We start from the raw sequence: 71,939 nt of genomic DNA on the forward strand, positions 1-71,939 counted from the left end.
AAGCTTGCGTGTTTAACGTTACAAGACTACATACAAAGCTATAAATTTCAATGTTACAAAGTTGCAATGCAAAGAACAGTAACAGGTTACACGAAGAATAGTGAATTATTTCGTTTCATTAAAAAAAAAACATGTATTGGATAAATTACAAGTGAAAAACAGTCACTTACACGCTACGCAGTGTATGTTTATGTTTATGCGTGATAAATTTCACGTACATGTTGAACATACGTGCACCTTCTAAAAACAAAAACACCAGCAAATTAAATGAAGTGAAAACGTTCTACTTGTTAAGCATCTGTTCCCTTTGCCTGACCCTTCAAGCTTTTCTGGTGTTTGCGTTGACGTCCTTGGTTCTTACTATATCACCATTCCTCTTTCCCAGTCTCATCCCCTCGTCCTTTTCCCGAAGCGCTGGGTTAACCATTCCCGTTTACACTTCATCTCCCTTTCGTTCTGTGTGTACCAATACCCGGTGAAAGTAGTGACGAATGCCTATTGCTTAACAGCGCTACGTCAGGCGCCATTAGAAGCAGTCTTTGTGGCCGCTATTCCATGCCGCTCGCTGTCTGATGGCAGCAGTGAGGAACGACCTCGGGGAACACGTTGCATTACTACCCGGGCGCCAGGCGGACGCGTCGCCATAGCAACCCCTCCCGCTACCTCACACCACGCTCCGTTCCACGCACGCACCACGAATTCCGTTCTGCACCTCATCTAAGCCTAAACCACGTGGACAAGCCGCATCCGTTGGACCTGGTTGCAGCGCCGGCAGTTACGCGCGGCTTATCAGTGTTCCGCCTGCCGCCTATCGGAGAACGCTGCAGGCTCGAGCCGCGGGCCGGACACAGTGGGCAGTAGTTTCCTCAGAATGCGTTCGTAGAAACTGCACCCAAAAGCAAAAACAAAGCAAAAAAAGTGCAGCTCGCTTTCCCAAGAGCAGCGCGCGCAGGTTTATCTCTGTTGCTTTGACAAATGAAATCGCAAGCATTGCGTGCAGCTGAAATCTGCGTGCAGCAACCATTACTTCATCGGGAAGAGTTTTGCCATGCAGGTTTCGGCTTGCGTAACTCGTGATTGAATATCCCGGCTGCTCGCTGGTTTGTAAGTTTGGGATGGATGCGACGGGCTACACGGGTGCTAGCGGATCCCATGCGCTTTTGAAATGCAAGCTCGTGGACTTTCGAGTCCTCCGTCATCAGATCTTATTCGAGTTCTGTATTGCGTTACAGCACAAATAATGAGTCGCTTTTGGTGCACTGTCAACGCTTAGCGATCAGCCACGGCTCTTGTTAGAGGGAAAGGGGAGCTGCGCGCATTTATCAACGTTGGAACACTTGGAAACGGCGCGAAGAATTTCACTAGACGAACTGAGAAGGAAGAACCAGCCAATCACTTGCATGGCACGAAAAAGCTTAATTTCTTGTCTTCTTGGAAGCGCAGCCGGACACTGAAGAGTGAATTTTGTGGGTCGTCAAATGAAGTGCCGTGCAAACCCCTTAAGACCGTCAATCAAATAAGTGTTTGTGCAATTTCCGCCTTACGAAAACTTTTGTGGCCACCTGTATAGTTTTACAGCAATAGCTGTTTTGCACCCGTCACTGGCTTTCTCGTCGCCGTCGGCGAAACCGGTGGGTGCGTTAATGTCAGGTGACGTCAATGGTCACGGGACCTTAATGTCACGGTCAACCTGGGGCGCATAAGGCTACGCGTGGCTCTGTAACAGCCGCCTGCCAGTGCCGGGGTGCATCGCTTGACCACAACACCAGTGCGCCAGGAATATATCCCCAAAACTAAACGCCTAAACGGCTATTGGTGAACATCGCGTTACACAGTCGTAGCTGTCCTGTGAGTTTTTCTTTATACATGTGGTGTCGGCTGGAGTGAAAGCGGCATTTCGAATATAATAATAATAATAATAATAATAATAATAATAATAATAATAATAATAATAATAATAATAATAATAATAATAATAATAATAATAATAATAATAATAATAATTGGTTTTTTGGGGAAAGGAAATGGCGCAGTATCTGTCTCATATATCGTTGGACACCTGAACCGCGCCGTAAGGGAAGGGATAAGGGAGAGAGTGAAAGAAGAAAGGAAGAAATAGGTGCCGTAGTGGAGGCCTCCGGAATAATTTCGACCACCTGGGGATCCTTAACGTGCACCGACATCGCACAGCACACGGGCGCCTTAGCGTTTTTCCTCCATAAAAACGCAGCCGCCGGGGTCGGGTTCGAACCCGGGAACTCCGGATCAGTAGTGGAGCGCTCTAACCACTTTCGAATAAACCGGGGGTTCAAATTAAGCGAGTTCGGATAAATTCGAACGAATTCGAGTTCGAACCATCCTGTGGGCTTTTTTGCGCTCTAAATCCGCCAGTGCTCTTATAAACAGTTAGTTTCAACGCTATGCCGTCCATGGCGTCGTTCACGGCAGTCTTCACACGTGGTTCGTCTTATTCCACTTCATTCTGCGACCATAGGCAGCGCACGGTAAGCGTTGCGGAACCGGCGGCCTCAGATGTGTTCCGCACGTGCGGCTCCAGACGGTCGTTTCGTGTTCTCTGCTAATCGCTTTCCGCCCACTCGAATCGTTCTCGGAGGCTCCTCGTGGAATGAAGCTTTTTTTTTTTATATCCTTCCAAGTACTCTTTGCGTTATTGCACAAGTCCACGTGCGTGAGAGGAAACGGGACGGAATTTTCCTGCCCTATTCTATTAACAAATCAAAAAGAAAGCCCCAAAGAGCCTCTCCAGAAATTTTTTAACGATGTTATTCGGGCTGTGGCACTCCTTATTTAAGACGTCGATTACTGTGTGCTCCCTTTAATCGCAGACGAATGTGAGAGAGGCAAGAGAATCGTGTTTGAAAAACTACGAGGTGGATCGACTGGCTTTGCACTGAAGTGGTCACCTTGCTAAGAAATTACGAATAAGACTTCAATAAACTGTACACACGAAAGAACGGGCTACTAATGTTCTTGAGCGCTGTCGCATGCTCTGCAGCGTATTCCGAGCATGAGTAAGACATGGGACGGAATAAAAAAAAAAATAAACAGCGCACGCCTTGATATCTTGCTTTCTGGTAATTTGCTGTGAGACCAGGGCTTCATTGGTTCACGCAGTCCGTGTTGAAGTGGATACAAAACCGTAACACTGAGAGAACTTTTTTTTCTTTCGACACAGATTTGGTTCAAGTTGCAGTCGGGAGGTATTCATGGAAAAAGGAAATGCGAGAGTGGTAGGAAATCATGTAACTCAGTTCTTCGGTATCAAAAGAGCGAAACCATTATTCAGTGTCAATGTTATCGCTCACTTATGTATTTTCATATAGAAAAAAAGATAACTGCGTTGTCGGCTCCTAAGTGGTTGAAAAAGATCTGGGGAAACCAGCGTGTATCCCGGCACCTATATACCTATATAGCCTATATATCCTATATACATATATACCTATATCCCGGCACTTATATACCACCCGGTACCTTGAGTGTTGAAGACATGGGAGTTATAGCTTTATTGTTTTCCTCGTTCCACTTCGTGTGAACTGAAGTTTATTTATCAGCACTACTAAACCTTACTTTCAATATACTGTGGGCCGGGTAACTAAATTCGATTTAAAAAAAGCATAGAAACCAACGCTATACAAATCGACGCCCAGAATGTTCTAACATTCCCGGGTTCGAACCCGACCGCGGCGGCTGCGTTTTTATGGAGGCAAAACGCTAAGGCGCCCGTGTGCTGTGCGTTGTCAGTGCACGGTAAAGATCTCCAGGTGGTCGAAATTATTTCGGAGCTGTCCACTACGGCACCTTTTTCTTCCTTTCTTCTTTCACTCCCTCCTTTCCACCTTCCCTTACGGCGCGGTTCAGGTGTCCAACGATATATGAGACAGATACCGCGCCATTTCCTTTCCCCAAAAACCCAACCATCACATACGCGTACCTTGCGTGAAAAGTCTGTGATTTGTAGTTTTGTGTACTGTGTTACGCCACAGCTGGATTCAAGTGCAACCATTCTGGACAGGTCATTAGCTCGTGTTTCTTCCTCTGTGAAAGCAACGCTTACGAAACGCGAGCAAAACTTGAGCAAAAAAAGAAACAGTTCTTCACGAGAACCTTCAATCAGAGTACAAAATGGCTGAAACCAAAGTAGTCCAACCATTCTTTTCCGCAATGCAAATGAATAGAACACCAATTAGAGACATAGAATGCCTAATTCACGCCGTGAATGCGCGCCCTGCTAAAAAGTAGCCAGATTTTTAAAAACGTGATTGAGCTTAATGAGGATGTCGGACCTGGCCGGCATTATGAACGCTGTCCAGTTCCACAAATTTTTAAACACGAAACGAGAAACCCGATCTAGTTAAGCGCCTAGACAACCTGCAGACATGTTTGACTGTTCCAGACAGGATGATTCATACTAGTGCAATACGGGATGGTCTGGATATTACGTATACACAAATGACAAAGCTATTACTTTGGGAAAAGTTTATGCCGCGCTAATGCGTTCTTTTTTCACCTGCTATAGCCAGCATTTGGACGGCGACAGAGGGAAATATAATCATAACGTCACAAGCTGCTCGTTCTAATTGAGAACGCACTGACCAAAAATTGTATTTGCGCTCAGCAAATATCAGTGTTCAGCGGACTGGTTTTATTTGTTTGAAAAGCCTTCGTGTATTGTCCCTGGCGCTAGCATTATTTAATAACGTGTTTTCTTTTTTGCTCTGAAATGATGTTTTAAAACGAGAAGCAGAAACACGGTTCTATCTAAATAATGGTGCTTATTTTGTGGTAGGTTAGTTGAGATCGCTATGAAGAGTTTTCTCCCTATTTTTACTGAGCTTTTACTGCGGCTAGTTTTTTTTCTCCGTACTGCACAAGACTCGAAATATGAGACAGATACTGCGCCATTTCCCGTCCCCCAAAACCAATTATTATTATTATTAATTCAAGTATGAAATTCACGTAGTGGAGTTCTGTAAATATTTGTAAAGCATTCACGATGGATGGGATATCAAAGATGACATCAAAGATAACGTTAAGGAAATACCAATACGGGTCACAAGTGTGCGTTTGGAGGGTAAAGCTGGGAGAGTGGATGACATAAAATTCAGTGCTAGCTGAGTAGATGTGGGAGGCATGGGCGTATGCTATAGTGTCCCTGGGGAAGGGTGGAGTGTAATGAATCACAAGTGCCTGCCGCGGTCTTTAGTCCATGCCAGAGGCCACGCGCCGGGAGATCGAGGCTATTCTGATGCCAGATGGGCGCCGTTATGCGGAGAGGGACGTTGATCAGTTGGATGCCGACCTCTTCTAGTATTCAGCGCCGCTGTAAGGTGCCCGGTAGTGGAGTAACTTGACGATCTCGGAGACAGTGTATAAGGGAGATTAGGGGAAGAATAAGTGCTATTATGCAGAGGCGTTGATAAGAAGCGAGTACAGGGAGTAGTATTGCTGCCTTGTGTGGGGAGTTTCGAGGGCCGATAATAGTCTGGTCTGTTGCTGTGAAATGAGAGAGGAACATGGGTGTAATGAAGAATTTTGTTAATATCTAGTGCGTGCCCCAATTGAGTGGCGCGTTTTTCGTGTACTCCAGTTTGGCGTTTAACGATCCTGCGCACGAAATGTGTGCCTGTGATATGTGACGAGTACCCTTCCATAACCCGGTAGGAGAATACTCGTTGTATGGACTGCTTGGTGATCGACATGAACGGAGATGACTGGATTGACCAAGCGTCGGCAGAGGGTGTGGAGGATAAGCGACCAAAGAGGCTGCTTTTCATATGGGGGCGAATCCAGAAAATTCCCGTGTGCAGTGCGATGCCAGTGCACGATAAAGAACCCCAAGTGGTCGAAATTAATCTGGAGCCCTCCACAACACGGGGTTCCTCATAGCCACTGCTCAGTTTTGGGACGTTACACATCACATACCATTCCGTTCGGCAGCAATCTATCATTGGGGAATGAAAAATTTATTGCACATAGTTGAATAATTCTCTGATATAATGCCTTAGTTTAATGAAAGAAGAACACAAGCAAAATGAATTAAGCCATACGGCTCATTCTACTGCTTTCTTGTGAAACAAAAAAAAAGAAATATTGACACAAGCATTACGCCTTCCTATAGCGCTTCTGTGAGTTTCTGCAGGGTAAAGAGAAATAACTCTGCGGAAGCGTTTACCGTGCCGTGTTTGCTTTTCACTCTTGAAATACACATGTAAATAAGAGGTTTCAAAACAGGCACTGGTGCCGGCGAGCAGGTTTAGGAAGAGAAATGCAGCTGCCGCGGCCAGGGCCCAATGCGAGACTTTGGACTTCAATCGACACTGGGGACCCCTGTAGCGGCCCCCTCCCTATATGAAGCCTTAGAGGAAGTTTCATTGCCAGTAACGCTACCAAGGAACCCTAGCAGCGGTAATATTCGTGAGGTCGTCCACCACGTTCTGCCTAAAGCTGTTCTCCGCAGCGAGCCCGTGCTTTAAAGGGGCTCTGAAACGTCTTCCAAGGAGAGCACATTAACTCACTTAATCACTGCACTGTGTTGCTATGAAAACCACAGCCAAATATTACCCTTCTACACGCAGCAGGCGACCCACAATCACGCGTCAAAGTTGACGAGCCCTTCCCGGCGATTTTTTCATGCTCGCACCCTCCTCCGTCCCCCGCCTGCGTAGACAAGGTGAGAGGTGGCCATTGGTTAGATTCTTTCAGACGTCAGGCAGCTACTGTGGCCGCGGCCAATAAGCCGCTTATCTCCTGCGGGTAGGGAAGCTCCGCTCCCAGAGGGGGGTCGGCGAAAGAGCGCCTACCTTCCAGCGTGCAAAAAGTGACGAGAGGAGAGGGAAAGGTGCGAAGGCGCTGAAATTCAAGTTTTTACTACAGATAACTCAGATTCTACAAAGCACATTTAAAATATTCTTGCTGGACACTATTCGTGAAGCGGCGTGCTTCAATATCCCAGGCATGTCGCCACTTTATTAGAGCCCCTTTCACAGCCCCTTTAAACATAATGAAAAGGAAACGTGACGCTTTACACGCTACATAGCCGCCGTAGCTACTAGAGTGGCTATGAATGCGACTCCTCGAGCGAGAAAGATGAGAAGGGCGGACGGCGAGAGGACTTTGTTGCTACTCATAGCCACGACTATCTTGAAAATTTCAATTTTCGTGCTTGTGCAATGACGTCGACTGTTGTCGATTGCGCTAGGACTGCATTGCTGAGGCCGTAGTCACTGAACATCATGGAATGGCAGCTCTGCCAGACAAACACACAGAGAGAACACACACACATACACAATTACGCTGAACTGTCAACTTTATTTTGAACATGTCTGATCTGTGCCTTATATTTAACAGGAGGGCATTAACACGCAAGCGCATCTACTACACAGATATGAGGGGACAACCTTTGGTAATGCATTAAGGGAGTGCTCGATTCCGACAAGACTAAAAACAAAAACGAAAATCTCAAATTGGTCAAGGCTGGGTCAAGAAATGCCACTCGCCAACGCAGCGAGCACAGCAACAAGGGAGAAGCGAGGCATAAATATAGGTAAGGAGACATAAAAACAAGCGCAAATAAATTGGTATAAAAACAAGTGAAAAAATGACATAGATGGGCCAACAATTAACACGGCAAAAATTCATGCGCACCCAACAAGTCTGAATTTGTGCACCTTAGGGCATCCCCTAAGGACACTACCCAAATACATCTCTCCTTAACAAGTGGCCCCATACACGAGGCCAAAGAGATTCGAATACTCGGGCTCTTCATTCATAACCAAAGAAGAGTAGACACAACATTGCACAAACTCCGCAAAGTTGGAGACCAAATAGGCCGTATGGTCCGTCGCGTCTCCAACAAGAGAGGGGGTTTGCGAAGCAGGGATGCCGTGCGGCTGGCCCATGCTTTCGTAATCAGCCGAATCCTCTATTCGGTCCCTTATCTACACTTGCGGAAACACGACGAAGACAAAGTTGAGGTAACAACTACACCTTGGCCAATCCCCCCGCGTGGGTATGTGCCATATACCTGGGGTGAAGAAAAAGTCCGCAAAATGATGAAGAGGGCACTTGACCTTCCTGTCTCCACCTCCGATGCGAGACTTCTTGCATTGGGAGTGGTGAACACTCTTCAGGAACTCAAGGAAGCCCATCTCACAAATCAATACACGAGGCTAGCCCAAACGAAGTCGGGTCGGCACTTGCTAGCCCGCCTTCACATCCAACATGATTTCCACATTCAGGAGCGGGTCCGAGTGCCCGAACTCTGGAGACGCGTCGTCAGAGTTCGACCCCTCCCCACTAAGATGGACAAGGGTGATCATAGTGGTCGTCGTCAGGCTAGGGTGGAAGCCTTAGCGCACCACTATGGCAACAAACATGGCGTCTTTTACGTAGATGTAGCTGGGCCGACACACGGGTGGTAGTACACGGCAGCGGTCATACATCAAGAAATACAGGTGGATGGACTCTCCTTTCGAGCCCCAGGCACAACACAAGCTGAAGAGGTTGCCATCGCCTTAGCTGCTTCTGATTCAAAATCTAAACACATAATAACAAACTCCCGTTCGCATTTCGCCATTATGATGCTGGCTGGATAACTCCACTAGCTGAACGATTACTAAGGAACTGCAGCCGGGATACCGATCCTACTCTCCGCTGCCTGGTTTGGACTCCGGGCCATCAGGGCCTAGCAGGAAACGAAGCTGCAGACGCGGCGGCCCGAGCATTCATTCACCGGGCGTTCCCATTGGCTCGTGAGCACCTGGAACCTGAAGGTAGCTGCTTACTCTCCTTCAAAGCTATCACATCCTATTATAAGGATAGGCATCGCCTATACCCGGCCCCTGCAAAGGGACTGGGGGAAGCAAACGAACGCGTTCTACTCCGATTATTCACGAGCACAATGCTGTGCCCGGCAGCACTAAAACACTTCGATCCCGCGTTCACTGGCAGGTGCAAACATTGTGGGGAGGTGGCTGACACCTACCACATTGTTTGGGCTTGCCAGCGCAACTCAGCTCTCTCCCCCCACCCCAACCCTACCAGAGAGGATTGGGAGGCGGCCCTGCTTGGCTGTTCAGACCTCCAGGCCCAAAAGGCTTTGGTCAAGAGGGCTAAGCTGGCGGCTTCGACCAATGGGGTCCCGGAATAAGGACTCCACCGATTGCGGGGCTCTTTAAGGAGCCTCACCTCTTTCAATCAATAAAGGCTTTTCACCGCCACCACCACCACCCGGTCTGCCCCAAATATCGTTTGCCGCAGGGCAAGGGGATATTATATACGACGTCCTTTTGGCACTTGACGGGTCTATTCCGGTGTTTCTTGGGGCAGGCACTGCTGTTTCCGCTGTCACCGTTAACGACCCGGCACAACCTGCCCTGTTTATTGGGCGCCGTCAACACCACCGAGACACCATTTTTTGTCGCCCCCTTTTTGAGCCTCTGTGACAACCCGTGCATGTACGGTACAGTTGGCCGCATTTTGTTGGGTTCAGACCTAGCAACGCCGTTAGAACGGTCACCCTTTATTACCTCACTTAAGAGGCCTTCGGCAACAGATGCAATCAGTTCATTGGGGTATCCGGACTTACCCAGCCTGGTCACCTGCTTTTCAAAGCTGTCGAGAACCTTGTGGGGGCAAGTCTTCGTCAGGGCACCACGCATGCCGTTTCGCACTATGCCTCTTTTCACTAATTTTGAGTGGGCCGAATGATAAGGTAAAATATATTTTTTGGTTCGGGGCCGATACACTCAGCACACATGAGGACTAGAGAGGAAAATGCACACATCCAGGAACTGCAAACATTCATCAAGGGGAAGTTCATACGTGAACTTCAGCCCTAGCGCCCTTTCACGGAAAACATTCAGTAGGCTCTCCACTGCTACCGTCACCGGCTTCTCTGGACTCGATTGAAACAGTATCAAATAGTCATCAACGTATCTAAACACCTTGAAAACCCTGATATCACGAACTCCTTCTAAGCCCTTCGTGATACGCCTGTCACAACATGCTAGATAAATCTCACCCAACAAGGGAGCGATGCACGAACCTATGCACACACCATTGTTCTGTGCATAGAAGTTATCATTAAAACGAACATAGGTGGACTGAAGATAAGACCCTAGCATAGCTATAAAATTGTCACAATCACTAGCATTCTGGAAGCCCAACGGATCTGACTCTTCAATCCGCTCTCGCGCAGCTTCCAGTAGCTCCTTCTGCGGGATAGAATAAAATAAATAAATCTTCTATATTTACAGAGAACGTAGAGCACGCGTCACCTTGGATATTAGTAGCTGACAGGAACTCAACCACTTCCCCTGAATTCTTCCCGCGGAAGCGGTCCTCAACACTGAGGGTTTTTAAATGCTTCTGTAAAAAAACGGGACTACACGCCTTAAATAGGACAAATTGTCGGGCTAGTTGGTAATGATCCATTCTTGTTGACAGCGCGTTTAGAGCACAGGGACAGAAGAAACACAGACGCCTGTGACGTCGTCCTCTGTGTTTCTTCTGTCCCTGTGCTCTAAACGCGCTGTCAACAAGAATGACTACACGCCTTGCCAGGAACCACTCTTACTCTTACTTTGGCCCCTGTCTGTGTTTGCGCTAGTCAATATGTTTCACACACTTGAACATTCGGCGGCGAGAGCGAGCGGAATCCGCTGCCGCGGAAGATTCCGCCGAAATACCCAGCGGAAAGCAGGATCGCTCCAGGACCGAATTCTGCCGCCGGAAAAAAATTATGCCGATTCTCATCGGCCAATAGGAATGCGAGTACGAAGTTGGACTCTCGCGGCCACAAACATGACGGCGCCCTTCGATGCTGGATGCCTCGCTTCGGACTGAATTCGTCGCTGTTACTGCCTTCTTCAGCGCGTTCACTGGCCATAAAAGAGCCAGCGGTCTCTCGCTTCGTCTCATCTCGCTCATCAGAAAACGTGTGAGTGATAAATGTGCTTTATTTTTTATTTTGGGTGACGATTCCTCCCCTTTTAGGCTTAAGGGCCATTCACACTTGAGTCACAGAGGTCGCACGACTGTTTTGGTCGAAAAGCGACAGTCGCAAACGGTTGCGTTGGTTTAAAATCGACAGTCTCGGGCTAGTCGCTCGCTGCTCGATTTTGAAGCCCCGCGACTGCGAGTCGCAAACCACTGAACCAATCAGCAAGCGAGACGAGCTTTCGGCAACGACGCCGCTCGCAGGTGCGCCGAACGACGAACTGCTTGGCTGCCGTAGTCGTCGCTAAGCCTAACCGGATTCATGTCGATGCCGCAGCTGAGGGCGTTTCGGAACTGACCAGCGCTGTAACCAAGATACTGCTTTCGTCACGGCTTTATTGTGAACCCCGTCTCATGGTAATATAAAAATATGCTCGATTTCCGAGACGCCTTCAGCAGCGGACAAAGCAGACGCCAGGCGATCGAGCCGCTATGGGCAACAGCAGCAAAGCGGCTATGAGAAGAAATTTGCTTGTATCCAGCAGCTCGGTATTGGCCATCGATCCTAAAAACTGATTCATTTTTAAATTTCGACTTCCCACGGGAACAAACAACATACTAGCGTATTTTTCTGACGCTAGCGGCCGGCATCCAGGCTGGCTGGCAGGCCGCTTGTACGACCGCGGTGCACATTGCCGCTACATCCTCCTCTTCGCTCAGGTCGTCGCAGTACTACATTGCTAATATCGAGGGATCAGAGCACTTTCGAGGGCCTAGCGCGAGCGCAGGAGACGCGGCCAAAGCAGACGAAACTCTCGAAAGCGCGCGAACGGCGTCATTCCCAAGAGTTCTCATTTCAAACGAGATTCGAACGAGAAGGCGACCCGCAGGTCGCCCTTGCAAGTGTGAACATCGGTGTTGTCGAACTGCGGTGCAGTCGCAGGCGACTGCTGGTTGCGCGACCTCTGCGACTCTCAAGTGTGAATGAGCCTTAAGAGGGTAGTCAATTTGTTGACAACAATGGTTCCCCTCCTGACCACCAGATGCCGACACTAGGCTAATCTTATCGTTTAAAAGTGAGGATGTTAGAAACGGCGTAACGTCTGGCAAAATAGCTGCATTTAGCGTACGTAAGCGTGCATACGGTTTTTGTACGTAGACAGCATCGATTAACCTCATGCCATATCTGTGAACGCCGTGAACAGACGACACACAGACGACAAGCGGCGACGCGGTGGCCGGGAAGTGTGAACGAGGCTGCTTTTCGGCGGCCGCGGATTTCACTTGCTCTCGCCGCCGAATGTCCAAAATGAACGCGCCATTAGTATCCAGAATCCGCCACCGCGCCCACGACGCCGCCTTCCGGCACAGCGCACACACGCGCCGATTTGCGAAGCTGCTTCAGGAGAAACTGAAACGCGTTATCGGTCACGTTTCGCATCCAAACGCTAGTGTCGCTGCAATCGGTTGCGATTGCCAGATTACGTTCGGCGACTACCATTGCTGGTTGTGCGGCAGCGAACAGCTGTCGTTGCTGCCGTGTTTGTTTGACAAGTGTAAGGTATGCAGCCAGACGCAAGCAATCGCGAGCAGCATGGGACCAGTGCCGTCAACGGCGCTGTGGGGGCTCGACGGGCGCTAGCCGTGGCAGCTTGGCCCAAGCCGAGACGAACAGTTAGACCCAAGCTGCCCAGTGCTGCAGCGGATACAATCGGCTTGTCATCGAACGCCTCAGCGCAACCGGAAGACGCGGAAGGACAATCTCGCCTGCACGAGGTAGGACCTACTTTCGCCCCGCACACATTCGATTCTTTTGAGAAACGGACGCGTTCAGTCAGATGGGTCATGCGCAGGGACTCGGGAACTTTTTTTACACAGCCGGGAGGGGGGGGGGTTAAGGCTTCGAGCTTATTTTATTTATTTAATGCTCATTTACATAATAAATTTTAGTTTTATTTTTTGATGTTCAGAGGTTGATGCAAACTGTCACGTTGTGGTGACGACACTGTAGCAGTCAGGAAGACAGCGAAAGGGCTTCCAAAAGAAACTAAGCGGCTGACTCGCGCCCACTAAGAACTGAATGACTCGGCGGCGGCGATTGCCACAAGCGTGCTCGGCGGTCATCGAAATGAATGTCTGCAGTTCTTGGCCGCGCTCAGTTTAAAGCTGGCAAGGAACCTTCTAGATAAAGAACCAAAAGCAACTGCTACAATCTGGAAAAATGTGGAAGCATTTGCACGTGGCCACGATCAATGGAGATAAGTATGGTCGCGTCTCGCATTACAGAACAAAATGATAAAGCCGTGTGCCGGCAGTTTCGAGTGCCGGCAGTTTCGAGTGCCAACGAATAAACGGTGCAAAGATTCACGGCAATATGAAACGAATTGAAATGGGAAGCTTTACGCACGAGGAGTGATCAATTGGATTACAAAAGTTTGTGCATAGATTTTTTTAAAAAAATCTGCTAATCATGATCATGTACACGGGTCAGGCAGTCGACTTCTGTTGGGACATGACTGGTTTAGGTTACTCATATACGGAATGCTTTCCACCTGGCTACGAAGCCAAGTAGCTCAGCCCCACTGTGATTTGCCTTAAGAGAGACGTTAGAACTGAAGTGTTTCAATTGTCAGAAATCTCATCAAAGTGCTAGCAGTTGGAGAATGGGGTGGTGAGGTAGGGGGGGGGGGGGGGCGCTGCCCCTTCTGGAAAAATGTTCGGGGGTCCCTCCCCTTCACGTTGCGGGGTCCCTGGTCATACGAGGGGCAGGGAACGGCTCCCCACAATGCGGCGTCTGGGCCCATATCGGAGCGTAACCCGTCGCGGTGGCTCAGTGGTTAGGGCGCTCGACTACTGATCCGGAGTTCCCGGGTTCGAACCCGACCGCGGCGGCTGCGTTTTTATGGAGGAAAAACGCCTAAGGCGCCCGTGTGCTGTGCGATGTCAGTGCGCATTAAAGATCCCCAGGTGGTCGAAATTATTCCGGAGCCCCCCACTACGGCACCTCTTTCTTTCTTCCTTTATTCTTTCACTCCCTCCCTTATCCCTTCCCTTACGGCGCGGTTCAGGTGTCCAACGATATATGAGACAGATACAGCGCCATTTCATTTCCCCAACAACCTATTATTATTATTATTATCGGAGCGCCACGAAAGACGCTGTTACCCGCCGCGGTGGCTCAGTGAGTGCGCTCGGCTACTGAGTCAGCGTACCTGGGTTTGGTGGCTTGGTTGGTTGGATGATTGGGATTATGGGTGCGATCTCGACCGCGGCTGTCGCGGGGAGGCTAAACGCGAAAGGCGCCCGTGTGCTGTACAATGTCACTGCACGTCAAATATTCCCAGGGGGTCGAAATGGAGCCCTCCACTACGGCACCTCATTCTCTCTTCCTTCTTTCACTCCCACATTTCTCCCCTTACGGCGCGGTTCAGGTGTCCACCGAGTTATGTGCGACAATTACAGCGCCTTTTACTTTCCTTTAAAAAAAATCCCTGTTACGCAAGCTTTTGAACATTGTAAATGCGCCCGGGAACTTTCCAATCCGCTGTCAGGATTCATCCAGCGGTAAAAAAGGCCTCCACCGTCTGGAAGACGTTGAAGTAACCCTGTCACACGGCATTCCTCGAAGGCATTTCCAGCGAAGGCACCTTTTTTCACCAAAGGAGCGAAAGCTTAAAGGAGCAGCGACGCAGCTACACGGTGCAGCCCAAATGTGGAACAGCCGTTGAGGCTTAGCACCCGCTGCTGTGGTCGAGGCGTTTGAAGTGAGTGTTTTGAAATTAAAGTGGGAAATTCTGTTCATTCGTTTAGCTCAGACAATTTTTTATTCTAATTGCTTCCTTAAAAGAACTACAACAGCTACTCTCATCAGCAGCAGAAAGTTTTGGGTATTGCCTTGGACACCAGGGGAATTCGGTGTCGCTGCAACACTTTCACTGTCTTGAAATCTGTGCATAAAATATAAACACCAGTACAAAAAGCAAAGCCAGACACACCTTTCGTACTTTACTTTAGAATATGTTTTCAAACATTGTTGGCTGCATCTATTTTTTTTTGCTTTTACTTTTTGACGTTGGGCGGCACTGCGATGGCACGTTCTCGAATGCCGCGCCTTTGGGCTTTAAAGGTCTCTGACGGGCGCCTTCGCCTCCAAGGCCCTTAGCGACAAAGGCGCAATATTTGTGCCGTGTAGCTGCACTCCTTACGCCTTTGGATAGAAGGACCTGATTCTCAAAGGCCTTGGCGCTGCCCGTGTGACAGGGGTATTATTAGCTGTTTGGTTTACTTGAATTGATATGAATGAGATTAAAGGGAGGTTTCGGCCGTTCGGCGTTCTTGGAAGTGTACGAGTAGGTCTGATATCTTGGATTTGATTTCCCAGATCTTCTTCTGCCCCGCCGCGGTGGCTCAGTGGTTAGAGCGCTCGGCTACTGATCCGGAGTTCCCGGTTCGAACCCGACCGCGGCGGCTGCGTTTTTATGGAGGAAAAACGCTAAGGCGCCCGTGTGCTGTGGGATGTCAGTGCACGTTATAAAGATCCCCAGGTGGTCGAAATTATTCCGGAGCCCTCCACTACGGCACCTATTCTTCCCTTCTTCTTTCACTCCCTCCTTTATCCCTTCCCTTACGGCGCGGTTCAGGTGTCCAACGATATTTGAGACAGATACTGCGCCATTTCCTTTCCCCCAAAACCAATTATTATTATTATTATTATTATTTTCTGCCACGGCGTAAGATGTCGATGGTTTGGGATCATCCATGTCCTTCAAGCACACTGTGGTAGTGAACGTATCGGCGAAGCGAGCGCATCTGAGGGGAGCTCGCGAGGGAGTCGGCTCATTACGGATGGTAGGATGGAACTTAAGAGCGTCCCCTTTGAAACGGGGTTGATTTCCACACAGAGCTTCTTAGTATTAACTAGAGGGAAAGCTGGCGCCCTGCCTATGGGAGTTTGCATGGAGCTTCCTGGAGACCGCTTCAGCCACCATGGGCGCTCTAAGCATCATGGGGCGGAGAGCTAGCGACTGCAGAACTACAACTTTTGGAAAAAAAATAAACGTTGTTTCACAATCAAGAGTACGCTAACATTCAATATCCTGTCTATAAATTGCAACAAACGAGTAGAAAAGCATGTTAATCTAAAGTTTGCCCAAAATAAGCTATGGCTGGCTCTCCTATTGGCCAAGTATTGCAGACAACAAAAGCCAACATTTCGTGCTTAACAGGAGCACTTTTAAAAATAAATATGTTTGCAGAAAAAATGTTGTTGCTTGAACACTTTAAGAGGTTTTTTAATGGCACTTCGGAAACCAGAAACCTTTCATTGGCACCGTGTGCTGTTGCGTTTTCGCTACTGTAGCTTTTGCGCGCTAAGTTTGCGCCAAAGTCGTCTGCGCTGTGGACGGAACGGGACATTTCAGTAGCGCCACTCTCTGTTCCCGAAAAAAAAAATCGACTGTCCCGCACCAAGTAGCTCATCACCCCATGATGCTTTGAGCGCCTATCGTGGCTGAGGTGCAACGCCGCCAGCTTTCCCTCTAGTTAATTAATAGTAAGAAACTATATGGAATGCCGTCATGCTCGGCTACGCGTGCATGCACGCCGCCTAGCGGAGCGATTGACGCCTAGCACCATCTAACAAAGAAATTGCGATGAACGTCTACCCTTTGTCGAGTTACATTCCCTCAAGATACGTCCCAAACGGAATTTGCTTCTTTCGGATGGTCACCCGCCGCGGTGGCTCAGTGGTTAGGGCGCTCGGCTACTGATCCGGAGTTCCCGGGTTCGAACCCGACCGCGGCGGCTGCGTTTTTATGGAGGAATAAAGCTAAGGCGCCCGTGTGCTGTGCGATGTCAGTGCACGTTAAAGATCCCCAGGTGGTCGAAATTATTCAGGAGCCCTCTACTACGGCACCTATTCCTTTCTTCTTTCACTCCCTCCTTTATCCCTTCTCTTACGACATGGTTCAGGTGTCCAACGATATATGAGACAGATACTGCGCCATTTCCTTTCCCCAAAAAAACCAATTATTATTATTATTACTTGGGAGGCCAAGGTGAGCCTAGAATTCTGCTTGCAGGGCGATGTGGTAACCCTTAAATTGGTAATTGCATGTATACAAAGTTTTCTTGTTATTGAATTGCGGTTTTATTTATATACCACAAGCCATAGGGTTTTAGTTGTCTACCAAAGAAATGGGAGGGTACAACCAATTTTAATGGAAAATGAAAATGAAAATTGTCTTTTTTTGGGGGGAAAGGAAATGGCGCAGTATCTGTCTCACATATCGGCGGACACCTGAACCGCGCCGTAAGGGGAGGGATAAAGGAGGGACTGAAAGAAGAGAGGAAGAAAGAGGTCGTGGTCGCACCATGGTCGCTCCGCACCACGTGACCAACCACGGCGTGGCGCCGCCGGCAGCTGTACCGCACCACGTGGTCGGTGGCGGGAGCCACTGAAGCCCCCGCACTCTTACTGAATAGAAGAAACCCTGTGTCGAGGCTGGGAACCGAACCATGGCCTTTGGCGTTTTAGTCGGAGACGCTACCACTCCGCCCCGAGGGCTCCAGGTTTAATCATGAATAAAGGCGCTTGTAGTGAATGCGCGGCTTTCATATAATAACTGTTCCAAACCAGATGCCACCGCCGCAGCTTTCGCTACGTATCATCATCATCACATCATCATCATCATCATCATCCTGACTACACCCACTGCAAGGCAAAGGCCTCCATGTCTCTTCGATTAACCCTGACATTTGCAGCCTGCGCCCACCCTATGCCTGCAAACTTCCTAATCTCATCCGCCCACCTAACCTTCTGCCGCCCCTGCTACGCTTGCCTTCTCTTGGAATCCACTCCGTTACCCTTAAGGACCAGCCGTTATCTTGCCTTCGCATTACATGCTCTGCCAAAGCCCATTTCTTCCTCTTGATTTCGACCACGATGTCATTAACACGCGTTTGTTCCCTCACCCACTCTGCCCGCTTCCGGTCTCTTAACGTTGCACCTATCATTTTTCTTTCCAAGGCTCGCTGCGTTGTCCTTAACTTAAGCTGAACCCTTTTCGTTAGCCTCCACGCTTCTGCCCTGTAGGTGAGTACCGGTAAGATACAGCTGTGTACACTTTTCTCTTGAGGGATAACGGTAACCTGCTATTCATGATCTGAGGGAACCTGCCATATGCGCTCCACCCTATTTTTATCCTTCTAGTTATTTTTCTCTAATGATCCGGATCAGCTGTCACTATATGCCCTAAGTAGCCAATTCCTTTACCACTTCCAGCACCTCACTGCCAATTGTGAACTGCTGTTCCCATGCTAGATTGTGGAACATTGCTTTGGTTTTCTGCATGTTAATTTTTAGACCCACCGTACTGCTTTGTATAACTTATTGATAATGATTTGCAGTTCTCCTGAGTGACTCAGCAAGGCAATGTCATCAGCGAATCGTGGATTATTTAGGTATTCTCCATTAATTCTTATCCCCAACTAATAATTGGTTTTTCTTCTTTGGGGGGGGGGGAAGGAAATGGCGCAGTATCTGTCTCGTATATCGTTGGACACCTGAACCGCGCCGTAAGGGAAGGGATAAAGGAGGGAGTGAAAGAAGAAACGGAGAGAAGTGCCGTAGTGGAGGGCTCCGGAATAATTTCGACCACCTGGGGATCTTTAGCGTGCACTGACATCGCACAGCACACGGGCGCCTTAGCGTTTTTCCTCCATAAAAACGCAGCCGCCGCGGTCGGGTTCGAACCCGGGAACTCCGGATCAGTAGTCGAGCGCCCTAACCACTGAGCCTCCGCGGCGGGTAATCCCCAACTGTTCCCAATTCAGGCTTCGGAATACCTCCTGTAAACAGGCGGTGAATAGCATTGGCGATATCGTGTCGCCTTGCCTGAAGACTTTCCTGATTGTTTACTTTATGGAGGACTATGGTAGGATTTGGCCACCCTGGTGCAATACTTGGCCACAACCTTCCACGAACAAACCAATACACCCTCGCTACCTGTATCCTGGCGTAACAGAGCAAGGCCATCATCAGATTTTCGTGTCGTTGTAAGCAAAAAACGCCAGGCTAAAGATTCAACGCAGCGACCACCTGGGGATCTTTAATGTGCGATGTCAGTGCACGTTAAAGAACCCCAGGTGGTCGAAATTATTCCGAACCCCTCCACTATGGCGCCTCTTCCTTTCTTCTTTCACTCCCTCCTTTATTCCTTCCCTTACAGCGCGGTTCAGGTGTACGTCGATATGTGAGAGGGATACTGCGCCATTTCCTTTCCTCAAAAAAAAACAAAACAATTTAAACAGCATATCCCCTTTCAAATCAGGCATACAGCATACAGCTCAAGTACATTTCACTGGTCTCTGGTTTCACTCTTTGCAGAGCCACGTTTCAGAATTTTCAAGTGAGGTCGCAATGGGTAATTAGGTTTCGTTTTACAGCTTCGCTGTGCAACCACCTTCATAGCGTGGATTGGAGCCACATTGTTTTTTGACGAAAGGAAAGGGCGCAGTTGCTCTCAATCTCGACATCTCGGTGGATACCTCAACCTCGCGACAGCATGTTTTTTGAAGAAAGGAAACGTTTTCGACGAAAGGAAAGGCCGCAATTGCTCTCAGATCGACATGAAAATTGGTTTTTTTGGTAGAGGAAATGGCGCAGTTTCTGTCATATATCGTTCGACACCTGAACCGCGCCGTAAGGGAAGGGATAAAGGAGAGAGTGAAAAAAGAAAGGAAGAAAATGGTGCCGTAGTGGAGGGCTCTGGAATAATTTCGACCACCTGGGGATCTTTAACGTACATTGAAAATTGGTTTTTGGAGAGAGGAAATGACGCAGTATCTGTCTCATATATCGTTGGACACCTGAACCGCGCCGTAAGGGAAGGGATAAACGAGGGAGTGAAAGAATAAAGGAAGAAAGTGGTGCCGTAGTGGAGGGCTCTGGAATAATTTCGACCACCTGGGGATCTTTAACGTACATTGAAAATTGGTTTTTGGGGAAAGGAAATGGCGCTGTGTCTGTCTCACATCTCGGCAGACACCTGAACCGCGCTGTGCGGGAAGGACTAAAGAAGGGACGAGAAGGGGGAAAGGAAGAGTCGCCATAGTGGAGGGCTCCGGATTAATTTCGACCACCCGGGGATCTTTAACGTGCACTAACATCGCACAGCACACGGGCGCCTTTGCGTTTCGCCTCCATGTAAACGCGGCCGCCGCGGTCGGGTTCGAACCCGGGCACTCCGGATCAGTAGCTGTGCGCCCTAACCACTGAGCCACCGCGACGGGCCGTGTGAATTTCCCATCTTACAGAAATACCAGGACGGTGCCACAGTTCGTTGTACTGGAGTTTTCAATCATCAGCAACCGCTACTTTGTTGATCAGACCCAGGGTTCGTCTTTGGTCAAGAGCCCCTGGAAGCAGATTCATGGACAAGAGAAGGGCGGAGGGGACGTGGCAGCCGAGGACATGCCGAACCCGAATCAAGCGCTTAACCAGGGTCACGGCGAGCACATGCCAGTGGACAACGCACTTGAGGAGGAGGTAAGATCTCTTTCTGCTTTAAACAGCTTCTTATGCATAGAATCCGTCGAAAAATTGCTTGTGGTTTAGCTCTGGTTAACCCTGGCCGAAAGCAAAAAGCTGCATCTCCCTGGCTACGTTGGTCGTCGAGAGACTGGCAGTTTCCCTAGGTAGCCATATTGACACACACACAGCAGTCGACATTTTTTAACTTGTTAAACATCTTTCTTTCTTTGAAAGGACATTAAAGGCGCTCCCACAAGACAGTATATATTTAATATAGCTTCGGTGATATTTACAACCGTATTATTGCTCGTTGTACGCGAAGATACGGAACCAAATCTGGTTCCAAACGACGCGCAAACCCTGCGAATAATTTCAGAAAGCCAAACTGAAAAAAAAAAAATTGTTTTTTTTTGGGGGGGGGGAAGGGAAATGGCGCAATGTGAGACAGGCGTCATTTCCTTTCTTTAAAACCAACTTTATCTCATTTTTCTTCCCTTACGGGCGCGTTTCGGGTGTCCACCGAGATATGTGAGACAGGCGATACCTGCCGCGGCGGCTCAGTGGTTAGAGCGCTCGGCTACTGATCCGGAGATCGCGGGTTCTAACCCGACCGCGGCGACTGTGTTTCGATGGAGGCGGAACGCTGAGGCGCCCGTGTGCTGTGCGATGTCGGTGCACGTTAAATATCCTCAGGTGGTCGAAATTTCCGGAGCCCTTCACCACGGCGTCCCTCATAGCTTGAGTCGCTTTGGGCCGTTAAACCCCCATAAACCAAGCCAGTTAATTTTTTTAGCACAATTATCCTGTCAGCTATTTTTTTGTTTCTTTTGTGCATCGTTTTGGCTCGTGAAAGCTCTTGCTTTTGCAGACGAATCGCTTCAGAAGTAGTTATACAGCTTACGCATAGCATTATTATACTACATTAGAGGACACGTGCGGCAGCACGCAGGCGTAGCACCGAAGGACACACACATAGCCGGCGTTAGTGCGTTAGTTATCATATAGCATTTGAATGCCGTAAGATTTGCGTGACTGCAGTGTGCTCTTGGCAGCACACCTTTATGAAGGCTAAGTACGAAAATATTCACAGGACACCAGATTACATGATGTATTGGGTATGCCGTAGGCTTAGTAGCTGTCGATGCCCATACTGAAAGTAACGACTCTTCTCCTCCAGTGACCTCACTGTGACGTCACACGTGGTAACGTGGTCTGATGACGGCGTTGTGACGTCGCACCTCGACCATTCGGCGATTTTTAGGAGACACGCCGCCGGCTTTTTTTTTCTCGGATGGGGATGTCTAATGCTATCGCATTAAATCGAATTTACGTTCGTATGCTGATTTCTCAGGGCGCTGAGTAAACCCAGCTGATAGAAGTTGCTCTCAGTCGGCCATCATGGCATGCCTCGTGTTTTGAATTCGTTCCTTGACCAGTAAAAGCCCGTCATCATTGATTATGGAATGTTCCGTTAAGATTCAACCTGTTCAATGTACGTTGATAGATAAAAGGGCGTCCTACGAAAGATTTTTACATCCCAGTTTCCTTTCGAAAATAGATGTGTCATGACGTTACCACTGCTTTGCGTTTTACTTCTTACTTCCTCTTGTCAGAAGCTGTTGTTATCCCCAGCCATGGAGCCAAAAAAACTAAGAAAAGAGCGTGACGTCACGCGGCCAGCGATCGCAAGCCAAGCGCTCTATAATTAACCGTTCCCTTTCGCGTATTTTTGCTCTACGAGTCTGTTCCTAACTTTTTGGGGTCGGTAGGCATTAGCTCGTACATCTGCGCGACCTACGGTGCCGGCGTCTGCAGTGGTGAGCTCCAAGCTGCTTTCTTTAGAGCGACGCCTCTACTACTCGAGGTACAACTCCGAGTTTCGCCTGGCTTTGCGCGTTTGACCTTGAAGCCCGACCAAGGTCAAACCACGCACGCACCCCCTGAGAATAGCAATGTATGACTGGGTGTATCGTTGCGCTTAGCCACGATACGCCTGTATGGTGTGGTCGTAGCTAATGACCAGCAACTACGTAACCGATGACCAGTGGTTACTTGACCTTCGGCCTTTAGGGCTGAGATTTGCATCGCCTGATGTGACGTCATGTGATGACGTGATGACTTCACACCATTCTTCGCTGAAAATACCGCCGGCTTTGCTTTCGCTCGCCTACAAGGTTCAGCCGGGTTGGACCTCAGCCATTTTTTTGTTTGTTGCGTCGGTCCGCACATGCGCCTGTGCAGCGGTGATATCGCCGCACGCCATCACGTGGCGTGATCGCGTGCGGTACCGACTCTCTCCTTTTTACTTTTTTATTACTAGGATTCAAGGTTATAGCCGGACTCGCCTTCCTGATTTCTTTTTCCTCCGTATCCGCAGCACACGCAGGCTCCGTCTTTGTCTCAGAGCTTGGAGAGGAGACTTCAGAAGGTGGTCGCAGGAGACGCATCTACCGAAAAAACATCGCTCGGCTTGCGTTGCACGTCTGGCAAAGGCAGTTTCCTCTACTACATGAACAAGGCTCTCGACAAGGTACGACCTTCTCCTCCGACATCCTCATATACAGATATCGTGATTTCCGGTATACAGTCCACTCAGGGTGTAACAGTACGCAGGGCTCAATTTTGGCCTGAAAAAAATTACTAGATTGTCCGTACCCGGTGTGCATTTCGTGAATGAAAAATGTATGCGCAGGCGCTGATTGTCTCTGATGCTTTATTTAAAAAAAACGTATCTAATTATTTGACTAATTTTGTTAATGCGAAAGCATTACTCGGCTATGTCGGCGAGGTCGTGTCCGCGAAATGTGTCGGCAGCCGTTGTGTCGTTCTCAGAACAATCAGGATCGAACGAGTGATTGTATTCGATAGAGGATGATGTGAGGGTGATGTGCGACAAAATTTGGTGTTGGTAGGATGATTATTTAATTAATTAGAGGCAAAAAAGTCGAAAAACCGTTGAAATATAGCGCGGACGTCGATATAGTGAGTGGATGGGCAAACAACCGTGGACGCAAAATAGTGGAAAAATAATGTAAGGAGTGGAAATAAAATTTGAATTGGATTGAACTGTGTTTGATGAGTGATAATTAATTGAACAAAAAGTTTACATACAGTAATTAGTTAAATAGAAGCAAAAGTCTCTGGATGTCCGGATAGGCTGTACGGCGATATAGTATGTGGACGGGAAAGCAGCAATGGGCGCCAAATATGAGACACCAAAATGTGTGATTGAGCTGAAAGGAGGATTTAATTACAGTAATTTAGCGAACCTTTTTCTGAAATCCTCCTGAGAGGATAAAGTGGAGCAAAGAGAGGCGACGAGTTATCCTCAAAACACATGCTTTCGGATTCCTCCACGTAAGCAGTGCCCTCAGAAGTTTTTTGTTTTTTCTTGATGCGTACATGTAAAACACACGAGGTAAATGGTACACGAGGAGATTCTAAGGTAACAACCGTTAGGGGGACCGGCGGTCGTTAAGTGGGTCAGGAGGCTTCATAAATGAGGAAACAAGACCTGAATCGTAAAACTGAAAAGTGCACACTCTACACAGAAAGCAGTAAAAAAGGAGTGTGCTAGAGGATAGCTTGCTCTCTTTACTCCCATATAGGCGTACTCGTGTTTAGAGGGCAGGAAACCTACAAAGACGTGTGTTAACAACGCGGACGAAAAACAGTGTAAACAAAGAATTAAGCTCAGAATAACAAAAGTAAAAAGGGTTTTAAAGTTGCTTGAAGGCAGTATACAATGCAACGTAACAGAAAAATGAAATGATCAGTGAGGGGCGTAATTTCGCAATAAAGGCGCAATGCAGGGAAAAGCGCACTATGACAAGGCAGAAAGCAAATTATGCTTCAAGTATTCATGACATCCGCGTGAGGTGCGCGGTGATTTGATGTCAATGGTGACTAATAGCTTATCATAATTACTACGAACTTTTGTAAGAAGTAGATTATGTTTAGAAAATCTGCTTATATTTCTGTTCAGGAGATGTGGCAGACCGATGCAGCTAATCACGAGTGCATTATTACGAGCGCGATATATAACTACTGCTAATTGATGCTGAAATTGGTCTTACGGGAGAATATTTAGGCTACCGTAACTATGTGGAGTGGTTTATCTGGAAGGGGCAAAAGTGATTATATGAGTAGCTTGAGTTTGAAAGTGACGAAGGCAGGAAAAGTGAGTGCTGTATGTATTTCCCTGCAATAATAGGCAGCAAGTAAGATGTCTGTGGTCTGTGTATAACACACTAATAAAGAGAGTGAAGAATATGGAGCTTAAAATAATGACTTGCTCTAATCAATACGCGATTTCTAAAAATTTCAGAAGTTTGGAATTGACGTGAGCGTGAAACTTTAAATGTGTCTAGTACAATCCCAAGAAATGTAGCAGAACCTGATGCATTAATAACATACCTATTTAAATGTGGGCCGCCGCGGTGGCTCAGTGGTTATGACACTTGGTTTCTGACTCGAAAGACGCGGGTTCGATCCCGGCCAAGGCGGTCGAATTTCGATGGAGGCGAAATGCTAGAGGCCCGTGTACTGTGCGATGTCAGTGCTCATTAAAGAACCCCAGGTGATCGAAATTCCCGGAGCCCTTCACTACGGCGTCTCTCATAGCCTGAGTCGCTTTGGGACGTTAAACCCCCATAAACTAAACCAAACCAAACGACTGCGCAACTTCATTTTCAAGATCAGTCTCTACGTCACCTGCTGACCTCGTTTTATCTGCTTCTTCCACCACGGACATGCAACCGCTTTTGACTCCACCACACGCAGTGTCGTCGCCAGATAGCACGAAACAGCGGCGACACTCAATACACGGGAGCTGCCGCAGTCGACCCGGACGAAGATGATGATGTCGGGGGCCCTGTTGGCGTGCCGAACGAAGGCGTCGGAGTGTACCTGTATCTGGACTCCGGAGAACTTCCGCAAGAGACGGCCGACTACTGGACATTAATCCGGAAGGCCATGCAAGGTACGCATCGCGTAAGCGCCGAAAAAGGGAGCGTGAGTCGTTGATTTACACTTTGGAGGGACTGGACGATAATTTTACGGGTGCGACTGGGCAGCAACACGGGTCGCGTGCTTAAAACACGAACGTTTTCCGAAGCTTTCGACGCGTGCTCGCTGCGTGAATTTTCAGCGAAAGTGCAGAAAGAGCAGTGCGGTGTTTGCAAGGTCGCAGACACACGGACGCTCACGGGACGCTCACCGCTCAAAAGACTGCGACGAAGGCGACGAAGTTTTAGTTGCAAAGAACAAGGCCGCGAAACAAGTCAACAGCAGCAAAGTGCCAACACCTGAGAAGGATAAAACAAGCTATATAGAAAGCTGCTCACACGTCAGCTTTATTTGAGCTGCGTAGAAGGGGCCTGCTGGTTACAACAGACAATTTTGTGTCTTAAGGCGAAAGCCTTTCCTGCCTCATGAGTAGCGTGGACAGAAGCTGTAGACGGAAGTTGCAGGTGAAAGATGTAGGAAGTTGTCCGCACGAATTGTCAATCATAAATTGTGTGGTAACTAAAACAAATGTAAAACTTGATTAAGCAACAGTTCGTAAGAATTGTATTTGTAATAGAATAAACCAGAAATTAAAACGAAAACAAGAAGTAAAAATACATAAGAATAAACAGGTAAAAAATAAAAAAGTGAAAATAAACAACGAAATAAGTAAAGTAAAAAATAAACAACGATAACAGAAAGTTATAAATGAAGGGAAAATGAGGACAGTGAAAGGCTCTCGCATTTGCGCTCTTAAGGAGACTTAAGCGCAATCCTGTAATTTTTGGTTTGTTGATGGGGCAGTGTTTGTGCATGACAGCTCTATAGACGCCTGTGCGTCGCAAAAACCAAGACCCCTACTACAGCATCAGCAGCATCAGCACTTAGGAGCCGAATTGTCGCTTCAATACCGCCGTCTTTCATGCGGGATTAAGAAATTACTTAATCGCTTGCGGTCGTTCCTTATCAAGCCCGAAGCGGCGGTAACAGGCATTATTTTTATTCTGCGTGCATCATTTGGCAGAAGTACGTCTTCGCTCTCTTAACCCCTTTGAGTTTTCCGCAGAGCTAAAAATAGTTTATTCGAAAATTTAAATTTTCCTCTCCGTTATAATTGGTCATTGTCGGGGACGCTTACAAATAGCGTGTGGATTGTTCTGTGCGGGTCGTCTGAAAGCCCTCGCATTGTAATGTTGAGAAAGTGAACGCTTGGTGTGTATTTTGTTGGGATGACTATCCCCGATCAATTCGTGTGCTGCTTTAATCTTCCTATGTCTGCCCCTTTGTGATGTGATAGGCAGCAAGCATAGTTGTTCGCTGGCTGTGCTGTTAAGTCGGAACTGATCAACCGTAAAGCGGGAACACAATGAACCCGGAAAAGAGACCCATCATAATATGGCCCCTGTCTTGCATTTTGCTTGTTCAAGCAGGAGGACAACTCTTTGCCGGAAGCAAACTTCCGGAGATGTACACTATGTAAAAAAAAAGTAATATAAATAGAAGCGATGAGCGGTGGTCCAACTGTTCAGAGCTAAATAGGTTCAACAGGGTGACCTACCTTCGTAAGGGCAATGACAGACAATCTTTCAATATATTCTGTTATGAAACTCCTTTGCGGTTGAAAAGACGAAAATTCAAGAAAAAATGATGCCGGGGAAAAAAAAAATCCTGAGGTACAATTTGGGAATCCCGCTGTTTCGAACAGCTTATTCTAATGGACACTTTGTACACAAGAGAGGGTGCCGAAGAGCTCCTGGGTATTTTCGAAAAAACAGGGCGTGGCATGATGACGCCGTCTATACAAAAACATCGTTGAACAGTAAGCTTGTGTCAGCGTAAGCTCGCTGAACCATGATATTCGTTGCATTTCCCAGTTACTTTCCCGCTCACTTTCGCCTGTTTTTGGTTATTAACTCCCTATTAGGTAGGACAGACAAGTCTAGGTTATTAACACCTACGTCAGCGCAGCAGAACGGCTAACAGGCTAAGAAGGAAAGCCACAGAGCGTTCTCAGTTCTTCACATTGACATGTACTCCATGCTGTGGAAATTTGACAGAACCGTGTTGTTTTCCTTGGCCGCCGTGTGGCGGCGCTGATATGGTTCGAACGAGGATAATTGCCTTCCGTAAAATGCACCTTGGCGTTTAACTCGAAGCACACATTTTTGAAGGCTGGCGCCACGCCAAATCATTGCGAGCGTTAGTAAAAACAATGCATCGCTCTGTTATCTCTGTTATCGCAGACCAAGAAATGACCGAGGAGGAGTTGCGCCGGCTGGCCGAGCTTATCCTCGACAAAGGAAGTCGGGACGTCACCTGCGCATCCAAGGCGGCCGGAATCTGCGCGGTCATCTTTGGCGTAAGCTGTGCTCACGGTGTGCTGTCGAAGCGGTATACACTGGGCAGAGAGACACCATCTTGGGCTCTTTGATGCGCATTCGCGTCGCACAGCCGCTCACAACCGTCTCTTGCATTTGGACAGTGGCCGCATCAAACATCATCATCATCAGCCTGACTACGTCCACTGCAGGGCAAAGGCCTCTCCCACGTCTCTCCAATTAACAAAGTCCTTTGCCGGCCTCGGCCACCGTATCCCCGCAAAACTTCTTAATCTTGTCCGCCCACCTAACTTTATGCCGCCCCCTGCCACGCTTGACTTTTCTTGAAATCTTGTCCGTAACCCTTAAGGACCATCGGTTATCGATTAAAAATTCGTGCACAGCCCATCTGTGCACTGACCCCTCTTTCGGTCCAGGCCTGCTACTTTAAGCTCGGGCACGGCCCAGTCTCGGTGAAACAAGGCCAGACCCGGGCTTTCGGGCCGGCCCGAGCCCGTGCATTGCTGTACTCTATGGTTCCCCGCCACGTTCTTCTTTCTTACCCGCAGAGGCAGCAGGGGCAGGACTTCCTCTACACCCTGCTCGACGAGTGCCGGTGCTGGTACAACGAGCGCGAGGAAAAGCTGCCCCGGGCAACGCGCTTGGTAGACCTGCACTTGATCCACGAGAAGGGTCCCCGTGTGCGCGTGTGGACTGCGTTCGTGGCGTTTATCGTGCACACGCTGGTCGCCCTGGCCCGCCGGGACCGGTCCCCGCCAGATGAGTTCACCCTGGCCCCCATGTTCCATCTCACCTTGCTGCTGTGCGACTGCCTCCAGCTGATGCTCCACAGTCATGCCGTGAACGTCAAAACCGAGGTGAGGAAGGGAAGAAGGGTGGTCCGCTCGCTCAACCCACAAGATGGACAGTTTTTTTTTTATTTTTTGAAGCGAATGCTTCACTAGGCTAGGTTTACAAGAGGGCAGCGTCAGTGTAGTTACGTGTCAGGCGTCACGTGCAACCTACAAGATAGTCAGGTTCTTTTTTTGAAGCGAAAGCTTCACTAGGCTTGGTTTACAAGAGGGCAGCGTCAGTGCAGTCGTGTGACAGGTCTCACGTGGCAGGTCATGTGACCTACTGACGTCATCACACTCTGCCCACCTTGGCAGGTGGCAACTGCCCCATCGGGCATTTCATCAGACAACCCATTCGGCAGTGTGTGTCTGGCGTTTGTGTACGTAGCCATGCAAAGGAAGCTTACGCTTCTCACAAGGGTTAACGAAAGTTTAAACCAAAGCTAATTTTTTCATTTATTGCTGCATAAATGTTTCACGCCTCCCATTCGAAAAACACAGCAGAGAATGTTCTGTCGTTGCAGTAGATTTTTCATATTATCGTCTAGAATGAACTAGTAGTAACAACAGAAATTTTTGCAGTAACTTCAGAATTTTCTGTTCTATTATGGCGTCTTTCGTCTTACGATAGAACAGAAAAATACTACTGTTTAAAGAAAAAAAACTACTACAATACTGTAAAAAAATTGTCGTGACAAAACGAGAATTTTTTCTGTCGTATTTTGGGCGGGACTCTGTCGTTTTTTTTTTTTTGACTGGGCTTTGAGTGTCTGCGCATGCGCTGAGCAGGAGTATCTTGACCTCTGGGTCTCCCCATTCCCTGTCCCTGCAATACTCGCCCAAGTACGGCATATTCGTAAAAAATATTCGATTCGGTTTCTAGTTGCATTATTCATGCTCGATTCGATCGCAAAGCTGCCCTATTCGTATTCGTCCCAACTTCGTAAAAATACTGTTTGCACACCTCTTAACACAAAAACTGAATCGAATGGTGAAAGAACCCAATCGATTACGAATCGAATATTCGTATCATTATTCGGGACTTATGGGCATATTCGTACTAAATGATAATTCATGCCAAGGATAATCCATGCTACAGCTACAGTGTTACGTCCTGCCACTGTAGTACGCAACATGATCACTACCGGCGGGACAGCAGCACGAAGTCATTATGCAGCCTCTGCAACCTTGACGTTATGAACATAGGAAGATTACCTGTCGCTGCTGCCGACGATGTTGACCAAACTAGCGCCATATATGAGTTGAGAGAGACGATGGTTGTTAGCCATGGCCTCCTACATCGGGCATGAATGTAGAGTTTGCTAAGCCTGGCTGATCCTCCTGCCGCGTAACCCAGTCTTGGAAGTCATATCAATAAGCATCTTGAACGCTGCTATGCCAATGACAAGGGGCCGATCGCGCATGCCACTCGTGAGCTGCATGCTTTGCTGTGAGCCATTTTTGTAGCGATAGCTACATTACGGTAGCATTTCGACCCTTCGGCGTGGCGGCGCCGCCACGCTGTCACGTGGTGCGGAGCAGCTGCCGGCGGCACGGCGCCATGGCTGATCACGTGGTTGGTCACGTGACCAAGTTCCACTTGGTCAGCTGTAGCTGTCGCGTCACTCCAGGTTTAACCAGAGCTAAACCACCGCCAATTTTTTTTGAAACAGCCATCGAATAAAGACCAAGACGTGCCCTTTTCGAACTTCGTGCATATCAGTCGAAAACTTGAGCCTCGTATTCCATTCGTTCCGACAATTTTTAAACAGGTACTATTTGAAAATTTCAGTATTCGCACTGCCTTACGAAAACATTCAGATCTTCATGAATACAATTTTTAGTCTCACACAGTGGAAGATCAGAATGTAAAAAAAGAAGCAACCTGCTGACAGCACAGGACATTTCTTCGAGAAACTATTAGACATTCCTTTGTGAAAAAAAAAAAAAAACTTGGAAGGGACACTTAAGCTTCGCCTTAATGGTATGATGCGATAGCGTAATGGGTGAATGACCGTATATGCGGAATTGCTCATTCTCGACTTAACATTCATAGATCGCTGGGAGTCCCCATACCACTCCTGGCGCAGTGGTGAAGCGCTTAAGCGACTCGCCACTCCACTGCGATGGCAAGTGCTGCCAGTGGTGGGCCTTGTGCGACCCAGGTTGCTCTTCCCGAGCGAACAACCATTAATTTAACTGCCACCTGCTACGTTGGGCAGCTTGCTCACAGTATGGTGGACAGGTTGTGATGACGCCGCAAGGTCACGTGACCTGGGTGGCCCACCGTTAGGTTGCCCATCTGCGGATTTTTTCGTGGATTTTTCGCTCACGGCGACGCCGGATTTTCTGTGGCACGAGCTCTTTAACGCTATCGCGCTGAAAAGCACATCTCGAAGGCTGTTAGCTCATAACCGCACTACCGTAACGTGATTCAAGCAAAACGGAAGTGCCATGCACTTGTTTCACAAGAAAACTTTGAAGTCCACATACTGACCAGGCGGAATTTTTTTTATCTAATGCACTCAACGCATTTCACGGCCTAGGAGAGCCTGGCATTGGCAAGGAGTGCAGTCGTGGCACGACCAGATGAGGAGCCTATAGGTGTGCAGTGGGCAACAAAAGTTTGCGAGAGGCGCGGGCTTGTAAAAAAGAAAAATTGTCAAGTGTTTACGCTCTGCTGCGTTACGCGCTAAACTCGGCGAGAGCTGTCGCCCTGCTGCTGCCTGCTTCTGGCTTATGCCTAAGATCTACGGTAAAGTCTAATGGCATGTTCCATTCGGCGATCCGGAGGAGCTTTCTTTCGGGACCGAACGCGAAACCTAGGGGCGTGTTTGAATAAGCAATTTGTGTTCAGATCCAGAGTTCTAACTTGACCACAACTGAGTGTTCCCTAGACGCACTAGATATCTTGCTCTTTCGTGGATTCGGAGAGCTACGTACTCGGGATCGCCGATCGGAATACGTCATAAGAGAATTGCAGACTTTGCGGCAACCTGGGCTACCACAACGATCGCAGCGGGCACACGGTTACATGCCTGGCGATGGTCACGTGATGACGCGTGACTTTCGTGTGGTGGTGGTGGTGGTAGTGGTTTTATTAAAAATAATAATAAAAAGGAAGGAAAAGATTTATGCTAGCCCCGGCATCTGCCATTGATACTGAAGCACCTGAGCTGGGGCAGAGACTTTCGTGTGACTGAACCCGTGACCGGCCGGTCACGTGGCCGGATGTTAGTCGTCTACGACGTTGGCCGCTTACGCTCCGAATCTGCCTGGGCGGGCTTCGTATAACAGCTTTAGCTGTAAAAGAAGTCGCGCAGCCTGGTGGCCGAGTAGCCTGCCGTTTGCAACAGCGTATAGAGAGCAAGCGAGTCTTCTCGTACCGGTATTAACGCGGCAGCGTTGAGGCTCCCGGTCTGCAGAAAATCCGTCGTCACCACCGTCGGCGATGTGAGCGAAAAATCCCCGGTGAAGCAACCTAGGTGGGGACCTATAGGTCACGTGACCTTGTGGCGTCATCACAACCTGCCCACCGGATTGTGAGCAAACTGCCCACCGTGGCACGTGGCAGTTCGTGAGAGGTTGCTCGGGAAGTGCATACTGTGTCGCAGAAGCCCCACCTGTGGCAGCACCTGCCGTCGCAGTGCAGAGGCGCATCGCTAAACCGCTGCACCACTGCGCCAGGAGTGGCATGGAAACTGCCAGTGAGCTTCGAATGTAAAGTCGAGAATGATCAATTCCGCGTTTAGGGGCATTAATCTATTAACGCTATCGCGTCGTAACCTCAAGGCGGAGATTAAGTGTCCCCTCCAGGTTTTTTAGACGACTTGCTCGTGCGACGGCGTCGGTATTTTCTTTTTCACGCATTCGCTTCCCAGAAACATTTACAGCAATTGCTGTTAGGCGCCCGTCCCTGGCTTTCTCGTCGCCGTCGGCGTAAAAGGTGGGGGCGTTAATGATATCATTAATGCACCCACCGATCATTAACGCACTCACCTTATATCACGGTCAACCTGGGCCGCATAAGCCTATGGGTGGCTCTGTTTGGAACAGCCGCCTGCCAGTGCAGGGGTGCATCACGTGACCACTACAGCACGGGTCACGTGACTAAACGCCTAAGCAGCTATTGCCGAATTTCGCATTACATAGTAACCGTCATGGGAGTTTTTTTTTTGGCCGACTGTACGTTGTACCGTGTTTAGTGGTTTGGCGTTCGTGTACCAGAAGGCTCAGCAGAAGTGTCAAAGAAGAATAAACTAGGAATAGCAGAAATGGTTGTGTCTCTCATCTTCGCGTCTCACGCGTAATTTGGTTCTGCAAAAAACTACCATTGATCCATTCTGCGCTCGAGCATAGAGAGGGGGGACTTTAACAACAGAGATCAAGGGTTCAAAGTATGGGCATGATTTGGAGCACTACGGCAAGCCAGTCTCGTAGTCGAGCCAACGACACTAGTAAGACAGTCGAAGAAAAAAAAAAGGGGGGGGGGGGGTTAGCAGAGAGGAATCAGGCTTCAAGCCACTTTAAAAGACAATGCTCAGAGTTGGCTCGCGTAGGGGGACATATGGCTGGGGGGAGACAAATAAATTTAATACGCTTCCCATATCCGTTTCGCTGCTTTCGGCGGGTGGAGCTTGAGGTTGCAGCTCGGTGCTGTTTCGTTACCAGATATGAGACTGCAGTGAGCCACCGATTGCGGCCGCAGTGTTGGGCATAGTGCAGCAGGAGGAGCGGTCCGGCTCTTCCACGAATACGGTACGGGGAGGGGCGGATCTGTGTTGGAGGTAGTGCGGCGATTGATTTGCGTGTGGACGGGACCGATATGTGTGTGAATTGTTAGCGACCAGCGTGGCTGTATACGTGTGCTTGTAGAGGTCACAAAGTAAATAATTTGTGCTTTTCTGGTGTATGTGCATTCATGGCGAGTGAATGTGGGGTGAGTAGAGGAAGGTGGTGGTGAGAGTTAGGATTTTTTTTTCGTAGATATACCTTCTGTGTTTGCGCTGCTTGGCACGCTCGTCTTCCGGGTCGTAATCTTCCCACCGAGGGGAAGGGTTGCTTGGGGGCGTGTCCCGAAAGAAGGAATGAACCCATTCGTTCCCTTCTATTCTTCGCTAACCGGGGACCTTTTCTAGCTGGACGTGCAGGTGTGGGTGCTGGCTCAGGTAGGTGCTTAGCTGTGCGTGTATATGTCCAGAGGGAGTGTTGGTGGTGAAGTAGTGCACTGGCGCTCGACTGCCAATATGCACACTATGATGGTGGTAGTTGGACAAGGGCGGGGATGGATGGCTTTGGCGATCGCTTGTTTCAGGTGATGCTGGGTCAGGAACGGTGAGGGCTCTCTGGTGGGAGGAAGGTTTGAGCGGTGGAAATATAGACGTACTTGTAGCGTTGGAGTCGGAGACTGTTGCATCTTTATAATATTGGTCATGAGGTGGGGTCTTGAGGTGGCAAGCTGTGGCTTCTCGGCATGCGGGATCCCTCTCTGGGCGCATGTTGTGGTATATAGGTAGAATGGTGACACGGGGTAAATAGTCTCACGAGTGGTCGGGAGTTAGTGGTATTAAGTGAGAGGTGAAGTATACATGCCTTTCCAGTGTGACGTGGCTTGGATGACAGGTGGTCTGGGGATGGGGCTGAATTTCAGGATGGGCTGCAGTTTCCTTGTGTCGTGTGTTGTGTAAGGGGGTCTGTTGAATGGTTTTGTTGAATGTGGCAGTGATAGTGGACATGGTGTTTAGTTGTGTGCCGCGGCGTCATTGTGTAATGCTTGGCTGAGTGTAGATATCGTAACCCCGCATTGAAAATCCTCTGAGTTTCGTAGACGGCAGTGATGTCTGGTTGCATGTAAGTGAGTGTCATGTGCTTAAAAAGGAGTAGTGGATTGGAGGGAGAGGGGTCGTAATCAAGTCGATAGAAAAGTATAGCGGGCGTAAAAAGAGGATTTGATTGTCTCTTTCCTTCGCAAACTTTTGCGACATATATTTTTGTGTGAGGTCGATCAATTCATCGCTAAAAGTTAGTTTCTTGCAGCAAGACTGAAATGGATGGCTTACTCTAGAAGCAGCCCGGTATAATTTCAGGCGTCTTTCACCTTTTTGCAGATGAACTGCTTCCTGTGGGCACTAACTATGGCGGGGCCGATCGCCTACAAAATCGCGCCTGTATACTTGAAAAAAGTCATGGATTCTGTCGGGGACACCATCGGTCATCCCCAGTGCCCAGATGAAGTCCGCCAGGTTCTGACGCGCGTCCTGGAACTGCGGGCCTCCAGGTGGCAGGAGTCTGAGGAGTCGCCGGAGCCTACCACGAGAACAACTGAAGATGTGTTGAGTTAGAGTTTTGGTGATTTTCAAATATTAAAATGCATCAGGGGAAAAACAAGGAGAAAGAAGTCCCAAAGTAAAAGCTGTAATGGGACCCTTTCGTCTTTGGTGCACGCACCTAATTTCAGGTATGCAGTGCGTAGGTGAGACCGCGGCCGAGGATCACTGCACACCGAGAGACTAGATCACGTGTGCGGCACCGGGCTTGCTCCTTCTTCACAAGAAAAATGACGGCATCTAGATTAAGGAGTCCGCCCGTGACGACAACTGGGTGGCCTGCCGGGTCGCAGAATGTGCGTGGCTTTGTGGACTAGGAGGTCACCAGGAACCATTTAAAAAAATTCTTGCTGAGAGAGTTATTTTTTTCGCAAATCACTTGGTTGTGGCTGACGGGTTAAAGTGGCTTATTGCCTAAGGGCGTTGGTGTCGATGGCTTGTGGGCCAAAGGAAGCAAGGTAAGAAGGGTCAGAGGGGAAAGCGCCTGCTGGACAGCTACCAGCTCTGCGGTTAAGGCGCTCGTCTACTGAGCCAGAGTTCCCGGTTTCGAACTCGGCCGCGGCGGCCGCGGTTCGATGGAGGCGAAATGCAAAAGGCGCCCGTGTGCTGTGCGATGTCAGTGCACGTTAAAGATCCCCAGGTGGTCGAAATTATTTCGGAGCCCTCCACTACGGCGCCTATATCTTCCGGTCTTCTTTCACCCCCTCCTCTATCCCTTCCCTTACGGCGTGGTCCTCGCGTCCACGAGCATATGTTACTGCGTCATTTCCTTTCTTAAAAACAAATTTTCATTTTCATTTCAGCTCTGCACAAAAGACGTTTCATCGGAGATATACCAAAGGGTCTTATCAGCCATGCAAAAGCAGTGACGCTGTTATTTCGTAGCCCTGGATTCTGGCATCAACACAACGATTGAGCTTTGGGGCAGACGGGAATCTTGCCCAGATGTAGAGTTTAAAATTGCTCTGAGGAAGAACCGACGATGGCTGTGGTAGCAGTGAGTGCGGTGTAACGTAAGCCGCAAGTGTTCGTTTTGTGTGCGAAAGGTTTGCATTTATTCTACGAGCCTTGCGTCACTGCTTCATTAGTTCGTCTAGTGTGTGAAGCTCTGCATGCTCTTTTAAAGCCTCGATCCTGGTGACAGAGAAGTGATGGCCCTCTTAGCCTCCCGATTTACAGCTTCGAGGCGATCTAATTGAGACCTGTTCGAATGCTAGAATCGGGCTTGATAAATTTGGCGTGGTTTCATAACCACACACACGCACGCGCACACATACGGGGGTGCGTACATACATACATGCGTACGTACGTACATGCATACATGCGTACGTGCATGTTTTTTGAAAAGGTTTTTTGGTTTATTGGGGTTTAATGTCCCAAAACGACTCGGGCTATGAGGGACGCCGTAGTGAAGGGCTCTGGAAATTTCGATCGCCTGGTGTTCTTTAACGTGCACTGACATCACTACTTTAGAGGTCTCGAGCTAAAATATTGACTAGACCCAGAAGACCTCATACATGGCAATAGTGCAGGGTACTTAACTGTAGGGAGACTTTCACCCACAGTTTATAAAAACAACTTACATGAACACTCTTAGATATTTTCACTGCATATATGACATACATACTACCAGGCTCCGCCAGTCTGAGGAGAAACACGTGAGATCAAATGTATGGACTTAGTCGCCTGCTTTTTAGTCTGAGCCATCTATGTAATCCCCGTCCCCTGCTGGTGGGACGTCAAATTTGAGATTTTAGCTCTCGAAATCTCGAAGTGTGGTACCTACAGTTGAAGACTAATTGGCATTGCTGCTGTTTAAGGCCGCACCAGTGGTTGGCGACTGGCTGGTACGCAGTTGAACTCGCAGATAGCTGAAGAGCGAATGATGACGCATAGGGAGCAGTAATATTTGAGGCTGATTGTAAAGCAGCCGTAAGAGTCTACAGCTTGCCATTGAGTACTCTATACAGTGGCGTCATCAGCGTACGTTATGGACTTATCGCTAGAGACATCACCTAAACGCCATGCGAGGGGGGATAAAAACCATGTATACACCGCGTTGGAGGACATGATCCACGGCGCCACCATTCAGGCGTATTGCGAATGCCCCATCTTCGAGGAAGCATTTCACAAAGCTGCGGACCCGAAAAGGTAAGTGATAGCACGTCAGTCGAGTCCAGGACACTGTGCAACGAATTCACGGCAAAAATGATACCAAGACAGCCAACCTGACTTTAGCGCACGGGGATGAGCGGGAACTAACTTGGGTGGTGTTCTGGAACCAGTGGTGCTGTAGCCACCATGTCAGTTGAGCGGCTAACATTTTCTCTGCTGGCTTACAAAGTGCTGGCGGGAGTGACTCAGGGCGGAGGTTGCCAAAGTCCGTAGGCAGCTTTCCTGCTTTCGGAATGGGAATCACAATTGCCTGCTTGCAGTTATCTCGGAAGACACAACTTCCGGTGCGGGCTGGACACTTTTTATTTTTATTTTACTGCGCAACTTAACGTATGTCTGGGAAGATGCTGACAGCAACACTTTGCTAGTGCTTTGAGGAGTTCAGGGCGCATATGGCTACTCGGATTCTTGAAAACTTCACACGCGGGTGAGCGACCGGGCCAGCCGCTGTTTTTGGGTTGGCACTACCTATTACCAGAGTCGCTCAAAAAAAAAAGGGACTCTGCTATTACTGAGAGCAACTCCAGCATGGTAAACGGAATCTCGATGCATTCGGCATCTCCTGCAGACGGCAGTTTATATAAACTTGTGTGGAAGGCATGCCAAGCGGGGAACAGTTGCAGGAGGAGGTAGTTCTGAGTTTTGGAAGCTTCCGGCCGGCTGGGCAACATTACTTTTCTTTTTCTCTGCCCACACTAATATATGTTTCTTTAACAAAATCTTAGGTGATAAGTTTGCTGCGAAGCTTGCTTTGGCAGCAGAGTCTGGAAGACTGTCTACAGTGTTCCGTTTCACGGTACGTCCTTCAGAGAGTAACGTTTGATGAGTTTGTAGAGAATAGATGCAAGGATGATTGCTGCGAACTGTGAACAAAAGTACCCACCATTGCCCCATTAAACACGACCCTCATATTGATTTGACTGTCTTTAATTGATTTGTAAAGCACGTAAAATGCATTACGATTTATATACAGTCGCACCCACGTATAACGACCGCAGTTATAGCGAACGCTCGCTTATTACGAACGAGGGTGGTGCTACTGTAAAAAAAAAAAAGTGGGCAATGCCATTGCGCGTCAGGTACAGCGAACACCAGTGGCTGCACAACTCGGTTACAGCGAATGAGGAAGCGATGAAAACCCGGCCCCGCAGTCGAAAACTATCGCTCCTTTCAGGAGCGCAGAGCGGCGACAGTCTGCTAGCCTCCGTGTCACCCCCTGCACTTTTGCTACGGAAATAACGGGGTGACCCTTAAAAGCAAAAACAATAAAAATAAGAAATACGGGACGAATGGAATGCCGGCAGAACTTTGCGAGATGCGGCTGTCAAAAATTAATACCTTGAAAAGCGCCGCCGAGCGCTGGCGACCACTGGTCGCCGTTTTCCATTGGGAAGGCACGCAAGGCGCAGTGCTTTTGAAGGTATGTTCTCGTACGCTGCATACACAACACGAACGCATGAGCCGCCGCGGTGGCTGAGTGGTTACGGCGCTCGGCTGCCGGCCCGAAAGACGCGGGTTCGGTCCCGGCCGCGGCGGTCGAATTTCGATGGAGGCGAAATTCTAGAGACGCGCGTACTGTGCGATGTCAGTGCACGTTAAAGAACCCCAGGTGGTCGAAATCGGAGCCCTTCACTACGGCGTCTCTCATAGCCTGAGTCGCTTTGGGACGTTAAACCCCCATAAAACCAAACCAAACAAACGCCTGAATGATGCGCGGCTATTTTTTTTTAATTTTTCGACGAATGTGCGTGTAGGCTTAAGTTTAGTGAGGTGATGACCATGACAGACGACTTGTTCGCTGAGTGGCTTGTTGAGTCCGACCATGACATGGCGAAAAAAAACAGGAAGAGGAAAAAACTTCATTAGACCTAAGGGTGTTTAGGACATGTAGGCCCTTGGGGGCCCCCGCACGACCCCACTGCACTCAGACGTTCTAGAGTTCGTGATGGTCTATGGCGTCGGCGGTCTGGTTTGTCGCGGCGCGATGTTCTGCGTGCCTGGGTGTGCGGAGCGCAACAGGGCCTCCAATTCCTCCCAGCTGGTCAGGTGTTCCAGGCCCTGCGGGGGAGGATCCGCCGGGCATTGGATCCTTCTCGTGCGCAACAACCGTGCGACGTACCACGTGCTGCTGTCCCTCACTGTGGTGAACGCGACGAGCAAGACCTGCCTCTTCACAAGGGCATAATTCACGTGTTCAAGGTGTCCTGTCGGCAGCGCTTCACCAGCACATACTGATAGTAATTGACCGGCCAGGTGCCGTGACGTCCCAGTTCGAATTTATAAACTCCCCGCCGTGGAATGATAAGGCCCCGTGGATGCAAATGACTGCGGAGCGCGTCAAGAACTGCTTCCGTGAGGCAGCGTTAAGGGAGGGACCCAGGGACGATGGAGGACGCTGTCGAGCACCACGTTATCGAACGCATGTGGGTTTGTGGCGACGCACCGTCGATGCGCAGCCCGCCAGACCTGCTGTCACCCGGGATGGGTTACTTGGTGCCGATGATTGCGCCGACATGGAAAAAGCCGTACACTGACGAAAGTATTTGTACGCGAAGTTCAAGAACTGTCGAACTTCTAGGAATCTGATGAAGACGATGACGCAGAGGGCGACCTACCACCTGCTACCGTGAGTGTTTCTACCGCTCCTACAGTGATTAGTTATATCGCGTCCCTAAACCAGCCTGTTAGTAGCAAGGATATCGGCGAGGAGCATGTGGCAGCGGTTGGGGGTCTGGAAGGCGCCGTATTAGGGTCTAGTTTGAATAAGCAGACGTGCATAAAGGACTTACACTGCCCGACTTATTATTTTTGGCTGTAATATCGAAAATACAATTACTACGAACCTCGGATACAACGAACGCAATCCGTGTGGCCGTCAGGTTGGTTATAAGTAGGCTCGGCTGTCATCCTCGGAGCTGTTGTTTTACACCATCAGAAAGATCTTCAAAACACTTTCATAGATAAGCTTTGTGCCATCAGCCAATGTAACAATCCAGTTCCTCTCTTACGGGTATATGCACAAGCGGTTGCAATGCGCCAAGGAGCGTAAGTTTCGTTCCTTGTCTGTTTTCGCTAGTGTCGCTCGGCCGAGGAATCCTAACGACTCAAAGCGCATGCTTTTATAAGAATAAGAGTGAGGTAGGTTTGCGAATATGTGTTCGCGCGTACGTTCTTTGAAGTACGAAATAAAACATGGTTACTGAGTCAATGCAACTCGCTAATTTGTTTCGCATATTGCTGCAAGAAATTGCTGTGCTACCAAGCCAATCACCCATGTGCACAATCCCCATGTATCAACGTGGTTGTCCACTTTGCCACAGTTCTTGCGAATAAACGTTTTCCACGGAGCAAGATATTAGATGGCTTACCAACAAAAAAAAAAAAACGTCGCTGGTATTTCTGGTCCGTCTGGAAAAGATTATTAAGGAACGCACACCACTTTAGACGATGCAATACCAGAAGCAATGACTCGTATCCTGCGCAGACTTGAGGAATGTCCGCGCAGCTAGTTGCTTATATTTTTCTTCGCACTACAACGTTAGACTGATTTATTGTTTCCGCATTGTATGTTGGCGCTGCTCAGTGCTCGTCCAAGTTAACAGCGTCTTGTCTGGCCATTCAAATGGAAGAGGCAGCAGCGCGTGACTGCCACTATGGAAATGCGCTGTTCGCGGCGTTGTATTGGTTGGTTTAATTTTTCAGTACGGCGTTCTAATACGTTGCACTGAAAAGTGGTATAGACGAGCGACGACATTTATCATAATCGAGTGCAAGTGCCTAAGCAAGTGAGCTAGAGACGCCTGTCACCACCGATGAGTCAGCAGCATGCCGCTGCCGCAACGGCGCCTAGCAGCACGCCCACGGCAACCGATGAGCGGCATGCTTGCAGGTAAGCAAGGACGCGCATGCGCCGAGCGCCGGTCTCGTCACCAGGCGCGTCTGCGCTAGAGCGCGCGGCGATGCTCTCCGAGCTAGTCCGAGCACGGCCGGTCTCGGGGAGAAAAGCGCGCGCTCCCTGCGAGACCGGCCGTGCTCCGAGCTAGGGTGCCTAAAAGGGTGTCTCGATGCACGCGCTTCCCTCCGCCGCCGAGAGGGCGCGCGCATCGAGACACCCTACTCCGAGCTGATCCGGCAACCGTCCTGAACGGTCCACTGATTTGTCCCCGATAGCACTTGCGGCAGGAATGCATTTATGAGAAGCATTCCATTTGGACCATACCTAAATAATAAATCCCAAAAGTATGAGCTGAAAAATAATTATTTGCAAAAGCCCAACAGAACAGGTGCTTTTTTATTGCACAGTATGCCTGCTGGCATAAAGTGTTATCTACAAATAGAGGCGCACACTGGTCTATCGAAGAAAGTCTGGTGGTGCGGCACAAAAATACAGTCTTCTACATCCGATGGACGTCCTGGGGCGGTCGGCACCGCAGCAGGTGTTTGTGCCGGATGGAATGCAAAGAGGGTAAGGCCCAAAGCGACTGTTTAGTGTCCACCTCGCAGACAGGAGCGGGACAGAAGGGGCAGGAGTCACCGAAAGAGGCATGATCCTCTGCCGGCCACGACCAGGTTACCGCTGGGGTGAGGGCGACACGGAGGCGTAACCTTCGAAGCAAGACCTCTTCCCAGCGCGCAAGGGCGCTAGGGTGGTCGGTGCCACGCGGTGGGAGAAGTGCTGACGTGGCGCGCCGGGGGTCTTCTTTTTCTTGGAGGAGTATTGTCTCCGAAGAAGTTGGGGCCGCTTGAAGGGGACGTGTAGGAGCTGATTTGTGACTGGCTCCCTCCACCAAGGCTTGTGTGGGTTAGGCATCTCGAGGAATCCATTGTTCACATACCACGAGGAAGAATTTTCAGTTATGTCCTGAATTACCTGTGCCATTAAGTCGGTGTTCAGAACAGGCCGCAGGCTACGGATGGCGCGTCGGTGTTTAGAACATGCCGCAGACTGCGGATGGCGCCTGAGGAGTCTGTGAGGGTGTTAAGGTGGCTTCTAGGTGACAAGAGTGGACTGAGGATGACTGATGCGTCCCGAATGGCCAACAGCTCCTCTTGTCTCGACGGCCAGGCAGGGGAGCAAGCGTTTGACTCCCGTATACACTCGCGATCCGTTGGCTACCGGAGTGAGTCTAAGTATGAGGGCGGATGGCGTCCCGTCTACGACTGAAACCTCACTACGACGACACATGGCGTATGTCGACGGTGGTGTGAGGGCAGAACACGTGACCACGGCTATCGCTTCTCCTAAAAGCCGTTTGCTGCCATTATCCGCATTACCACGAATGCGTAATCGCCATGCAGTTTGTTGCATAATGGCGTGAATATTCTTGGTGGCATAGCTGGATATTTTAGTTCGATTGGTGGTTCCATTTCGGAACCAGCCCTCCAATTACAGCCGCATAGTAATAAGAAGCATATTGTGCGGCATGATGGAGTCTTAACGAGATCCACAATCTACGTTCATTGTTAAATTTCCTGCTCAAGTTTTATTTGGCCTACTCAGGTTTATTTGGACGAGAGCTTGTCCGCCAGACGAGTTTCTAGCGGCGCTACTATTAGGGCTGGTGCCGCTGCCGACGAGGTCTGAGACCAGAGCCAGCACATGTGCTCGCTCGGACTAGAACTGCCTCGCTGTGCGAATATGCATTTATTCCCAGACGCTTGCGTAGAGCTTTTTTGTTTGGCCCAAGATTATACTCTAACATTCGTGGCTGAATTTCTTGGCATTGGTTTGGTCTTCCACAGAATTCTCCGCAATGTATTCAAAATCATTATATTCGCTGACTGCCTCTCTGTCTTAACAGCGCCCGACAACTCGGCGAATGGCCTTCTACATAAGCCGCTCCCATTTTTCCCCCGAAACATCTAAAAGAAGTTTAGTTTCACTTGGCACCGGAAGTGTGCGGCATCTATTCCAACACTGGAGCTGATTTATTAGCAAATTCAGCCATTAACAGCCCTGTTGCGCCTTTCGTTCCAAACATACTGTTGCCAGTGGCCCGTACCGACCGGCGCCAACATGTCTACCGAGCTTTGAGCCGCTCCTTGTTACAGCGGAATACCGATATTTAACACTGCGGATCCCGGCCGCGGCGGTAGAATTTCGATTGATGCGAAATTCTAGAGGCTCGTGTGCTGTGCGATGTCAGTGCGCGTTAAAGAACCCCAGGTGGTCGAAATTTCCGGAGCCCTTCATTACGGCGTCTCTCATAGACTGAGTTGCTTTGGGACGTTTAAGCCCCATAAAAAATTTAACACTGCCATGGTGTGTTCATGCAGCTCACGGCAGTGCGAAGTATCCGTGACGCTCTCGCGCTGTTCAACACCAAGCCCAAAACTTTACTTATACTGTACAGGATTCACACCGTCGAACCTTTGCGAGCCATGCGATGAGGGTCAATTCCTATAGATCACTGTATTCTGAACTGCCGGCGGTTTGCACCTCAGAAAAGAAGTAATCTGTAGATTCACCTCCTGCGAATAGAGCTCTCGCTTTCTGTACCAGCTCCCCTCTCCTTCAGTGCTCAGGGGCTTGCTCTGAAAACAATGTACGTGTATCTCCATAGTTATATAATTAAAACCGGATGATTTGTTTGTTAATTTCAAATTTCTTTTAAAATTGACTTTTTCCAGTCCTCATTCATAACACTTTGTCATCTATAACAAAATTAGTACAATTCTTCCCAGCTTCCTCAGCAGTTCATCCAGGGCCGTTAAACGTAACTAAGCACCGCTATTCCGTCTCTTGTTTTGTAATGCACCAAGCACTCGCCAATGCCCCTAAAGAAACCGCCGTCCTCAGTCGCAGGCCGCCTTCCACAAGAAACCTCGTTCTACAAGCTGATGCCATGCTTCGATAGATTTTTACGTCAGAGCTATACACCTGGGTCACAAGGGACGCCTGACTGAAGAACTCCAGGTTACCTTAAACGAACTGTGACTCTTCAACCTGCATTGAAATATCGACAAACGGACGTGTTCTTATATTTATTTGGCCTCCACCGAGAACGCTGTAGCCGCGCCTCTCGGAGTCGAGTCTGCGCTCGGCGCCGACTCTTCTTCACTCGTTTAGTGCCGCTTGAACGCACAGTGCCACAGCCACGGAGTCACTGCAAGCGTTCTTGATGCTTACCTTGCACGAAGTTTAAGCCAATAGAAAGGAAATGTACCGAAAATACTGACAACCCATGTAATGAAAATTCTGAACTTGGTGCAATCTGTGTTCCACAGAATTTTGGTCTTATAACTGTTTTGTGTGGCCGTGTGTGCGTACTCTATGAAGCTAAGCAACAAAGCAAAGAAAGCGGCTTTGATTCCCTGTAGTAAAGGAATCATTGTAACGACGAAAAAAAAAGTTCTGCTTTCAATAGGCGGTGATAAATCCTCTGACCTCGAGAACGTTCTGATCATGACGCACGATGTCGTTCTGTGATAAATGCGGCATCCTGGAAGACATTGAGCGAGTGTTGCTCTCAATCATGACATGAAACGCAGTCGGCCGTGCTGAAAGTGGCGTCATGGTAGCTCTCGATTTCGTCTCCATTTTTTACCCCCTTTTCACTGGAAGGTGTCCGTCCCAGACGCATTTTCTTCCTTTTGTGTTCGTTAGTGTTTCATCTCTCGCCCCCATCATTCCCATTGCTTTAGTCGCAGTATATGCTGTTCCTGGTGATCTTGTGAATCGATTAAGCGTTCGCTGGACACGCCGACCAAAACATCAGAGAGCATCGTTCGCAGTGGTGAGCAATAAATCTATAGGTCTGCGTGTTGTCGGCTTCATGAACAGAAGGGAATAATGCTGTTAGTCGCAGGAGATGGTGCCGGAAGAAATAAATGAACGGAAGAGGATACCAGTAACACAGAGTAAACCACGAGCAAAAACTAATCATGGGTTAGGAAACGAACCAGTAGCTCAAAGTTAAACACGCATTGTAATGTTTTTGGTTTGGTTGAGTATGGTTTAAGGGGGTTTAACGTCCCAAAGCGACTCATGCTATAAGGAACGCCGTTGTGAAGGGCTCCAGAAATTTCAAGCACCTGGGGTTCTTTAACGTGCACTGATATCGCACAGTGCACGGGCCTCCAGAATTTCGCCTCTACCGAAATTCGACCACCGCGGCCGGGATCGAACCCGCGTCTTTCGGGTCAGCAGCCGAGCGCCATAACCACTGAGCCACCGCAGCGGTCAATGTTTTATGTTGATTCATAGATAAAGGCCATACTTCTGTGAGACAAGTTGTAGAGATACCTGGAAACGACTCATAATGTATTGGAGGTGCTTAGATTATTTCTGACAAGGCTGCCTTGAGTGCAAAGCGGCAATTAAATACTCTCCGGCCGGTCTATCAGCATGTGGAGGGTATACGGTAGGCATTACGTATTGTGCCAGGTAGTAGAGGGTCGCCTTGAAAAATTATCGACGAACACAAAAAATTACAAATGACGTCCAATAGAAGTTGGCGCGAGGTTCTGTGGTTCATGGTCGACTGAGGCGCCAGCCTTCGGCATACGGGGGGTCTGCTCTGCGTGCAGGCGTAAACGTACAAATTAACAGAGTGGGCTCTTTGAATGCTAAATGATTTCACGGCGCACGCTTGGCGTATTCGCTGCACGTTTGCACTGTGGCGCCATACGGTGCCGATAGCGTCCGTTGTTTTCACCTGGACAAGTAACGCTACCTCTCGGCGCACAAAGTTAATACTTGTCGAAGCTTGCAATCGCCAAATTTGCTTCGATCTTCATCGCCCACGCTGCGCTTTTGCGTCAGCGTCACGTAGGGCGGCAAGCTCTTTTTCCGGTAAACGTGCTGATGACATGCTCTCGCAGTTCAACTTCACTTAGTTATTTCGGCCGGCTTAGGGAACGCCTTCACAAGGAGATCCTATCGTCTGAACGCCAGTAATCTCAAACGTTGCCCACGTGCACTACCGCGAGTCATTAATGTAAAATGATGGCAACGCATAGAAAGTTATTTTATTAGAGATTGATTAGCCTGCGGACTGAACAAATTGCAGCAGCGAATGAGCCAGTAGTCTTGCTAGGTTGACATAAGATTCTTCTTAAATGTGGAACATGTATAGGGCCAACCTCAACACTTTCCTGATTTCTGATGTTACTTCGATAAAATACAGATGAGGCCGGCAGAACAAGAGGAGGTATGAGCAAAGGTAAGGTTCGAGGGGAGCCCCGAGAGAGTGAAGTCCTTAATACAGGACCCCATTTCCCGTAGATATCTGGGTGGCCCGGGCGATCAGGTCACGCTGGTCGTCCAGGGCTGTGGCAGACAGGACAGGTTCCTACCAGGACGGGGAGAGGTGGGGTACCGGGGATACTGAGGGAGGATTACGGCATTTCCATGTGGAAAGGTAGATGGTTGGATATGCTCCACGTAAAGGGTAATTTGCGGGGTAGCGTGCGAGGCAAAATGTGTGCCTAGAGAGAGGGGGAAACAGAAGGGCGGAATGGCAGGGAGGTTAACCAGGCGATGCCCAGTAGGCTACCCTACACGTCGGGAGGGGAACAAAACGAAAAAAGGAAAGAAATGTGCCCGTTGCACTACTAAGGTAGTGTACAACATTCCGCTCACTTGCAGTAGAGTGTACCGTTGGTCAAACGGGGCACTGTTTTAATGAGAGAGCTAGGGAGCATTATAATCTGGTGAAGGAAGGAAAAAGTGGTCATCTTGCTATCCACTGCCGAGATTGTAAGTGTAAATCCATATTTCGGAAAGCTAAATTTCTTGTGCGTGGAAGAGATCGGATGGAAAGAGATATTATTGAAGCATATCACATCAGAAAAACCAGGTGGTCAGTGTGTCAGCACCGCTTCCTTGTCTCTTCTTGATAATGAAGTGGCGTTTTTGGATCATTGCGGTTGATTGCCACGAGGCGATAGTAGCGCCGTACTTAAGCTTTGGTATTCTCAATAAAAATCAGTCGGAAGTGTAGCATTCGTCCTGTTGTATGTGTGTCTTTTTCGACCCCGTTTTTTCGTGCTGCTTCGTTTTCTCAAGATGGATCAATACCAACTGGCCCAAACTTCGGTGCTTGTGCTTTTGTGTGCCTAAGCGCGAGACGGGTGGAAGTGGTGGTTTGGACTTGGCGCCAGGAGGCCGCCTCCTTCCGACGGAGTTTTTGTGAGGTGGTGAGTATGTATGTTGGGCGGGTGAGTCGGTAACGTTGAATTATGTGCGAATAGGTGAGTGGGATGGGCTCTGCCTCCTCTCGGTGGGGATGTCCTTCCAGTGGCACCCAGAGGATAAGTTGATAGTACAATACAATGTTATCCACGTGGAGCTGGAAGAAGCACGGAAGAAAAAGAATACCAAGAAAGCGGTAAAGAAGATCGCCTCAGTGCATGCACTGCATGGGTGCAGTGTACTAGAATTTTTCTAGGTTGCTGTAACGAGGGATTTTACGAAATCTTCCGTCACATAATGCATGGGCACAGTGAAGCAGAATATATATTCTAGATCACTGTAACGCGTCATGTAAGTTTACGGAGAATATGCAAACGAAGCAGATTACGATATGCCCCATAGAACACGTGTGCTTGTAGAATCCCGTTCTAACTCACATATACGTCCTATGCTCAGATTGCTTGTTTTGTACGTCGTCATTCATCCTACAGTTGCCATTACAATTTTTTTTTTCCGGAGCCTTGTGCCATTGGTACATGGTAAAAAGACGAACCAGTTTTTCTCTTCCTTGCGCACTTACTGCGATCTCCCTTTCTGTATACGTATTATAGCTTTGTTTTCACTTTTATATATTTTTCTGTTTATTTTAGTGGTGCTTTCATGCGACGTGAAACGTCTGAAAACTGAGACATACACCAGCGTACTGTGAGTGTTACTCATGCTCGCAATGCGGCGACCGGATCATACGCTCATAAAAGTATATTGCAGTGGGCTCGTGCGGATACCCAGGAACCTACGTGCCCCAGATTCCTTGGTCATTAAACTTATTTCTCTCCGTCTCTCTCGACACACCGTGTCCTGGACGGTGGTCATAAAGCCGCCGTAGCAGACCGCTTCTTGCGGGAAGCTATCAATCGAAATGCTCGTCCAGTAGCGGTATAGCTTGAAAAACGCCTGTTTTGTGCAATTCAGCGCACCAGTAATGCTCTTCTTTCTCCACTAATGAAACTTGTTAGCCAGGCACTGACAAACAGCCTAAGAATCTACCATCTCCACATGCGCTGGTTTTTAAATGGCGTCACACGAACACACCATCACACCAGTTCGTCTTGAAAGGTCAGTATGCCACGGCTTACAAGGAGACCGGCGTAGTTGGTTAGATAACTAGTTCTTTTACTATAAATACATCGTGTAAGGATTTTTTCTCTAATTCGTGCGCTGTGCAGTACAAATTGAGTAGTGGGGGCTGTTTTCAAAAGTGTTATCAGTGCTTGTATTATCTCTAGGGCAACAAAGCCGATCTCCCTCTATGATTTGACTTCAAAACAGACTGCTCTCGTTTGATATACATGTTAAAAGAAAATGTATTTCTATCGTCGTCTGTAATTTCTTTTTATTCAAAAAATAAAGAAACAAGGTCAGTTCTGACGGCGCATTTTTTTTTCTACCGCTGCGTTATAGAAGACAATGCTTTTATTCGAAAAGTTCTTTGGCATTACTCATGCAAAGGCATTGAATAGCGGGAAAAGAAGGAAGGCGCCATGCATCTGTCATGGCGCAGTATGCTTTGACTCGTTTCCTGCGAGTAGCCTTCAGTTTTCGTTGCAACGTGGGGTGGCGTTCAGGAGCAACTTGTGATGTTTATGGTCGGCCGTCTCGACAGCGGCCGCGGCTATTTTAAACGCCACGTTCTTGTACTGCGAGGGTATACCGGTATCGTGAGTGTGGACAGTGGCAGGCATTCCGGGGAGCAGACGAACCTCTCTTCTTGGACAATAGTCCGGACCACTCGGACGGAACTGAATGCTGCACAGAATTAAGCGCCCTTCCTTTAAGTAAGCACGTCAGAGAGCGTGCTTGGCTGGCCAAGCACGCTTTCTGACGTGCTTGCTGAAAGGAAGGAGTAGCAGGCCAGGGTCATGTTACCACCGGCCGACCTCTCCTCCTTTCCTCTCATTAAAATTCATTTCTCTCTCTCTCCTCGACGGAATTGTTCTATATGCGGCGCTCATACAGAATTACAGCAGCATTTCAAATTTATGTTTAGCTGCATACATTAGTCCATTCCGTATGGACTCCGCATAAATCTTTTGCATATGTTTTTTTGTATGCTTTCGGAATAGCTTTCACAAGGTTTCCATATGATGCTCTCAACGTTGCACGGAGTCGATATGAATTTTTCTTTTCGATGTGCTTTGTCAGGAACGTCCATATCGATTCCGTATGTTTCATATGGCTTCCATACGAGTCATGCGGAAAATATCGGTAATTATAGAATTCGTCATAGGATACATTTCACTAGGGTTCCTTTTTTATTTGTTTAGCCGTATTTTTTCACATAGGCAAGTTTTTTAGGCGGTGTGACTTTCCCGTTTATGTTGCGCTAATTATAATAAAATTGCGACATTTCTTGCTTTACTGCCTTTCTGCTTCTTACCAGTCGTGCATAGAAAGCAGCCACTTCTTAAGGAGCTCGAAAAGAGCTCGAATTGTTCTTACCTCGCAGTCTCACCTTGAGAAGCGTATAAGACAACCTTCATTAGATTGAAGTCACAAAGGACTTTCAAGATGGAGTCACTCGTGAGAACGACAACGACCCTTTTGGGTGTCAGCTCCTCACTAAGATTTCAGTTCTCGCTGCAGGAATCAGCTAGCGCGTTAAACGCCTTGGAGTTATGTTGCCGTATTCTGCACCCTGCTTTATATCTAGGATGCACAGCTCTGCCAAAGAGAAGGGGGGAGGTGGACGACAAAAAAATTTTTATGCTGTAGGTTATGTTGCTTCTTTGAAAAACTTGGAGAGCATTGCAGAGACTGCATTGGAGAAATGCGAAAGCATTACAGACATAACTTTACCAGCGAAAGCACGAGACATCAGAAAAAGAAAACACAGGACAACGCTGGCGTTGTCCAGCGTTGTCCTGTGTTCTTCTTCTCCTGGTGTCTCGTGCTTTCGCTCGTGAAGTTATGTCTGAAATACACCAACTAGCCCACATGGTTACCTTGTTGCGAAAGCATTAGTGTGTGCCCCGACCTTGGTGGCTCCTATAGTCGGCTTTGGTAGCTCTTGTCCGTATGACGTCATATGGAGTGTTCTAGAACTATTTGAAAAGCTGCATACCATCCAGATACCGATATTCAGGGGTCTGTTTTTTGCTTTGTTCTAATTGGTTGTAGGTGTGACGCCATCAGACGTATGGGGTGACGCCACACCATATGACGCCATACGGGCTCACCTAATTAGTCCCTTATTAGCAACAATAGTTACCTTTGTTAGTTATCTTCATTAATCAGAAACATTGATTAGTGGCATTAATTATGACAGTTAACATTAATCATTAATTAATGACTAATGTTAATGACTAATGACTCTGACTGGATATTGTTTAATCACTGACTTTATGTACTTCACCACATCACTCTTGCTTCCACGTTTTGCGGACACTTCCGGTGCCGACGTAGCCTAGTAATGCTTTCGCGTTAATAAAGGTCTTCAAGTACAGCAAAATATTCATTAACCTTTCCGTCGGAAGACAGCTCGGATGTTAAACACTATCATCAGCATGCAAGCCTATCAAGTAGGAGTATCGTACAGCTCTTCGGGCTGGGCTAGCCATCCGCCCGACACCGCAGAGGCCACTTCAGCCAAGGAGATGGCTATGTGACGCAGGGAAACTCGTGGATTGTGCTGCAGGCTCCTGGAGGAAGACCATTCTTTCACATCGTTCTTTAATACACGGTCATTAAAACAGCACTGTGCCGAGATCAGAGGTGGGAAAATATCATTTTTTTCTCCGTCGCCTTCATCTTTAAAACATGATATATGCATCAGTCTCGTCTTCAATCCGAAAAGTTTACTGAACCTCCTCTCTTGCATTTCTCCGCAAGTCTCTACTTTCTTCTACCCTCCCTGAGCCTCATGTTCCTTTTTCAAAAAATGTCCGCCCTCTGTAGGTATTATCTTAACGTCTAGGGCTTCTCATTTTCAGGTTGCTTTTTCATACTGTCTACCTGTGCCGGCATTACCTAGTTATTAAGGTAAAATACAAGTCCCTCGCGTGCTAGTTGGCAGATAAAATTTTTGCCGATCGTGAACAGTTTTCATAGTTTCATAAAAACTTAAAAACAGAGAAATAGCACCTCTGACCCGAACTTATCGCTTGGTTCGCCTGTGCCTTGCACTACTTCCTGCGGTGCTCTGCGTTCATAGGCCTGGCGCTATGCTATATCTTGCAAAGCGGCAGAGGTTACTGCTTAGTGGGCCTTGCTGCGGAAATCAGTCGCATTTTGGCCTAACATGATATGAGCATGAGATTAACAAAAGATAAGGTGCAGCTAGCGATGTTGTTTCCTTCGACCTGAGAACTCCGGACACAATAAAGAATAAAAAGACGAGTAGATTCGGCATGCCTTTTGAAATATTCTTGTTGGACATCACGGTGCGAAACTTCACTGCAGCTGGCGTTCCAACTCAGTTACAATCAAGCATACCGTACACGGATACATTTTCCTAAATGCTTTTCAGAACTCGCACTGCTAAACGCTGGCAGCCTTAACTTGCAGCGGTCTTACCTTTCAACTGGCCAAATCGATGGACCGGGGCAAGAGTAATTAAGATTTCAGCTCCTGAAATCCACTTCGAATAATTTTATACAGTAGTCTAAATAAACTTCACGCTGCGTCGAGGAGCTCATGTTCAGCATAAGATAAAGATAAAATTTACTTTGTATCAGACATTTTCTTGTCAAAATAAGCACTGCGGCTGCTAGTGGTGAAAATGGCAAACATTTTGTAGCTTGAAAATGTAAACGTAGAGTTGTAATGCGGCAGTCAAAAACGGGCGGCCTGCCTGTCGTTGTCGGCATGAAGACGAAAGAATACTTTGTGTTTGCGAGACGTACCTGTATGCTAATATCGTCATGTTCACCTCTGATCATTTTGTCATTTTGTATTGTACAGTAACCAATGCTGACGCATAGGCGCAATAACTAGATGCACCGCGGTGCATAACTCTTTGCTTGCTTTGGAGCCGTGACCTTGACAGTTATTCTTGTTCCGCACTGCGGTTTGGCATTTTGTTCGTCCACTGTGTTGTGGACTTTCAAACGTCTCGTTATAGTTTCAAAGTTTTGTTCATTTCTGTTCAATATTTTTGCTTGGTGGCATTATGCAGTAATTTCCTCTTTCGTCCACCCTCCTATGATAAAGCTTTAGTGCTGCAGACTGTGGTAAGGGTAAATAACAACAAAAAATTCCGGGCGATCATACGATGGAGTGCGAAAAATCTCCGTTCACAGTATTGGTTGTACCCGCCGCGGTGGCTCAGTGGTTAGGGCGCTCGGCTACTGATCCGGAGTTCCCGGATTCGAACCCGACCGCGGCGGCTCCGTTTTTATGGAGGCAAAACGCTAAGGCGCCCGTGTGCTGTGCGATGTCAGTGCACGGTAAAGATCCCCAGGTGGTCGAACTTATTCCGGAGCCCTTCACTACGGCACCTCTTTCTTCCTTTCTTCTTTCACTCCCTCCCCTATCCCTCCCCTTACGGCGCGGTTCAGGTGTCCGACGATATATGAGACCGATACTGCGCCATTTCCTTTCCCCAAAAACCAATTATTATTATTATTATTAGTATAGGCTGCACACTTCCCTTTAACATTGATCGCCTTCCCATTTTGTCTTTGAATTTAATTTTGCCATCGCTTTTTCGTCCCATTGGGATGTTGGCTTCTTGTGGAAGGAATCTACTGCAGGGTGGATTTGGGTGGGAGGAGCTTCTAGAGGTGGAGGGATGGTGTGTGTGGAAGGGGGGGGGGGAGGTCGGTGAAGGGTCGTCTCTCCATTACTTGTTTGGATTGGTTTTCTGCGATTTCTTTCACTCCGGTGCTACATCGGCTTTCATTGGGTGATTGCTTCCGAGCATTAAGAAGGCAGCTAAAAAAGGCACGTGCCCCGAACTTCAAGTTCGCACTGCTTTACAATGATACTCGCTCCACCTCCGTTGTTAAGCGGTTAAGAATGCAATATCGGCTCAAATTTATTTTAATGAGAGAGAGAAGGTGAACTGCAAAAACCAGTCACACATCCTCGACGGCTCTGAAAATACAGCCAAGATATACACGCAGATCAGCCCAAATATATAAGCTAAGTGACAGGAGCTCAAACCCTTTTCATACGGCTGTATTTTTCTAAAAAAATCAAGCGAAGTGGGTGATACTGGCGTTCGTAAAGCGTTTGTTCAACAAGGCCCAAAAATGTTCAGCCACGAATTGAGGTCGTCCGTGCAAAGCGCTCAAATCATCGTTGTAAGTTTTCTGGTGCCTGGCATTATGGATTCGTCGTGCTCTCCGAAATGAAGACGCAACACGGCCAACTCGTGCTATTTGTACAAAACGATTTGCTTAATAGCGATGCAGAGGCGCAGTCTGTGCATAGCTGTTTCAGCAGAGTGGCTGACACGCTGACCTAATTTCAGCAGAGTTGCTGTCACCGTGTATTTGGGCCGATGTGAAACAACGGCCACCTCTTACAAAATTTTCAAGCCATGCTTTTTGGCCGATCGTGGCTGACACCTGGCAAACGTGTTTTGCTCATCGGCTTGAGCAAAACGATTTAGGCGAGTCTCATTATCGTGACAGGTCGCACGTGCTATATAGGGCAGCAACAGGAGTGGCGCTCGAGACCTTGCAGTTCCTTGACGCAATTAAATTAAATTTCGTGATGAAACTCTATTGCATTTGAACAACGTTCGTCGTTATTCTTATATCTCACTGCACTCAACTGATGAGCGTACGCTGTGGAAATGCACTGCGAAAGCCTGAATGATTCTTGCATTCCTGTCTTCTCTGATGCATCGTAATCGGTTCCTCAGTTTTTTTGTGCAGGTTTTCGGCTGTAATCTGCGCCCGCACAGAGTGTGAACGTATAAGTGTGCATTCTTCGGTTTAATAGGTGCACGATTAACTAGTTGGTATGAGAGCTACAGGGTGTGCTGTGGGCTTCAAGCACGCCTTTTTTGAGGACTTGTCGATGCACGTAAATCAAGTAAAGATGCTGAGTACGCATGTATACTTGCGAGACGTATGCCATACGCACGCAGCGTTGTGTGCTCAGGCTCTGCCCATCACTTCCAGAAAAAAATAATTGATACTATCAGGTTAACCTTAGCTACACTTTTCAAAGAAAGGAGCGCACAGTTTTCTTGGAAGGAGTATGCATCCAATTAAAAAAAATATTTTAATGATGCAAATGTTTTGAGACATTCCGAAAAGTATGGAAGCCTTCGCGATGTTCGGAAAGTTCTATCTGCACTATGCATTAACTTATACGAAAATAGATAAGCAGAGTGATTGTGTAGTGCGGTCTTTCTCCACGAACAACTAATCACGTTGTGCGCGAGTAATCACACAGGCCATGTAGTTCGGAGTGGTAACTATTGGAAAGCCCCGTAAGTTGGCAGTAGGAATTAGCTGCAGCTCTTTCCGTATCCGAGCTAGCGGCACAAAGAAGCCTCCAGAAACGTAGCCGAAAGCAATGTTCAGAACAATGCGGGCGATTTAGCGTGGTTAACGCAAATGCTAATCAGGATAGCTAGCACTTCGGTTTTCACTTTGGTTCCGGTGTTCGGATCCATTGCGCACAAATGGAAGGTAGGTTAATGCTCATATATGCGGAATCGCTCATTCTCTACTTTACATAGATAAATCTCTGAGAGGTCTCGTATCACTCCTGGCGCAGTGGTGCAGATGTTAAGCGATGCGCCAGTGCCCTTCGATGGCAGGTGCTGCCATCGGTGGGATTTCTGAACCCCAGGCACACAGAACTTGCACTTGCACAATAAACGCCACTCTCTCTTGTGTACGTTTACATGACACAGAAAGGTGAGCGCAGGTGAGTTTTGAAATATGATGCAAATAGCGGCGATAAGTACACAGCAAATGGACACCATGGGTCCCGCCTGCCCATAGGGCCCTACATGCTTCTCATTTTGATGTTGGAACCCATGACACTATAGCGGCCGTCTCTTACACTTAAAGCGCTTTTATGCTTATTTCTGCTGAAGCAGAGGCCTACCAGGCTGGATGAGATTAAATTTTTTTTGCATAGTCTTGTTGTCGGCGAACTGTGGGCCCATCAAGCCGTAGGGTAATACATACTCACTGCTGTTGGTGGTTCTATCTCGCCTTGTTCCACTATACGTCGTCGAGATGGGTTTCCACTATGCCTCAGGTGATTCATTACTGACTGCAGAGTCTTTGCTTCGATACCTCTGAGGTTGAAGATGAATTTTATTGGGGTGTAAGAGTAAGCAGCACCGTTCTTCTGCTAGTCAGCGAAAGCTCTTTCAGCGCTCTTACTCGATTAAAGCTAATTACGCCTGCCTTTATTGAGAACCGGGGTCCGGTCTCGAACGGTGACTCACTTGATGCCGTCATTTGCACTGCAGTGTCATCCAGTGGTGCTAAAACGTTGCTCACAGCCCACGTTCACCAAAACACTACAGCCGGGGGGCATAGCATTCTTGTAGCTGTCAAAGGTCGATGCGAAGGCGCGCTCGATCCCTGCCGCGCCTGATATCGAAGTGCCCGAGGCAAGAGTCTCGAAACTTTGAACTCAGCGCGAGCTGTCAGCGTCAGATAGCTGCTCCATCGAATTTCCTCTTTTCCTCTTTGTTTGGTTGGCCGACGCAACAGGGGTGCACACACACAAGCACTGATGATGCTTGGCCTAAGCGGCGTGCAAGAAAAAAAACAGGCAAAGTAAAAAAGGTACGGGAGAAACAGCGAAGAAAACCAAGAAGATAGGCAGTTGATTTCTGACCTGTCAAAGCCGAACGCGGCTTGCGAAATGCCTTTCCTATAAAGCACCCACGAAATTCCTCTCGCCTTTAGCGCCTCATCGTGGTGCAGACGCACCGTGCCTTTCCTCCTCCTCCTCCTCCTCCTCCTCCTCCTCCTCCTCCTCCTCCTCCTCCTCCTCCTCCTCCTCCTGCCTGTTTGCAAAGAGCCAAAACAGAGTTGTTCTGAACTTCTGTTGCTGTTTGTTTTTTATCGTTCTTTTTGCACAGGAACGTGCGGATGGCTTTGGGTTTCTTTTTTGTTGCTGTTGATTACTTTTTTGAGCACTGTTGCTCGACCTCGGTCGTGTCTGGTTGATCATTCTCCTGAAGAGACGTCCGGTCGCATTCTGGTTCACCGTTGGCTTAAAAAGGGAAAAAAATTCTGGTAGGGGTTTAATGTAGTTAAACAGCTAAGTAGACGTGTGAAAGCAGGTGCTCATTCTTCACTCTGAGGTGACACTTAAGCTCCGCCTTAAATGTATAACGAGATGGCTTCAGTGGGTTAACGCCCATATACGCAGAATTGGTCATTCTCTACTTAACGTTCGTAGATGGCGGCGAGTTCTCATGCCACTACCAGCGCAGCGACGCAGCGGTTAAGCGATGCGCCCCTGCACTTGCACGTGGCTATTTCTATTACACCCATCGGTAAGGATTTTTCGGCCCAACATGCGCAGCTTGCGCGACGCTCCTCCGAACTTACCCGAGCTTCCTCCCATTGGCTACAGCTGGCGCGACGCTCCTCCGAACTAACCCGAGCTTCCTCCCATTGTCTACAGCTGGCGCGACGCTCCTCCGAACTTACCCGAGCTTCCTCCCATTGGCTACAGCTGGCGCGACACTCCTCCGAACTTACACGAGCTTCCTCCCATTGGCTACAGCTGGCGCGATGCTCCTCCGAACTTACCCGAGCTTCCTCCCATTGGCTACAGCTGGCGCGACGCACCTCCGAACTTACCCGAGCTTCCTCCCATTGGCTGCAGCTGGCGCGACGCTCCTCTGAACTTACCCGAGCTTCCTTCCATTGGCTGCAGCTTGCGCGACGCTCCTCCGAACTTACCCGAGCTTCCTCCCATTGGCTGCAGCTGGCGCGACGCTCCTCTGAACTTACCCGAGCTTCCTCCCATATGCTGCAGCTTGCGCGACGCTCCTCCGAACTTACCCGAGCTCACCCGAGGGTAAGCTCAGGTTAGTTCGGAGCACAAGACAAGAAAGATAAGATGAGAAGATTTTTGCTCGGGGTTGGTACGTGTGGAGTAGCGCTTTCGCCCATTATTCTATCTCATCTTTCTTGACTGCTGTTCCGGCTCCATCCGTGGCTTTATATTCGATGTTGAGCGTGGTGTGTAAGTAACAAGCAGTGCGGTTGGCCTAATGACACAGCTAATGAAATTATTCGTCGCTTTCCAGTTTATACTTTGGAGCTCGAACAGTTGAAGTATGGGTACGCATCGACGCGGTCTTTTCTGAAGTAGTCAAGAGACTGCAAGAATAAAAGGAGGAGTGCACTGATCGCGTCAGGTGTTTCAGCACGGGTTTAGCGAGCACATTACAGCCCAGAGAGAGAGAAAAAAGAAAGCACACTGCCAGGGCCTGTATATCGTCGGGCCAAGTGGTTGCTATGAATTGGAGAAAAGGAGTAGCCGGAGCCGCTATGCAGCTTGACCTCTCCTTTATTGTGCATGCAAATAAAAAAGGAGCCTGTGACGCACCGCCGCTGTGCCAGTCGCGCATGGGGAAACACAGGGTTATTTCAGTTTGCGACTGGTCGGCAAAACAGTCTTGACGGCGTAGGGAAAGTTGCATAGCACTTTAGAGGGCCATAAAGACGAAAACTGTCTGGCGGCACTGGCGTCTGTGTGAAGCCTCCGCCTGCTGGGTGGTGTTTAGGGATGTTTGCCTCTTTCCAGCTACCACCTGTCAACTGTTCTTCTGACCTCTTGTCGCTCTCCCTTCCTCCTCTCCTCCTGTTTGGGAGAAGAGAGAGACGGCGCACGAAGAATGACTCAGCAAAGATTAAAATAACTAATGAAATTGCTCAGACAACAGCAGGCCTACGGGCATAATATGCAACCTCCCGAAGAAATATCTGTGCAAAAACGAAGTTTGTGGGAGCTACTCCTAGCATTGCTCTAGAAAAGCAACCTATATCTCACAAGCCCTACCGGTGGCTCTGTTTGAGAAACCTACCTGCCAGTACAGTGGTGCATCGCTTAACACTGCGCTGGTAGGACTTGCCGCGATGTATAAATGTGACAGATTTTGCCCAGTTTTGTAGTCGGAATTCGAAGAGAATTAGAATTGGAATATATTTGATAGTGAAAGACAATGAGCCCTGAAATGAAATAGGATCAGAACTGGAATTTGGCGCCCAGTTAAAGAAGCATGCTATCGCATTTCCTTCCCATTAATCTAACTGATCGCTCCTATTTTTTTTTTCAAGTCTGAGTGGGAACATAACTTATTCCGACGGGTGCACGTCCTTTCGTTAGCGGAACAGGGCAGTCGGTCTCGTTTTCTTTTTATTTTACACGCTAAACTGCGCCCCACTCGCCACGATTCTGCTCCTTTGTCAGAAGACGTAAGGATTTCTGTAGCTGACGAAGGAAGACTGACATCGGTCCCTATCAACTTCTTTCCTCGTTCATCGGCGAACTTTCTGAATGCGTGCACTCATGGTGAGTGCGTGTTCTTCATTCGTGCGTATCTGCCGCGGTGGCTCAGTGGTTAGGGCGCTCGACTACTGATCCGAAGTTCCCGGGTTCGAACCCGACCGCGGCGGCTGCGTTTTTATAAAGGAAAAACGCAAAGGCGCCCGTGTGCTGTGCGATGTCAGTGCACGTTAAAGATCCCCAGGTGATCGAAATTATTCCGGAGCCCTCCACTGCGGCACCGCTTTCTTCCTTTCTTCTTTCACTCCATCCTTTATACCTTCCCCTACGGCGGGGTTCAGGTGTCCAACGGTATATGAGACAGATACTGGACCATTTCCTTTCCACAAAAAAAACAACCATTCGTTCATTGTGCGTTTTGCGCTGCAACATACAGCCATTGTCAAAAGTATGGAGGCCAAAGAATATATTTATGGGCCATGCTGTGTGGCGCGTTACGCATCGCCAGTGTTCAACATCTCTTGAAAATGAGGGGTACTATCTCCCCCACTCCTGTGAAAGTTGGTGCTTCCACGTATGCTACGACCATTTCACGGCTTAGAAGGAACCCTTCGGACTATTTTTGAAAAATGTTAGGGGTTTTTGAGGAAAGAAAATAGCGAAGTAATTGTTTCACTTTTTGGTGGACACATCAACCACGCCGTGAGGTAACGGAAGGTGTTAGTGAAAGCAGACAGAGATGGAAAGTGCCGTAGTGGAAGGCTCCAGAATAATTTAGACCTCCTGGGGATCATCGCCTCAATCGAAACGCGGCCGCAGTGCACGTTAAGATATTTCAGCTTTCTGCTTCTCAGCAAAAGCGGCCTTTGCGACCGTAGCGCAAATTCATTCATGAACACATTTGTATACTACAGATGCAGCCATAAGTAAACAGATCACTCCTTCCGTATCTGAAATGAAGCGACAGGAAACGCACTATAGCGTCTACTACCAACACGAACATACCATAGCTAAGAATTTCTATTAGGCAACGCGTCGAAAATGCTACAAGACAATAGAGTTCTCCGTTTGGTTTTTGCCCTTACCTGTACGACCAGAAACACGCTTGAATTCGTTATGAACACAAATACCAGTCTTATGAACTGACACCGTACAGAAGACTGACTGCAGCAAGACAGGGTTCGGAAACGATTACGCTGGTACTAACATTCGCACGAATATACACAGTATGCTACAGTATGTTATCGATCAAAATGATTGATTAAGATTAGCGCAAAAAGTATTAGGAAAGGAAGAAATATTGCATAAACATGAAAAAGGTACTTGAATACTGCAAAATAATGTTGTACGCGGACTGGCTCACGAAATAAAACTAATATATGCATTTATATTTGCGCCCGTGTGCTGTGCGATGTCAGTGCAGGTTAAAGATCCCCAGGTGGTCGAAATTATTCCGGAGCCCTCCACTACGGCACCTCTCTCTTCCTTTCTTCTTTCACTCCCTCCTTTACCCTTCCCTTACGGCGCGGTTCAGGTGCATGCCCAACGATATATGAGACCGATACTGCGCCATTTCCTTTCCCTCCAAAACCAATTATTATTTATTATTATTATTATTATATTTGCCTGCAGGCCACTGTTTTTCCTACCACATAAGCTTTTCCTGAGAACGTAAGAACCAACGAACGCATACCATAGCGCAAGGGATGCATCGATCCTCCAGTCCTGGCCATATTCGTGCACGGACGGCTGCACACAGCACCCTCTTTCGTCTTTCCAGGAATTTCCCCTTCTGCCAGACCGTTCATTCCCCCCCCCCCCCCCCCCCCCCCCCCCCCGATTCCCACCGCAGCAGTGTGATCTGACATCGAAACGATTGATCTTCCGCCACGTTGGCCGCTTCGATCCGCGATATGTAATACTCGCCGCCGCCGATGTTCTCTTGTCTTCCATTCATTGCATTTCTTTTGCCACTGAGGGTTGTGAATAAAAGACTCCGCCCCCTCCCCTCTCCACAAAGTACAGTATATATATGTGTTCCTTGCCTGTCCATTCACGCGCGCATTCCTGCTTCTGGCCTTTTCCTCTTACCCTTATCTGAAAGTTGTCGGTGTTTCTCGACTGCTTCTGGGAACATTGCTCGCTATCTATTCCTTTTTCTTTATCTAGATTGTGTTCAGCCGATACTGGAAGATGCTTTCGTTTTTCTTTTGTTTTTATTTGTGTTTGAACGTGCTCTCCCTTTGTTCTCAGCCCGCAGACTTTTTTCGTATGTTTAATTTGCGCTCCCATCCGTGCAAGCTGCTTGCACGCTCACTCGCTCGCCGCGGTGTTGCTGGACAGCTTTGGTATTTGCTTCGTGGAAACACGCAACACTCCAGGCTATCATGGACCGCCTCCCGACGCGCGAAAGAAGCTAAACACATTATAATGGAGCTGTTGCTTTGTTTACATATTACAGTGTTTAGGTTGTGTTCTTTTTTCATTGTTTTCATCCTTTCTGACGGATTAAAGTAATTATTGCGATCTGTCAGTCGCCGCAGGGAGCAATTTGAAGGAAATAGAATCGAAGGAGAAGAATATATTAGTAGTATCATGCCCATGGTGTTGCTTGAAAGTCCCTTAGGAAAGTTATAATATTACGGAACTCTTAAATTACGAAGGGGATAAAAGAGAGGTTCAAACACGTAAGGTAGGAAGGCTACATTTTTTTTTACTTCGATTGGGCAGCTGATGGAAGGGTAGGAAGGTTTATAATGGAGTGAAAATAGTATCCTTTCGTGCCGTAACAAGAAATTTTTTAAATCAGACCCAAAAATCCGCATTTCAGGCCCTTTTTTCTACATAAACTTGAAACTTTTGGTAATTTGAAAAGAAAGGTCAGACAATTTCGGTCGGCTTCTGAAGTTTCCTGAAACTCCGTAGAAACTTCCTTCTCGCCAAATTTCGCCTTTTGAATTCCATTGGAAAGGAAAAATTCTCCGTATAAAACATCACTGAAAGGAAACTAACGGCAACTCTACAGACTTCGTTCTTGCAAATCAGCTAAATAGCGAAGAATTGCGCACTGTTTTCGCTTGTTATACTCTGACTGATCGCTGATTCATAGCACCTAATTTGAAGCAAAAGCATTGTTGCTTTTACCACTGTTAAATGCGATATTAAGACTGGTACAGGCGGAGCCCAGCAAGAGATGCTGACATGCAGTTTGCCCCGTGTCTCCTTCCCCACTCGAAGAATTAATTTTATTCACAGCTGACCGAGGACGTTGTTCTTGCTGTCTAGATTCAACTTTCCACGTTCATTAACGCTCTTTCTGGCTGTACGTATGAAAATTGTGAATACAGCTCAGCGGGCCCGCTCTTTTAATCTTTTAGTCATTTTGCGCGCAGTGAATCTGTGTCGCTAGACTAACAAGCGTCGCTTTTTCCGAATGTTTTTGTTTACAGCGACATCTGGTGCTTTAATGTCCGGCCCGCATCGACGACGGCGTTCGATGCGCAGGCACGGTTTCGCAATCATTCCAGCTGGGCTAACGGTCTGTTTTCCCGGCCACGGCTTTCGTGCGTATAATGTTATCGTCTCAAGGTACGAGCGGTCCTGGTTCCGCGAAGCGACACTACAACGTTTGGCCCCCGAACACCGCAGCGCCCTGAGCGAACAGTATACAGTATTACCGAAATTCAAGTTTGGAAGGCGTTATGTACGCTAATAACGCGTATTCATTACGGTTTCATTAGGCTCATGGATCGGAGTACTCGATACAATATGCTTACACTCATTTCTGATCTCTCACTATCGGGTCTTATGAACGTTAATGCTTGACTTGATAAAGCTCAGTTCGTGGGAATCGTGTGTGTTCTATTTATGTACATTTCACTGTGCTTTAGTGGTGGCAGATAGGTACTTTGCTCGTTCAAAAATTAAATTAAAATTTATTTATACCACGCCTCTCTGGAGCTATAGAAGAGTTTCGTTAAAAGGATAGCATAGGCCACGTGGTGGAAACATCGTGGGTACAAAGGAGCGAAATCACGTACAATCAACAGTGAAATACGGGTTTCAAAATAACGAATAAAATTGAGTGTAGACACTCCAGCTGTCCGAAATTTCCAAAGTGCATGAAAACTCTAGTAATAATAGGATTGTATATTACTGGGTACAGAGTTCCCCAAATCGAAATTATGGGGACAGGAAATGTTTTATTGAAAACATCGAGTTTTCGCTAAAGTAGATTCGACTGGCGAACTGTCGCTTTAGTAATAACGGTCATAAAGGTGTTTGAAAACAGACCCCTGCTTCTTAAGTTCCATCTTCATTCGATCAAACCAGATCTTTTCTTTTTTCTTTTTGGCACGTTCCTGCTGGCTATATTTTCACATCGCACTGGAACAGAATTCTGTAAAAACAGGGATCGGAAAAAAGTAGCCATCTTCAAACATTTCGCAGCAATAAAGTCACACACTTCGCTCCGGACGACATGACTACATTCCGTAATGTGATAATTGGTATCTTCCAACCGTAACATAGCTATTCAGTCAAAGCCTAAAAAGGTCATTGTAAAAGAAGGCGTGGGGCCCTGTGGTGATGCCGTCTCTGACGCATGTCAGGATAAACTAACTCAACGCTGTGCTGCCTTGTTTATACTTAAATTTTTCAATGACAACAATAATGAGAAGTTACTTCTGGATAAATGGTGTCGGCATTGCCGACGTGTATAGTGAACAAAACCTCTCACGTTCACCTGCTAGCGGAAAAGAATGTCAACTAGATGGGGCAGAGCCACAAAGGACAAGTGGACAGGGCCACTGTACCCTTGAAAATCTGCCATTTGAGGCGGTACAAATAGGCATGTGAGTGGAGGCTCCTACTGGCAGTTCTATGGCGGACTGTTCTGGCCTTGTCGCTTCTGTCGTTGCCAGTTGTGGACACTTTAGTTGCTGCCAGTCCTGTCGTGGAGAGTCAGATCGTTGTCAGTTTTATTGTGGGCTGCAGTTCTATCGTCTGTTCCAATCGTGCACAAGTCTGTCGTAACTTTTATGGCTATCAGTTCAGTCGTGGAAATTTACATTGCTGACAGCTTTATCCTTGTAAGTTATATCGTGGATAGTTATATCGCTGTCAGTTCTATCGGGGACAGGTCAGCCGTGATACTTTCTTGGTGCACGCTTCTATCGTTGTCAGTTCCATTTGGGAGTGGCAAAGAATTCCACAAATTTTTGAAACATTGCGTTTGATATGTTTTTTTTACTGTAGCGCCACTTGCACTTACGCTGTCCTGAAAATTACTACAAGGCCGGCGCCTCAATTTTTTATGTATGCTATCTTTGGACGCCGTTCCACTGTTCACAGTTCTATGCACAGCCATGATCCACCGGTGGCTTTGTACTCTGCTGATCGCAACGTTGCTGATGTGCCTCCGGGCCTGTGATAAGAGGTCACCTTGTCATTCCCTAATGGTTCAGAGGCGCGGAGGATCGTGGTAAAAAATAAACACGCAGAACGACGGGAAGATTGAAAGGTGCCTTTAGGCGCCCGAGGGTAGACAGGGTGTGCGCCTGGAAGTTGAGCGCGGCGTTATATTTTGTACGGTAAAGTATTTCCAAGTGCTTGCTTCAAGACTATAATATAAGTTTCCGGTTTCGATAGGGAGCTCCTTATTTTTACTGTATTTTCTTGTGCCTGTGTCGCTATTTTTCTACGGTTTGCGAAGAACTCGATCTAGCTTTATCTCTCCTGAGGCCTTCAGTGGTGTTCTAAACGATTCGAGCATGTTTAGCTGAGAAAAAAACAACAACAACTTGCGCCATGGACTGCTGTCGGATTTCGACAGAGTTATTAAGACAGTACTTAGCGAAAGTGTGAACTGCAATCTTAGAATTTGAAGAATCGAACATTTTGTACCCTAGTGCATGCCATCTTGAATGCACATCCGATGCTGCATGGAACTGGGTAAAAATGAACAGGTTGGCCCAACGGATCGTTCTACCATTGCTCTTTCAAGAGAACATTTACACGCTGCTTCTATTTGTCAAGTTATTGTAAGGTTTGTGTTCTTGCACCTAACTTTGGTAACATGCGCATTTTCATGAAGAGCATGGAAGATAGCGAAACGTTTCCATATTGAAAAGTGCGTCGCGAGCGGCGTCAGCCAGGCCTTCATCTCTCGCACCAAAAATGTGCTCACGTTCCTGGATAGCTCGTAATTAAACACCTGCGCTACCGCTCATGATGGCTTGTCCGCTGTCAAGGGCTTTAATTTGTGATTTGATCTCGTGCTTTTTAGACTCGGTTAATCGCGGGCCTGTCATGAAAGGAAACGTGTGAATAGAATTCGTGTTTCCAATTAACTTTTCGCTGTCAGGCAAGGTTAGTGTCGCCTTCTTTATTTCTCATTGTTCGTTCGTGCTGTTGTACGTTGGAGTCAATGCAACTGGCTCAGTTCTCTAAATTTTATCTGAATAAAACCAAAGAACGCAGCCTAATTTTTCTCTAATTCTTTTGAAACGCTGTCACAAAGATTGTTCTTGCCAGATAAGAAAAAACTAAAACATCCAGTTAGCGAGTGGTTAGCTAATTTTGAGGTAGAGTCTTCTTTTTTTTTCAGTTTATCGTACGTGTTTATGTGGGGCATTGCACGGTATAAAGGACGTAAAGTCATACTAATCAAATATTTTTGTCGCCTATTGTGGGTACCCCCCCCCCCCCCCCCCCCCCCTAAAAAATGTCAGCGCACATACGCGAGCAGAAGCTCTTTTGATATTTATTTATTTATTTATTCAAGTATCCTCAGGGCCCGAAGGCATTAAAGAGGGGAGTGGGAAGGACATACATTAGGTCAGATGGAGTGCAGCAGAAAAACAAAATAGAAGAAATGAAAACGCGACAAAAAATGAACAAATCATAACACAAAATAAGGCACGAGAAGGCAAAAGGGAAAAAACAATTCCCCCCCAAAAAAGAGAACATTTCCGGCAGACAGCAATGAGCCAACGAAAACGAACGCAAAATAAAACTGACTAAAATCTACAAATAAAGATTACATAGGGCAGTCTTAAAAAAACTTGGATTAGAAATATCGACAATGTGCCTGCTAAGGTGGTTTCAACTGTCAGAAGTGCCGGGGACAAAAGAAAAGGCGTGTTTAGTATGGCATGACGGAACACCTACTTTGCGAAGATGATCAATGCTGCCTGAAACATATATGTAGGGGTAGTTAGTAGCCGGCTCTTAAGGACAGGATTGTAGTAATAGACCTTATGTAATAGGCATAAGCGCAAAAATTTTCTGCGGAGTGAAAGAGGTGGCAATGATAAGGTAGTTCTCATAGCAGTAACACTGGAGGTACGGTGATAATTGGAAAGTATGAAACGTGACGCACGGTTTTGAACAGATTCGATTTCAGATTCTAATGATGACAGCTAAGGGTCTCAGATAGATGCTGCATATTCCAATTTAGGCCGAACAAGTGTTTTATAAAGGAGCAATTTTATTGAAGTAGAAGAAAGGGAGGAGTTTCTGCGCAGGTACCCCAACATGCGGTTAGCATTGTTAGTAATAAATTCCACGTGCAGATTCCAAGAACGATTAGAAGTTATGTGCAAACCAAGGTACTTATACGAAGACACAGTTCCAAGAGGGCTATTATTAAGGTCGTAAGTGTATATTCCAGTGTTACGTCGAGAAACACGCAAATGTTTACACTCATTAATGTTAAGTTCCATGTGCCATAATTTGCACCATTCTGAAACTTGGTTAATATCAGATTGAAGGACAGAAGTGTCAGAGTCATTGTTAATTTCGCGGTAAATAACGCGATCGTCGGCAAAAAGACATACGGAAGAAGCAGTGTTGTTAGGCAAATCATTAATATAAATGAGAAAAAGTAGGGGCCCTAAGACAGAACCCTGGGGAACACCGGAGCCCACTGGAGAGGAACGAGAGTTGGATTTATTAGCAGTCACGTATTGAGAACGATTAGTGAGGAAAGACTGAAGCCACGAGGTGATGTTAGGGTCGAGATTGAGATTATTTAATTTGAAAAATAGTAATTGGTGAGAGAATTTGTCAAAGGCTTTGGAGAAATCGAAGAATATACAGTCAGCTACGGAACCCCGGTCAAGAATGAAATGAAGATCCTGTGTAAAGCATAGAAGTTGCGTCTCGCATGAGAATAATTTACGAAACCCGTGTTGGCAATGACTGAAAAAAGAATTTGACTCAAGAAAATTGGCAAGGTGAGAGCAGATGATATGTTCCATGATCTTACAAGGGTTGCTAAGAAGTGAAATGGGCCGATAATTATTAGGAGAATGTTTGACACCAGCCTTGTGCAGAGGAACCACCTTGCCCACCTTCCAGTCGCTAGGAATACAGCCAGACACAAGAGATTGTTGAACGAGTTCAGCAAGAATAACAGCACTATACACTTTGGTATTTTTCAAAATTTTCGAGTTTATGCTATCCACTCCGCACGATGATGACGTCTTCAGCTGATCAATTATTTTTTCGATGCCAACAGAATCCATTATAATGGGGTTCATAGTAAGAATTCGTGGGGTGGGTAAAGAGGAATGGTAGTAATTAAATCGTTAGTAAAAGAAGCTGTAAACACATCATTAAGGACATCAGCACACATTTCACTGGAAATTACTTGATCGTCTAAAGTTTTAAGATTAATTGTAGATGGATCAGTTTTCCTAACCACGTTCTAAAATTGTTTGGGACTATTTAATAGCATCGACGGAAGAGTGTGACTAAAAAATGACTCTTTAGCTTGTTTTAGAGCTGACTTATATTCAGACGCAGCGGAGTGATAAGCATCTCACAGGGGCACAGAATTGGACAGTTTGGCGGAACGAAACAGACGTTTCTTTTTGTTTGATAACCTTTTTAGTGAAGAACTAAACCAGGGCGAACATTTGTTAGTTAATACTTTTCTCAGGGGCACATAAGAATCTGTCAGGGACGCAATTTTCTGCTTAAAAAGGTTCCAGTTAATTTCGATTGGACGCCCGTGAAAAGACGGTAAGTACACATCAATAAAAGCAGCGAGTTCATGATTTATGGCCTCAAAGTTGGCATTTTTGTAATCACGGACGTATTTAGAATCGTTATTTTGACGTGGTGACACGACGTTCAATGAAAAATGAAGCATACAATGATCACTTAAGCCCGGCAAACAAGATATTGGAGCAACAAGATCAGGCGACGTTGTAAGAACAAGGCCTAACAAGTTGGAAGAAGAAGATGTAACGCAGGTAGGCTTAGTAACAAGTTGAGAGAGATTAAGTCGACACATAAGCGCAAAAAACCATCGCACTCCGTGGAAAAAGGGTCGGCATAAGAACGTACATTGGACCAAATAATAGTTGGAAAGTTGAAGTCTCCAACCAAAAGAATAAGAACATTTGGAAAGCGAACGGTAATCGCGCAAACAGCATCATGAAGTTCTTCAACGAAAGTGGCACTGTATGAGGGAGGGCGATAGCAAACGCCCAAAACCAATTTTTTCACGCGCGTGCGCAGTTCAACCCAAAGAAGTTCTAATCTGGTAACAACATGAACATGTGAAGAAAAAAGTGTGTCGGCAACAGCTATCAAAAAACACCACCACTGTTTCTGTCGCCCCTGTCGTACCGATAAGTGGTAAAATGCTTGCGGCACGTTTCAGTAAGGCAAACAATGTCGGCATCACATGCGGCGATAGTCGCACAAAGCTCATCATGTTTAGGCAGAACACTTCTAATATTAGTATAGAGAAACGATAATGAGCGAGTGGACAGTGACGGGTGCCCACTACTCACGCATCGTTAATCTGTGGACGATTTGGATGAAAGGCATCCAATACCGCGAACTTCAGAAGCTGGTCGTAATAGTAACACCTACCGTTCATGTAAAGCTTATTATAGCGCAGTTTGAATTTAGACTTTTGAGTGATACCAAATTCAACGAGTTTTTTCCGCGCCTGCCGAGTCATGAGAGAATAATCTTCACTTACGCTAATGTCATTATCTTTCAGTTTAGAACTTGAGAAGAAAAATTTTTGCATTGTTTTAAAAGATGAGAACTTCGCAATAACTGGTCTGCTTTTGTCTTCAGAAAAAGCTCCAAGTCTATGAGCCCGTTCAATCGCTAGTTCCGACGGTGGCAAATTCAAGGCTGATGAAAGTACATTCACAAATTTTTTTCCAGTCTCATCCCAGGACTCAGAATCGTTGTCAGAAAGGCCATAAAACAGAAGATTATCACGGCGCTGCCTATCTTCGAGTTCCGCCTGATTAGCCCTCAATTTCGAATTTTCACAAGCTAGGCTATCGGCAATACATCGTAGACGTTGGCACTCTTTCTGCAAAGAATCACTGGCAGCAATTTTGCCTTCGACCACAGTTAGGCGACTATCAATATCGAATAAACGATTCTGAATTGCCTCCTGACTTCTCTTGATTTCATTCACAATACTGATTAAGTAGACTTCGACTTTCTCCATTTTGGCGGTTCGAATATTCATATCCTGTAGCAACCCAAGCTTCTGAACGACGAAGACCCCACATAGCGGAAGGATATGTGCACAGCAGTAGACGGAATGGGACAAACAGCAAAGGAGATATCGCACGACGTATATGTAAAACGGATAGGTAAAACACAAAAACAAACGGATAGGTAAAAAATAACAAAAAACAGAAGTGAACAGTAATAAAATTAGAAAGGTAGAATTGCGGGCTTTCCGGCTGTTCTTATCTTAAAGCAGCGCAAAAGACGCGGAAATGAACACAAGGGGGCACACACTGTCTTTCTTCCTTCTTCTCTTCCTTCTTCTTTTCTTTGGCTGTGTGCCGTTGCGCTGAAGAACTATGAGCTTCTGTCGCTGTTACTCGGGACAAGCAACAAAGGGGGCTCTTCGCTGTAGAATTTTCTCTGCTTCGCTTGATTCAGCCGCGAGTTCGCCGTATTGTCGTCTAGGCGAAATGCAATAATTGCATTTCTATTTTTCTTGCTTCTCGTGCTGCAGCTATTGTTACTGCTATGTTTTACTTTAGTGTTAAACCTTGGCGCTTGATGTGACTTGTTCACGCGCTGTTTTGCTGTGCCGTGCATTCTTGAGAGAGCTTAGCGCCCAATACTAGCTGGACTAGCAACGTGCCTTGGTTTGCTTAGCTTCTTCTTCTTCTTCTTCTTCTTCTTCTTCTTCTTCTTCTTCTTCTTCTTCTTCTTCTTCTTCTTCTTCTTCTTCTTCTTCTTCTTCTTCTTCTTCTTCTTCTTCTTCTTCTTCTTCTTCTTTCTCTTCTGCTTCTTCTTCTTCTTCTTCTCCTCCTCGTCCTCCTCCTCCTCCTCCTCCTCCTCCTCCTCCTCCTCCTCCTCCTCCTCCTCCTCCTTATTCTTCTTCTTCTCCTTCTCCTTCTCCTCCTCCTCCTCCTCCTCCTCCTCCTCCTTCTCCTTCTTCTTCTTCTTCTTCTTCTTCTTCTTCTCCTCCTCCTCCTCCTCCTCCTCCTTCTTCTACTTTCTTCTTCTTCATCATCATCATCAGCCTGACTACGCCCAGGGCGGGCAAAGGTGTCAACCATATCTCTCCAATTAACCCTGCCCTGTGCCACCAGAGGCCATCCTATTTTCGCAAACTTCTTAATCTCAACCGCCCACCTGGGAATCCAGTACGTTACCCTTAAGGACTATCGGTTATCTTGTCTTCGCATTATACGCCCTGCCCAGTTGAGCATAATATTTACTTACTTTATGTTTAGTCTTCGCATGGCGGATTTTTAATAATGTTAAAAAAATTCGTTGGAGGCACTTAAATATCTCTTAACTGCGGGAAGGCGAAAGCCGTATGCGACTCATTGCACTGATTTCAATTTGCCGCGCTTGAATTCATTTCACGACAGAGAAGAAGAGCAGCTGGCGCAAGCGTGGTAGAGAGATCACGTGACATCACAAGGTCACGTGACCTAAAATGTAACAGACGGACGTGAGTATGAGCCATTAAAGGCTATCACCCTAAAAAATCCCGGTCTTTCCGGATTTCTCCAGATAACACATTGCGGTAGGTTGCCTAATTTTTTTCAGATAATTTATTTTCTGATGATGTCACTTCTCCTTTCCACTGTGCCATGCGAGCTAAGAGCCATCACGCTCTCGTCATTATCAACGCTTCGTCCAGTGAACATCCTCGGATGCTGGCCACGCCGACCCCTAACTCTGAAGGACTGCCAAGCATCGTTGCACCCATTAAGGTTGTCGTACCTGCTTGACCGGCTATGACTTTGCACTACGCACGTCTTCTATGGGCATTTTTCATTTTAAACTCACCTCTCTTTTTATCTTTCCGGTTTGTGTTTCCCCCCCCCCCCCCCCCCCCCCACCCCAGTGCATTTTATGAAACCGGAACCTTCTTCCGGCCTGCCTCCGCGCCTTTCACCCTTTTCCCCTTTGTTTCTCTTCTTTCAGCTCTCTTACATAATGTGAAAAAAAAAGTAAATTGTGAGGTTGATCGTCTCGAAGCGACGCTTAGGCTATGAGGGACGCCGTAGTGGAGGGCATCAGATTGTTAAAGAACATCTGAGGCTCTTTAACGTGCGCTTACTGTTGAAACTTTGCTTCCATCGCATGTATTTTGCTCACGTCCGCTTCGCGAGACAAAACCCAGACACCTCTCGCTTGTTTACGGCTGATGGCGGCTGCCCCCCTGGTCGACGGGACTCTGGAAACCCGAGGGAGAGGGCCCAGAGATTGAGGCAGGCAGAGAGCTCCTCCGTTTGGGGAGGCAAAAAGAGGAAGAGCACGTAATTTTTCGAGCTTTTACTCTTCTCGTAACGAACTGTTAGATTGTTTCTTGCTTCTCGCAATAAACCAAGTTATGTAAAACGACAACAGTCTACGGTCATCAAGAAAGAAACAAATCTGTTACTTCCTGATACTGGCTGGGGTCGGAACCGTCCACTTGGGATTAGCAGCAGAACGCCGAAGCCACTGAGCCACCGCGGCGGGTTTGATGCAGTTAGTACACTGAATAAAATAAGTGAATTAATGTTACTATTTTGTCATAATTACAAACGCCCTCTTGCTGGACTATTTACTGCAGGAGTATGAATAAACGTCATAATTTTTGGGTAGGCATATTTGACTTGGTGCACTTTTTACTTTTACCTTTTTATTTTTTCCCAAACAAAACCACCGTAGCGTCTAGTT

The 71,939-nt window shown here is 47.6% G+C and overlaps 1 protein-coding gene across 2 annotated transcripts; it reads left to right on the plus strand.

Moving 5' to 3' along the window:
- Window positions 1-12,445: 12,445 nt before the first annotated feature.
- Window positions 12,446-35,081, plus strand: LOC144097058 (uncharacterized). Of its 2 annotated transcripts, none has more exons than XM_077629845.1 (7): window positions 12,446-12,735; window positions 20,354-20,506; window positions 22,869-23,021; window positions 25,274-25,472; window positions 27,742-27,857; window positions 28,386-28,694; window positions 34,778-35,081. In XM_077629845.1, the coding sequence occupies exons 1-7, from the start codon at window positions 12,523-12,525 to the stop codon at window positions 35,009-35,011; spliced, it is 1,377 nt and encodes a 458-aa protein (XP_077485971.1). In that variant the 5' UTR covers window positions 12,446-12,522; the 3' UTR covers window positions 35,012-35,081. The 2 variants fall into 2 exon arrangements, with proteins under 2 accessions (XP_077485971.1, XP_077485970.1); XM_077629844.1 differs by having other exon boundaries at window positions 12,447-12,735; window positions 20,348-20,506; window positions 34,778-35,080.
- The last annotated feature ends 36,858 nt before the right edge of the window (window positions 35,082-71,939 follow it).

The sequence above is a fragment of the Amblyomma americanum genome, chromosome 7 (assembly GCF_052857255.1).
Source record: "Amblyomma americanum isolate KBUSLIRL-KWMA chromosome 7, ASM5285725v1, whole genome shotgun sequence".
NCBI lineage: Eukaryota > Metazoa > Arthropoda > Arachnida > Ixodida > Ixodidae > Amblyomma > Amblyomma americanum.

What these genes read in the sequence shown, in the direction of transcription:
- LOC144097058 (XM_077629844.1), top strand. Translation starts at nt 12,523, where the DNA reads ATGCAGCCAGACGCAAGCAATCGCGAGCAGCATGGGACCAGTGCCGTC. An exon ending in TCTGCGCGGTCATCTTTGGC is followed by an intron (nt 27,858 to 28,385) that starts GTAAGCTGTGCT and finishes TCTTACCCGCAG; the next exon opens with AGGCAGCAGGGGCAGGACTT. An exon ending in CCGTGAACGTCAAAACCGAG is followed by an intron (nt 28,695 to 34,777) that starts GTGAGGAAGGGA and finishes ACCTTTTTGCAG; the next exon opens with ATGAACTGCTTCCTGTGGGC.